The 72089-nt window shown below is 44.3% G+C and overlaps 3 protein-coding genes and 1 long non-coding RNA gene across 5 annotated transcripts; 2 read left to right on the plus strand and 2 right to left on the minus strand.

The window, feature by feature from the left end:
* Positions 1-14898: 14898 nt before the first annotated feature.
* LOC123419854 lies at positions 14899-16151 on the minus strand. The gene is made up of 3 exons (XR_006618724.1): positions 16045-16151; positions 15626-15696; positions 14899-15290 (listed from the first exon to the last, which is right to left on the minus strand). It is a non-coding gene; the product is annotated as an uncharacterized LOC123419854 (long non-coding RNA).
* A 237-nt stretch (positions 16152-16388) lies between these two features.
* On the minus strand, positions 16389-18243 carry LOC123402302. Its single transcript, XM_045096207.1, has 2 exons — positions 18013-18243; positions 16389-17393 (listed from the first exon to the last, which is right to left on the minus strand). Exons 1-2 carry the CDS (start codon positions 18241-18243, stop codon positions 16539-16541), a joined length of 1086 nt encoding a protein of 361 aa, XP_044952142.1. The 3' UTR covers positions 16389-16538.
* Positions 18244-49810: 31567 nt separating this feature from the next.
* On the plus strand, positions 49811-53549 carry LOC123450534. 2 transcript variants are annotated; one of them, XM_045127731.1, is made up of 5 exons: positions 49811-50180; positions 50699-51589; positions 51674-51779; positions 52451-52521; positions 53028-53549. In XM_045127731.1, exons 1-2 carry the CDS (start codon positions 49923-49925, stop codon positions 51545-51547), a joined length of 1107 nt encoding a protein of 368 aa, XP_044983666.1. In that variant the 5' UTR covers positions 49811-49922; the 3' UTR covers positions 51548-51589; positions 51674-51779; positions 52451-52521; positions 53028-53549. The 2 variants fall into 2 exon arrangements, with proteins under 2 accessions (XP_044983666.1, XP_044983665.1); XM_045127730.1 differs by having other exon boundaries at positions 51704-51779.
* Positions 53550-58638: 5089 nt separating this feature from the next.
* On the plus strand, positions 58639-60765 carry LOC123419865 (ABC transporter F family member 4-like). Its single transcript, XM_045107228.1, has one exon. It carries the CDS (start codon positions 58639-58641, stop codon positions 60763-60765), a length of 2127 nt encoding a protein of 708 aa, XP_044963163.1.
* Positions 60766-72089: the final 11324 nt, after the last annotated feature.

A 72089-nucleotide genomic window follows, 5' to 3' on the forward strand; every position in this document is an offset into this window, starting at 1 on the left:
AGATGTCGTCATGACTTTCCGCGGTTCTATCAATTGCTCGACAGTAATTTGTTCACCCACCGAATTATTTGCTATCTTGAGAGAAGCCTCTAGTGAACACTATGGCCCCCGGGTCTACTTCACATCACATTTTCAGCCTTACACTTTTACTTCGTTGCACTTTCCGCCTTAAGATCTCACTTTGCAATCAATCTTCAAGGAATTGACAACCCCTTCATAGCGTTGGGTGCAATCTCTTTTGTGTTTGCGCAGGTACTCTGGACTTGGCGTTCTCCTACTGGATTGATATCTTGGTTCTCAAACTGAGGGAAATACTTACTGCTCCTGTGCTGCATCGCCCTTTCCTCTTCAAGGGAAAAACCAACGCAAGCTCAAGAGGCAGCAGAATGATTTCTGTTGTCGTAGCAGAAGAATTTCTGGCGCCATTGCCGGGGAGGATCAAGTCAAGAACTCATCCAAGTAAGTGTCACAAACTCATCTCTTGCATTTACTTGTTTGCCTCTCATTTTCCTCTCCCCCACTTCTGAAAAACAATAATTTACAAAAATACTTGCCTTTTTCGTTTGCCTTTCCTTTGCTTGTGTGCTATGTGCCTTCAACATGCTTGCATCTTCGCTTGCTGAAAATCTATTGATATGGATCCTCATCCACTTGCTAATCTCTTTAAGAGATCCAATTATGTTGAACCATTTGCTAGTGAGTTGAGTGCACTTGACTTTCTCTATGGAGTTTTGCTTGAGATGCGTGAATCTGAAAATCGTGATGAAGAAATTTATGAAGTGATTCACGAGGGCTCCTTGAATGGAAAGCATGATTGCAATGGTTTCACTATAAATCCTATTAGTGTCAATCATGCTAAAAATATGCAAAACCCTAAGCTTGGGGATGCTAGTTTTGCTATGTCCACTACTTGTTGCAATAATCATGATTGGGGCGATGATTTTTCTTATGATCTTGAAAATTTGTTTAAGCCTCATGATGAATTTGATATTTGCAATAATATCGAAAGTGGGTTTGGAGAAGTCATGACTTTAGTTGATGATAATCCCACTATTTTTGAAGAGCGTCAACTTTGCATGCATGTGGATCATGAAAAGAATATCCTTTGTGATAGCTATATTGTTGAATTTTATTATGATGCCACATGTAATTGCTATGAGAGAGGAAAATATTGTGGTAGAAACTTTCATGTTACCAAATTACCTCTCGTTATGTTGAGATTGCTATTGTCTCTTTCTTCTTCCTTGCATTTGGTAACTATTGGTTGTCTTGCCAATTTGTTCTCCTATAAAATGCCTATGCATAGGAAGTATGTTAGACTTAGATGTGATTTTCACATGCTTTATGATGCTCTCGTTGTGCTTCAATTCTTGTCTTTTATGTGAGCATCATTGAAATCCTTATGCCTAGCTAAGGGCGTTAAACAATAGCGCTTGTTGGGAGGCAACCCAATGAATTTATATTTTTCTTTCTGTTTTGTTGCGTCCACACCATCATAATCTGTTATGATTGTGTCTTTTGTGTTTCTGTTTGTGTTTGAGCCATGCAAAACTTTTATGACTAGTCTTGGTGATGGTTGTTTGATCCTGCTGGAAAAAGACAGAAACTTTTCGCTCACAAGATTATTATTCATTTTTATTCAGAAAGAGCTTTTGAGTTTATTCTTTTTGTAGCTGGTTGATATGCCTTTTGCTGAGGCAGTCGTAATTTTTCAGAATTTTGGAGGTAACAGAAGTATACGAAGTATACAAATTGCAACAGACTGGTCTGTTTTTGACAGATTCTGTTTTTGTTGAGTTGGTTGCTTGTTTTGATGAAACTATGGTTAGTATCGGGGGGTACTAGCCATGGAAAAGTGAGAATAAAGTAATCTAACACCAATATAAATAGAAATCAAGTTTTCTACTGTACCTAAAGAGGTGGTAGTTTGTTTTCTTGTGCTAATGATATCACGAGTTTCTGTTTAAGTTTTGTGTCGTGAAGTTTTCAAGTTTTGGGTGATGTTCTCATGGACAAAGGGATAAAGAGTGGAAAGAGCTCAAGCTTGGGGATGCCCAAGGAATCCCAAGCCAAATTCAAGGACACCAAAAAGCCTAAGCTTGGGGATGCCCCGGGAAGGCATCCCCTCTTTCGTCTTCAATCCATCAGTACCATTACTTGGAGCTATATTTTTATTCACCACATGATATGTGTTTTTCTTGGAGCGTCTTGTATCGTAAGAGTCTTTTCTTTTTGTTGTGTCACAATCATCCTTGCTGCACACCTTTTGAGAGAGACATGCACTCATCGTGAATTTGCTAGAATGCTCATTGTGCTTCACTTATATCTTTTGAGCTAGATAACTTTTCTCTATGTGCTTCACTTAGATCTTTTAGAGCACGGCGGTGCGTGACTTGGTAGTTGGTTTGTGCTATGAAAGTAGTCCCAAAGGTGATAGGTACCCAAAGAGGATACAAAAACTTCCATATCCATGTGCATTGAGTAGAAAGAAATGTTTGATTCCTCTCAATTAGTTTTGAGACGTCGATTTGGTAATATTAAGAGTTATGTTAGTAGGGTGTTGTGAATCTAGAAATACTAGTGTTGAAGTTAGTGATTTCCGTAACATGCACGTATGGCAAACCGCTATGTTAGGAAGTGGGAGCATAATTGATCTATTGATTGTCATCCTTTGTGTTGCGGTCGGGATCGCGCGATGGTTAACATCTACCAACCCTTCCCCTAGGAGTATGCGTTTAGCACTTTGTTTCGATTACTAATAAAAACTTTAGCAACAAGTATGTGAGTTCTTCATGACTAATGTGAGTCCATGGTATAGATGCACTTTCACCTTCCATCATTGCTAGCCTCTCTAGTACCGCGCAATTTTCGCCGGTGCACAAACCCACCATATGCTTTCCTCAAAACAGCCACCATACCTACCTACTATGGCATTTTCATAGCCATTCCGAGATATATTGCCATCCAACTCGCACCGTTCCGTCTCATGACTTGTGCCGTCACTCTCATATTGGCTTTGCATGATCGTAATATAGCTAGCGAGATGCTTCAACGTCATACGCCAAGCTAGATCGTTGCACATCCCAGTACACTGCCGGAGGCATTTCCTATAGAGTCATCATCGTTCTAAGCTTTTAGCTGTAAGGAAATAAAAGTGTGATGATCATCATTATTAGAGCATTGTCCCATGTGAGGAAATAAAAAAAAGAGGCCAAAGTTTCCCACATAAAAAAGAGAGGCCAAAGAGCCCAAATAAAAAAAAGAGAAAAAGAGAGAAGGGACAATGCTACTATCTTTTTCCACACTTGTGCTTCATAATAGCACCATGATCTTTATGATTGAGAGCCTCTTGTTTTGTCACCACCATATGCTAGTGGGAGTTTTCATTATATAACTTGGCTTGTATATTCCAATGATGAGCTTCCTCGAAATTTCCCTAGGTCTTCGTGAGCAAGCAAGTTGGATGCACACCCACTAGTTCTCCTTTTGAGCTTTCACATACTTATAGCTCTAGTACATCCTTTGTATGGCAATCCCTACTCATTCACATTGATATCTATTAATGGGCATCTCCATAGCCCTTTAATATGCCGAGTCAATGTGACCATCTCCTCCTTTTTGTCTCACAACCACCACCGCACTCTATTCCACCTATAATGCTATATCCATGGCTCACGCTCATGTATTGCGTGAGAGTTATAAAAGGTTTGAGAAAGTAAGAGTGCGAAAACAATTACTTGGCCAATACCGGGGTTATGCATGATTTAAATTAGTTGTGTGGGGATGATGGAGCATAGCCAGACTATATGATTTTGTAGGGATAACTTTCTTTGGCCTTGTTATTTCAAAAGTTCATGATTACCTTGCTAGTTTGCTTGAAGTATTATTGTTTTCATGTCAATAGCAAACTATTGTTTTGAATCTTACGGATCTGAATATTCATGTCACATGAAAGAAGTTACAAAGGACAATATGCTAGGTAGCATTCCACATCAAAAATTCTGTCTAGTGCCAAGTGCTAGTTTTTTCCGTGTTTTCGACCCTTTTCAGAGGAGGATTTTAAACGGTGTCCAAACGGAATAAAACTTCTGAAAAGATTTTTTCCGGAATAGAAGATACGCACCAGACTTGAGAACCAAGGCAGGGGCCACCAGGGGACCCCACAAGCCCCCTAGGTGCGGCCAGGGGGGCCCGCGCCTAGCAGGCTTGTGGGCCCCCTATGGCACGTCTGCCCTACCTCTTCCGCCTATAAATCTAGAAAAATTCCAAAACTGCGCGAGAGATCCACGAAAATACTTTTCCGCCACCGCAAGCTTCTGTCTCCGCAAGATCCCATCTGGGCACGTTATGGTACCCTGCCGGAGGGGGGATTCGGATATGGAGGGCTTCTTCATCAACACCATGACCTCTCCGATGATGCGTGAGTAGTTCACCATAGACCTTCGGGTCCATAGCTAGTAGCTAGATGGCTTCTTCTCTCTCTTGGATCTTCAATACAAAGTTCCCCATGATCTTCATGGGGATCTATCCGATGTAATCTTCTTTTGCGGGGATTTATGATCAGATTATCTATGAATCTTATTTGAGTTTCTTCTGATCTCTTATATGCATGATTTCATATCCTTGTAAATCTCTTCGAGTTGTGGGTTTTGTTTGGCCAACTTGATCTATGATTCTTGCAATGGGATAAGTGCATGGTTTTGGGTTCATGCCGTGCGGTGACCTCACCCAGTGAAAGAAGGGGTAGCGAGGCACGCATCGTGTTGTTGCCATCAAGGGTAAAAAGATGTGGTTTTCATCATTGGTTTGAGTTTATCCCTCTACATCATGTCATCTAGCTTAAGGCGTTACTCTGTTCGTCAGGAACTCAATACACTAGATGCATGCTTGATAGCGGTTGATGTGTGGAGTAATAGTAGTAGATGCAGAAAGTATCGGTCTACTTGTCTCGAACGTGATGCCTATATGTATGATCATTGCCTTAGATGTCGTCATGACATTGCGCGGTTCTATCAAGTGTTCACCCACCGTATTATTTGCTATTTTGAGAGAAGCCTCTAGTGAACACTATGGCCCCCGGGTCTACTTCACATCATAATTTCAGCCTTACACTTTTACTTCGTTGCACTTTTCGCCTTCAGATCTCACTTTGCAATCAATCTTGAAGGGATTGACAACCCCTTTATAGCGTTGGGTGCAGGCTCTTTTGTGTTTGCGCAGGTACTTTGGACTTGGCACGATTCTCCTACTGGATTGATACCTTGGTTCTCAAACTGAGGGAAATACTTACTGCTCCTGTGCTGCATCGCCCTTTCCTCTTCAAAGGAAAAAACCAACGCAAGCTCAAGAGGCAACAGAAGGATTTTTGTTGCCATAGCAGACCCAAAATCAGTGATTAATAGCATACAAAATTCGCCGGAATAGGCCCAAACTGCAAGTTTTGACGAGTTCCCCATAACCAGACCCCGTGATTCCCGAAACGTTCGGATCGCAGCGGGACCCAAAATGAGTGACTAATAGCATACAAAACTGGCCGGAATAGGACAAAACTGCGAGTTGTTACGAGTTCCCCGTAACCGGACCCAAGGGTTCCCGAAACGTTCGGATCGCATCGGGACCCAAAATGTGTGACTAATAGCATCCAAAACGGGCCGGAATAGGCCAAAACTGCGAGTTGTTACAAGTTCCCCGTAACCGGACCCAAGGGTTCCCGAAACATTTGGATCGCATCCCGACCCAAAATCTATGACTAATAGCATACAAAACCAGCCGAAATAGCCCAAAACTACGAGTTTTGACGAGTTCTCTATAACCGGACCTCGGGGTTCCCGAAATGTTCGGATCCCAGCGGGACCAAAAATCAGTGACTAATAGCATAGAAAACCGGCTCGAATAGGCCAAAACTGCGAGTTTTAACGAGTTCTCCGTAACCAGACCCCCGGGGTTCCCAAAACGTTCGGATCGCAGCGGGGCCCAAAATCAGTGAGTAATAGCAAACAAAAGTCGCTAGAATAGGCCAAAACTACGAGTTTTGACGAGTTCCCCATAACAGGACCCCGGGGTTCTCGAAAAGTTCGGATCGCATGGGGACCCAAAATCAATGACTAATAGGATTGAAAATGGCCGAAATAGGCCAAAACTGCGAGTTTTGACGAGTTCCCCGTAACCGGACCCCGAGGTTCTGGAAACATTCGGATCACTGCGGGACCCAAAATAAGTGACTAATACCATACAAAACTAGCCGGAATAGGCCAAAACTGCGAGTTTTGACGAGTTCCCCGCAACTAGACCTCGGGGTTCCCGAATCGTTCGGATCGCAGCGGGAACCAAAATCAGTGACTAATAGCATACAAAATTGGCCGGAATAGGCAAAACTACGAGTTTTTACGAGTTCCCCGTAACATGACCCAAGGGTTCCCGAATCGTTTGGATCACAGCGGGACCCAGAAGAAGTGACTAATAGCATACAAAACCAGACAAAATAGATCAAAGCTGTGAGTTTTGACGAGTTCCACGTAACCGAACCCCGGGGTTCCCAAAACGTTCGGATCACAGCGGGACCCAAAATCAGTGAGTAATAGCATACAAAACTGGCGAGAATAGACCAAAACTGCGAGTTTTGACGAGTCCCCCCTAACCGGACCCAGGGTTCCCGAAATGTTCGGATCGCAGTAGGACCCAAAATCAGTGTGACTAATAGCATACAAAACCGGCCGGAATAGGCCAAAACTACGAGTTTTGACGAGTTCCCCGTAACCGAACCCAAGGGTTCCCGAAACGTTTGGATCGCATCGAGGCCCAAAATGTGTGACTAATAGCATACAAAATCGGCCGGAATAGGCCAAAACTGCGAGTTTTGACGAGTTCCCCGTAACCGGACCCCGGGGTTCCCGAAACTTTCGGATCATAGCGGGACCGAAAATCAGTGACTAATAGCATATAAAACTGGTCGAAATAGGCCAAAACTGCGAGTTTTGACGAGTTCTCCATAACTGGACCCCGGGATTCCCGAAACATTTGGATCGTAGGAGGACCCAAAATCAGTGACTAATAGTATACAAACCTAGCCAGAATAGCCCAAAAGTGTGAGTTTTGATAAGTTCCCCTTAGCTAGACCCCAGGGGAGGCCTAGGAAGAAGAAGAAGGAGGGGGTCTCTCCCCCCTCTCTCTTGGTGGTGTCGGAGTGCCGCCGGGGAAAGGAGCGTGATGACGATCTACATCAACAATCTTGCCGCCGTGAACACCAACTCTCTCACCCTCTATGTAGCGGTGTAACACCTCTTTTCCCGCTATAGCTCTCTACTTAAACATGGTGCTCAACACTACATACTATTTCCCAATTATATGTGGCTATCGTATGATGTTTGAGTAGATTCATTTTGTCATATGGGCCAATCGGTGAAATTGCTATGATTGGTTTAATTTGCTTGTGGATGTGTTGTTGTCCTTTGGTGCCCATCAAATGAGCGTGCGTGTGGATCACACTATAGTGTTAGTTGTATGTTGATAGGACTATGCATTGGAGGGCAAGAGTGACAAAATACTTCTTCCTAACATAGAAATTGATGCATACGGGATTAAAGGGGGGCCAATATATAGCTTAATGCTATGGTTGAGTTTTTCCTCAATGAACGTTAGTAGTTGCGGATTCTTGCTAATAGTTCCAACCAAAAGTGCATAAAATTACAAGTAAGGGATGACATGCTAGCAGTGGCCTCTCCCATATAAAAACTTGTTATCGGTCTAGTACTTAGTAATTGTCTAGGGAGAAATCCTTCTCTTGTGTTACAAAAAGCTTGCTACTACACTACTATATTGGTTATCTTGCAATTTATTTCTAGTTTTATTCTCGCAAAGTACTTCTAGTTTTATTCTTCATTTACGTAAAGCAAACATTAAGTGTGCGTAGATTTGTATCGGTGGTCGATAGAACTTAAGGGGATATTTGTTCTGCCTTTAGCTTCTCGTTGGGTTCGACACTCTTATTTGACAAAAAGGGCTACAAACAATCCCATATACGTGTGGGTTATCAAGACCTTTTTCTGGCGCCGTTGCTGGGGAGCAATAGCGTGGGCTGAATATTCTCGTGTGTGCTTGTTTGCTTTATCACTAACTAATTTTTACTTTTTTGTTATTAGTTGTTTTATATCTTTATTGTGGATATGGAACATGAAACACCAAAAAAATAGTTGTACTTGCTACTCATGGAGATGGGGAACCTCCTCAAACCCACGATGATTTTATGTGGAAAACATTAAATACTACTTTCATAATCTTGAGAATTCTCTATTGAACTTGATGATGGGATACACGTTGGATCAACGTGAGTATTTTAGGGATCAATGTGAGTATTTTAAAAAGGGAAACACTTATGGGATCAAATTAAAATGTTGCATTGGTATGCTTGGAATTTATACTTGTTGTTCTAAGATGGAGACTTCACACCTTCCCTTTCAATGTGAATTTAATTATAATGAAACCTTGGCTTCCTATGCTAATGGTTTATATGATTACCATGATGTGGAACAAAAAGAATTCATTGCTTTTAAGGGTGCTTACAAAATTGCTTCTTTGATTGAAAAGTATGATGCTATTCTTTACAAATCTGAAAATTTTGCCATACTTAAATATTGCTATGAGAATTATGAATACAATGCCCATACAATACCAGACGAGGGCCAACAGGGACGGATATCAAGACCATGACAATATGTATAACAAACAATCATATAGGTAAGAAAACTATCTAAATCATACAAATAAGATTTTTTTGGAATAAAAAGATAAGAACAAGAGGATCACCAAGGTGGTACCGGCGACGAGACGGTGCAGGCGATCGACGGTGGTTAGGACGAGGACGGGAAGGCACTAAGTAAACCACACCTACACATATGCAAACTAAGAAGCTAATTTGAGCCTAAATTGCATATAAATCAAATAAACTCCCACATAATTACGCCCAAACTAAAACCCACAAATCAATATAATTATAGAGCATTGCACGAGCTAATCTAGCAATGTGAGATGAAAGGACAAAGTTGCTAACCTTTGTGATCACTTCGATGGATGGGGCGCTTCAAATCTTGACCAATCTGGGAAAAAATTGAGGATGAACTTGAGCAAGGGAAGAGAACAAAGTAGACAAAGGAGAAAACAGAGAGCTTGGGCTCGGGCTGGATGAAGCACTATTTATAGTGACACTTTTAGTCTCGGTTGGTAATACAAACCGGGACTAGAGATCTATATCTAGTCCCGGTTTGTATTACCAACTGAGACTAATGACCCTCGCATGGGCCCCAGCCTAACGCAATCCTACCACCACCCCTTTAGTCCCCGTTGATAACACAAACCGGGACTAGAGGTTCCTAATAAACTGGGACTAAAGCCTAGCCTCATGAACCGAGACTAATGGCAGCATTAGTCCCGGTTCAAAAACCAACCGGGACTAATGCTTCGAACCAAAGGCCTGTTTTCTATTAGTGATAGGTGTTATTGTGTTTTATGACATTTTACCTAGGAGAGAGGACTAGGTCCTATGAGAGAGAAGTTTTTCAGGTTTATATTAACTTGGCATGATCGATTAGGATGATTATTATTATGATGTTTTTCTGCTTTATGAGATTTTAACTTGGTATGATTAAGATGATAATGAGTTGTTAGATGAGTAAGATGATGATGAGTTATATGACATAATATGTATAACCGCGTGTAAATGTTGTTGCTGCCATAATAATCATTGATGTTGTATATTAATATGTAAAACTGTGTGTAAATAAAGCATAAATATAAAAAATAAATATGTGCATTTAAAAGTGGCGCGGGTTAGCAAAGCATGCTACTGCTAACGCAATTAGTAGTAGCGCTGGTTAGAAAAGCTCGCTACTCCTAACTTAGTTAGTGTAGCGCTGGGCAAACAACGCTACTGCTAAAAGTTAGCAGTAGCGCCTTAGTAGTAGCACGTGCATCCGTGCTACTAATAGTCCAAAAACTAGTGCTACTGCTAGGGTTTTCCCTAGTAGTGATTGGATGCCGCGTCACAGACTCCGCCGAAGGAAGCCCCTCAGCACACTCCTCATAGTAGCAGTCCACCTCTATCTCCGCTATACCTGGCCATGGGAAACCCGGCACGGTCGGCCCGACCCGACCCGGCGTGAAAAAGCACGGCCCGGCCCGACCTGACATTCCCCGCAGGCCGAGCTCGGGCCTAGATTTTGAGCCCGTTGGGCTTACCGGGCGAGGCTCGGGCCTTAGAAAACCTGATTTTACACCTACGTCGGGTCGGGTCGGGCTTCTTTGGGCTCGGGCCAAAAACTAGGCCTGACGGTAGGAACGGGCCGGGCCGGACTCGGGCCTGAGTTTTGTACCACGGGCTTTTTTGGCCCGTCCCAAGGCTTGACCCGGCCCGAGTTTTGCCAGGTATAATCTCCGCTGCCTCAACTGTCTTCACCGCATCAGCAGACTCTGCCGCGTGAGCAGTCTCCGTCGCATCAGCAGACTCCGTCGGAGGAGGCCCCTCAGCAGACTCCGCCGCGTCAGCACATTCCGCCTCCTCCGTCGCCTCAGCCCTACACGTGAAAGAGAAAACATCACTCCGGCGATTAGTAGTACAACTACCAAGAAATCCAGGGCAGGTACACGTGTCAAGGAGGCTCCTCGCAAGTTAGCATATGAATTGGGTGATGAGAAACTCAAGAAGGTTGTGGAGGACGATGTGAAATGCCAGCTTGCATCGACACAATGCGAGGAAACAGAGAAAACAAATCCGAAAAAAGTGAAGCGTTGTCTGGAAAACCTTAATCAACCATTGTCACGTCCGCTGCTATCATACTATGACTGGTCGATTGTTAAGTCACATAGAGAACATGTGCGGTCGGGAAGTAGTAGTGCAAGTGGGAAAACAATTCCCCAGCCCGGCGAACAGAAAAACCAATTGTGCCCCCCCCCACTCAACGTGTTTACCAATAACGATTATGATGCGGAGGCAGCGGGCCACGATGTTGGTTTCACTCTTAGTATATACTTAGGCGAGCAGGAGTTCCCCATGGCGGAGTTAGGAACAGATACCAGTACGGAAAGCCTCTCGTCAAACCTGGAGAGGTCCCGCTTCTACCAACAAAAACGCCAAGATTGCAATCAGTGGTACATGGAAGCCTCAAATGATTCTAGGATCACCTATCTCATTGTGGGAGTTAAAGATGAGCATTACTTCAATGGAAACGAGCAGATTCACATTGAATTTGAAGAATTATTTCAGTTATACAATCAAGACCCCATCGACAAATCTATCGTCAGTTGCTATTCTCTATAAGTATCATTTGTGTAATTAAGTCTCTAGCTCAGCTCGTTCATTGCATGTATAATTATCCCCACTATATTATGTAGAAAGAATATTGGGTTCATTAACCCAAATATTGGTCATGAAATAACGGCAGAAAAGAACGCAGAGGATACAAAGAAGATCTTGCTAAGGGCGTTAATTGAACAACAAATCAAAAACAAAATACTATTTCCTTACAACTTCAAGTGAGTGTTATACTGTCTTATACACATTTTGTTTTGCTTACTCGATGTTAAGTGTAATTGATGAGTTATACGTGCGCAGGATCCACTTTATTCTCATAGTCATTCAGTTTGATGCAGGAAAAGTATTTGTCATGGACAAACGTAAAGACCCTAAGATGTGGGCGGACATAGAAAAAATGTTTCAGAGGTAATTTCAATCATTATCACATTATATGGGCAACTTTTGTTCATATTACCTGATATCAAGTAATTAATAATTCATTTATTCATTTTCTTTGCCGGACAGGGTTTGAAAAGAATTCACCAGAATGCGAGGGGTGAATGGAAACCGGAGCTGTGATTTCAACAAATCAATGTAAGTAGTACTAGCTCGGTCCGTGCATTTCTTTGATTCCAGTTTTAATACAATTATCATGCTTGATTATTATTTTGATTGAACTTTATTCTCGTAAAGTGTTCGAGGCAGGGAGACCGGAATAGTTTATTTGAATACTACGTTTGCGAGTTCATTCGCCAAACGACCTGTGAGACAGGCAGACTTTTACAACAACTTGAAGTACGTGAACAATATTCATAGTTTTATTTTATTATCATCAATTGTGTTGAGTTATATATATATAGGGGAATTGACTATTCGTCACCCTGGGTGAAGAATACTTATTCTTCACCCCTCTATTTTCACATCAATACACCGTAATTTTATGTTTTTTATTATTATTTCAGACGTAAAAAGAGACCGTAAGAAAATATATACACCATAAAAAATATTTTATGTCACGTAAAATTACAAATATAAAAACATAGTGTAAAATGTACATGAAATGCGATTTTTCTGGTCTTATGACCTATATTTTTAAAAAAAAATTACATCAGATGTTACTAACCGGGTTAGTGGATACCAAAAACCGATAGCAGAACGTGTATATACTTAGTAGCGTCGATTATATATACGAAAACTTGTTGTTCGACCAAGCACGCAGAAAAAGGTCATTTCTCTATATTCATGACGATGTTGTATAAACGGTTTCTTCATTGCTATTAGTAGCTAGCGTCGAGTTTGATGAAAAACATAAAATAAAAATGAAAGTCCAAAATAAAAAAGAATTGAATGGTAAACATTAAAAGAAAAGAGAAACATAAAATAAAACCACTAAAACCTCCAAAACCCATCCGTTTAATAAAAATCCTAATCCCCGGCGTTAGGCAGCGGCTGGCGCGTGTCGTCGTCCCTGTTGGTGTTACCAACCGGGGCTAAAAGTCCTCCTACGTGAGCCCTACGTAGCGGCCACGTGGGACTAAATGATAGATAATTTTATACGCAAGGTTCGTTCCAAATTTTGTACAATTTGAATATCTGAGGAGCCCTAGGCAAAAAAGACAAATTCAATGTCTTTAAAAAAGTTTACTGTACATGCATTGTTTTGATCCAATTTATCTTTTTTGCTAAGAGCTGCTAAGATGTTCAAATGATAGAAAAATTAAAGTAGACCTTTCGCATCAAATTATTTATCACCCAAAAATAAATTGGAATATTTTTAATACTTTTTTTGATTTTTTCACTAGACAGGTGTAGACGAGCCTCGGCACCGAAACGCCACATTCGTTGGTGCGCATCTATATGAGCGCATGCTTGCTGTTGAAAAAACCTCTCACGACGAGGTCGTGACTTGTGAACTGGAGCTCGTCACGGCGCTGCGGTTGTAGCTGTGGACGTGTGCAGGGAGCGGTGGGATGTGACACTGATGGACTGGGTGGTATCCACGATTCAGATCGGCGAGCTTGGTCGATCCGCCGGTGCTCAGTGAGCTCCCCGCCGTGATGCCGATTGTCGAGGCGGTGGCGGTGCTGGCGTTCCGTCGGACTTGTGTAGTCACCTCCCGTCCGCGCGCCGCTCCCGTTATTTGTGGCCATTCCCCCGTCCTGCGCCGCAGCTGCAACCCATCTCCCTCTCCCTCCTGGTCCGAGCTGCTTGGCTCCTGCCGTGCCGCGCGCAGTGCAATGATCGATCAAGGCCGACTGCACCAAACAAACCCTTCACCCTTCCCCATCTCGGCCAGCTAGGCATCATGCATGCTACATCTTCTGGCTAACTTCCTTCCTAATTAGCCAGCGACGGTGTTCATATGCGTGCTGCATTGCAAGCGTTCCACAAAATGCATAAGCCAAATATAAACTATAAAGAGTTAAGTTGAGGGGTTGAACCTATTTTTTACCAATGTAAATGTAAAAGTATAAGGGTTGTTTAAGGCGGCAAATTATAAGGGGTCGGCTAGAGTTGTTCTTAGGGGAGCAATTGAAGGAACACACAAAGTGAAAACCCTCGTTAGCCATCCTCCAAACCACGATGTAAGTTTGGCCTCCACCGTCGAGAACACTACTCATTGTAACGGTTTCATGTACTCTTTTCGTTTTTATGTAGTGTGTGTGTTTGTTTTAAGTATAGATTCACTTATTTTACTCTGTATGTAGTATTAAAAGAGTTACATTTAAAAACAAAGAGAATACAAGAGAATGCCGGTCTTCTTAGATTATACCATCTCACTGAAGCAACAAGCTAGACGCAAATTCTTAGAACCATTTCACTAAAGCAACAAGCTAGACGCATCTTGCGTCACTATAATAAATGGTCGTGTGCATTGTAATGATGCATACGCCAGAGGTTTCAACCTCCTTTTCTTTAAAAAAAAAGTGGCCTGCAGGCCGGATCAGGAGAGATGTTGTGTGTTGTGGATGTTATGGCACCCCCTATAAGAAGAAACGAAAAATATTTTATAGAGTGTATTTAACTGTAATTTTTGGACTAGTAATTGGATTCACTATGACGTTCAGGCTTACTTTTGTGTAGTTTCTCTAGCTAAAACTTTTACCTACGTATTGATGTTTTGCACCCCAGTAATTTGATCCTAGGTGAGATGAGTGATTCACTCCCTTTTTGTTGAGTTTGAATACGAAGATCAAGAACCAAGATGATCTACGGTTAACTGACATGGTGCGACAGACTGCAGTTACCCAACAACACCCTGTCCATTCAATAGACTTTAGCATGTCGAAACTGCAAGCCGTATTCAGTTTATCTCTCGGTGTCTATCAGAGGGTCACCTCAGACTGTAGAGATGAATTTTTTTTCCCGCTGAAACTGAGCACTGATGAATGAAGTTCATCAGCCGCTGCCACGATGCCATTCTTCACACTGAATACTACTCCCTCCGTTCCTAAATATAAGTCTTTTAAGAGTTTCACTAGAAAACTACATATAGACATATATTAAAGTGGAGATTCACTTATTTTGCTTCGTATGTAGTTCTCTAGTGAAATATCTAAAAAGCCTTATATTTAGGAACGGATGGAGTACATCATTGCTATCTGCTATACTCGTTTACGACGCCGCATAACAGAAGAGACCAACCTTCGCCTGCAAGCATTTCCCACAACCTGATAGTAGTATACTAGTATTACAAAACCATATGGGTTCCTTCACAGGATAGTGAACTAGACAGAAAATGAGAAAGAGATCCATGTCATCCTCCTGCCCGGGTAAGATTAAAGTTCAGAGCATAGATCGAGCTTCATATGTTGTTGTTGATGCGGTGTGAGGCGTTTCTTCGTTCTCCAGCACCGCAGGCTTGCTGCACCCATTTAGTCCTTTTGATTGATTGGTTATGCCCGCCCAAGCTGAAACCGAAGCCGCCATCGTCCCAATGGAAACTTGTATCGTTACTTGCTGGAACAACCCCACCTGTTGGTTTTCGTTCTGTTTGGTTCCTTGCCTGCGAGAAAGACCACCGGTTGAGCCCATATCCAGTTTGTATGTTATCAATTTCTTTCTAGTTGGCCATGAGACCACAGTTAACACTATTTTCCCAACCTGTATGCTACAGGCCCTAATCATGTCAGTTTCAGTCCTAAAGAACTGCAAAAAGAAATGTAGATGAAATTGGCAGTGATAACGACTCGCTACTACAAACTACAGCCTACTACCACTACTATTTAGTTCCTTCGTAAGGTGCTGGCTACTTGTCCCCTACAAGTATACTTATGCCTAGCATCGAATCGAAATAAACCGACAAAAGACAGTGGAACTAGGTAATGGAAAAGAAGGGACCTCAAATGATATTTCCTTTGAGCAGCCGGTTTCTCTGTCAGTTCCGTCAGCTATCTCCTTCCTCACAAGGGCTGCAAGGATACAAATGTCATCATGTGTTAGCTAGCATTCAGATAAACATAGCTTAAAGAAAACGAATAAAAACAGAGGATTGACATTTTTTTTGGCCAAAACTACATGTTTTAGCTTATGTTTAAGGAAAATACCAAGATACAAGTGACTGCAATAGAATAAATAGAAGTCAGTTGTGGCGGCAAATAGGATGTACTATTAATGAGCCTTTGTAAACTCAAATTACAGTCCGCATACACCAACATACTTCAACTTTATCATAATATCTCCTAAAAAGTGCATTTATGCCTACTGCCTAGTATCAGAATCAAAGAGTTTGAAACTAAAGGAATAAGTTAAGGAATTACAGATCTCTTCATGGGCAGATGTGATAACTCTGTATACTCTGTCCAAAAATCCCAACCTCTATGCTACAGGCCCTAATCATGTCAGTCTCGGTCCTAAAAAACTGCAGAGAGGAATGTAGATGAAGTTGGCAGCCATAAGAAATCGCTACTACAACCTACTAGCACTACTGACTGACTTGTCCTCTAACTATCTAAATACTTATGCCTAGCATCAAATCAAAATAAACCAATATCGCACCTAACAAATTAGTAGAGTATACTGCAGTACCTTAAGCAAAGCATGGGGATTCTTCATCCATAGAGTTGGTATCTTGCATGATCTCAATGTCCTGCCAAGCTCTACCTGAATGGTCATATATGCTTCTGAATTTAATTTATGGAACAATATATTACAAATACACTAGCACGATGGTAGTGTGATTTGTTGGATAATGTAGTACATATGAATACGTACCATGGAGAACCAATTGGGCATATGTACAGGTATAAGCGTGCTAACACATCAATGACTTGAGTGAGCGAGCTTTCACAGGCTTCCTCCACCTCTTCTTAAATGGGCTCTTCCTCTTGATGTTGCCTTTGACGCCAACAACCCGGGGTTCATCGTTGCAGCCAAGTGCGTCGTCGCTGCTCTCCTCGTCGCCACCCGCAATCCCAGCCATCTCATCGCACCTAGGCTCATCAACGTGTGCTGATGCCGCTTGATTGTCTGCATCATCAGTTTGGGCTGGAGCTGCAGCATGCTCTTCAGGCAGCTGTGCCTCCTCCTTTTGTTCAGCAGGTACAGATTCCAGCACACTGCTGCTTGATCTCTGCCTCTTGCCGAGGGACGGGCCGAACCCGGCGTAGTATAAGTACCCCTCACCTGCATCGACACGCCTCCTCTTACGTGGCTTGGAGCTGCTGGAGAGTTTGGAGGCTGCTGATGAAGCCGGTGGCGGCGCATACTTAGGATCCGAGTGATACACGCAAAGGGAATCGGGCTGGCTCACCGGCCGCCGGCAAAACCTCCTCTTGCCGTCGTTCTTCTTGCACAGCCAAAGTTCTCCTCCGGCAGCCACGAAGTCGTCATCCTCACTCTGAATTTCCGTGGACTTCTTCAGTCCCCACACAAACTTGTCATCCCCTCTGTTTTCCATGACCGTTTTTTCCGCAACCTTCTTCTTGGCAACCTTATGCTGCCGTTTGGCAAAGACCTCGGCAACCATATCTCCCGCCAGGTGCTCCTCCTTCCAGTCATCTTGCTCCTCCCCCTTGATTGAGGCCGCAAGATCAATGCTGGCCTGGAAGAGCCAGTTGGTACGGCATGCGACACTGACGAAGTATCTCCCCATGAAGAGTTCCACCTCCTGAAGATTGAAAAATCGAAAGTGCAGGTCAGAGATCTGGGTAGGCGACACAACATCCTCCATGTTGTAACAATTCTCTCCTTCCTATCAATGAAATGGTACCCAATTCTTTGCGAGAAATAAAAATGAAGGTGCAGGTTAGTCAAAACTCAAAAGTGCAGAGCGCAAATACGTTTTCCCTCCCCCAGCTGCCCTGCTCTGTGCTGAAATGGGGTGTGGATCTCAGGTTCAATCCGGTCGCCATTTCTACTATCCTGAGCTCCCAACCCGTACTAGCGGCGGCGATTTCCGGAATCCCAGCACCTAGCACCGGCCATTTCCGGCGATTCCAACCATAGCGGCGCCGCCGGACACAAATTAAGACGAGGGAAGGGTAGCTAACGCGCGCTAGACATCGACGGGGCGGGCTCCCGGCTCCCGCAACCGGGCAAGCCAACCCGAAGCCGCGGAGGAACCCTAGCGACATGCACGAACCAGACCGCGCGGGCGGCGAGAACCGGGCGAAGGAAGCGAACCAGGCCGGGGCGCGGAGGCCATACAGAGCAGAGCAGAGCCGGGGCGCCGACGAGGGAAGAAGTGGATGGAGAGCGAGGGGAGGTGGTGCTGGTGCTGAGCTGACCTTGGGATCGGAGGGGTCGAGCTGGGCCATGAGCTCCCACGGCGACCGGCTGAGCTCGCACCGCTCCGCCTCCGCGGAGGAGGCCCCTCCGGCCGTGAACCCGCCGCCCCCAGCGCGGGAGGAGCAGGGCTGCCGCACTGGCGGCGGCGGGGGTGGGTGCTCGGATTGGGGCGGCGCGGGGGCGGGGTAGGCGGAGCCGAGCAGGCGGGCGGCAGACCTGCGGATCCGCATGGCGATACGGCGGCGCGGGACGGGATCTGGGGGCCCTGGCCTAGCTAGGGTTCGGGATTTGGGCTGGCGGCCGGCACGAGACGAGGCCGCTGGCTGGAGTGGAAGGTAGGTCGAGTCGAGACGAAGCTGAGGAGAGGAGTGTGTGGGTCGGGTGAGGTGAGGTGTGTTTATATTTTGCTTGCGCCGACGACCTAAATTAGATACCTTCTTCTTCTTCTTCCTCGCTCTCCTCTCCCTGCCCCAAGACGCCTCAGCCTTGGCGGCGCGTGCACGGCGGCGATCTCCCTCTTCGCATTCTTCCTCGTCTACGTACCTCGCCAACCGGCTCTGGCGCCTGTCCTGTGCCGGCCGCGCGCGCCCACGACCCGGCCGGCTCCGGCCGCCGCGCAGTTCGTCCGTCGAGCTCCCTCCTTCTTTCTCCCAAGCTCTCTTGCGACGCCGAGACGGTCCTCCGCGCGCCCGCGCTGCGCCGGCCTTAAGGCGCGCGCCGCCCGGGGTCACCACCTTGCTGCATGCGCTAGGTCGCTCCCTCTCCCGCGGTCCCGCCTAGCTCTATCCTCCAGCTAGGAGCTCAATTGGCCGAGCTATATCTATCCCGCCGGCGTCAGAGGGTGCCGGCTGGGCTAGCCGCGTCCACCGCGCTCGTCACCTAGCTAGCCACAAGGTGCTAGCTCGTGGCCGCGCATGACCGCTCCGGGGACATGCGGCCGTGGTTCGACCCCGGCCTAGATTGCTTCACCGCCAGCACGCGCGGCGGCTGCCGCGCGCCGCCCAGCCCGCCGGCGGTCTTAAGTTCTGAATGTCACCTGCTGGTCGACACTGAACTTGCAGGAAATCGGATTGCTAACCGAAATCCGATCCCTGGCATGTGCTGCCATTTTGAGAAGAGTAGGGATACGTACGTATACCACTTGTATCTGCCCTAATAAGGAAGTAAACAGTACAAATCCATAATCTGCCCGGTGCAGGATATACAGCAAGGTGAACGTCGAACCTCACGTTTTCCGAGCATCCCGGAGTCTTTTTTTTTTCCCGATAAAGGCATTTTTATTAACTCGCAGAGTAGATTAAGAGGATACAAACCATGATGAGTACTACCCGGCCTCTTCATAGCTAGGATGCACACTGTCAACAAAAACAATTTGAAAGAAGATAAAAAATTGATATATCAACTCTAGTAGAGTCAAATAGGACCGTCACTATGCCTATACGAAGGAGGTGATGGGCCGATATGATGGCTATATATGTTGTCACACATGTTGGAAAAAAATATCCATAGACACTTGCTTCAACTGCGTACACATCGTCTTGAATAGCGGTTCAAACTCTAGACGATGAAGCATATACCTCGTACGAAGTGATTGCGTACAACGAAAAATAACCTGAAGAGGTTTTGTTATTAAATATCAGATCATTTCTACATAGCGAAAGCGATCATAATAAAGGCATACGCTCCCACTCTTCTTAGCGTTTTGAACCTACAAGAAATACCGTCCAACTTATGATAAAAAATATTGCCAACACCTATGGACGGATACAGATCGTATATGATATTTCGATGATTGACCATATAAAACGTGCAAACTTGCACTAGAAAAGAAGGTGTCTGGTTATCTCGTCATGAGTACAAAAGCTACACTTCTTACTTCCTTGCCAGTTGCGATAGACGGTGTTATCTCTGACGAGAACCACTCCCCTGTGAAGATACCACATGAAGATCTTAACCTTTAGTGGAATCTTCGACTTCCAAGTTTTCTTATTATTATCAACTGGTACCTCAGAATGCATGAGCACACGGTACATAGAGTCGACTATGATGGACCCAGATGTAGTGAGGTTCCAATGAAACACATCTCGCCTTTGTGTCAGGTTAATCATATCCAATCGAGACAAAAGATGTTGCCATAACACAAGATGAGGGCCAATCAAATCTCGCCTGAAAGCAATATCTGGTGAAAAAGAACTGAGAACCCGCACAAGAGTTTCATTCTTATCGCTTGGAGGGAAAAGTCTCAAATTGCGATCCATTGTCACCTTTTTTTAAACCCGAGCACAAGATCCCTTTTCCTTTTCCTTCGTATATAAATTTTGTCTAAAATCAAAACTTTCTAGCGTTTGAAAACTTTAGAGTGAAAAATACCAATACTCACACTTTGGAGCGGTAAGGTTAGGATCATCATGTGGCAAGATTTGATGTCACGTGCTTCAGATCTATGCAACGGGTTAACAATGATGACTACAACTCGAGGGTGCTAGTCTTTAGGGATACGTGCAGAATTCCTAGCTATCGTCAATAAGGTCAAGTCGGCTCCGGTAGGGGAACTGCGACATCGGCATGTCGATGGCTCGTTCTACCGGCAGTAGTGGTTGTTCGGTAGTCTCGATGTAATTTTTATGATGTTTGAGATGCTTTGTACTTCTAATGAATTTTCATAATAGGTACGATGCTTTTTGCAAAAATAATATGTCATTAGACGCATCATGTAATAAATTTGCATGTCCTGAGAAAGGCTCCAAGCCACCTTGTTTTAATGCTTCCCATGAGGGCGCAGTGCAGCAAAGGCTGTTCTGGACACAATTCCAAAATCTGGAGCATCCTCAGCTTGTTTCCCATCAGTTGAAACAACTGATGGAGCTACACAAGATGACCGAGCCGGTCATGAAAGACTTGTGCATCAGGTTATGGCCGACTGAGCCGCTGCCCAGTAGTTATTTTGGCTTGATGCAAAAATTGATTGCTGCTTCACCTCCAATCGATGTCATGAAGTGTTTGGTCTGCATCGAGGGAGCTCGGATGGCTTTCGCAAGGACAATGATGCACTAGCCGAAGGTAGAGCCTTTGAAGATGGCCACCGCGCCTCCGCCGCCTGGGAAGGAGCATAGACGCCCCGAACTATATTTCTCCACAGCCATGGAAGTTGCCCGAGCTGTAGAAGCACAATGCTTCAAAGACTTAGTCTTTGAGTAAAAAATCCTATCCTGTAAAAATGGTTGTATAATACAATGCCCTTTGATTTTTGCATGGCGTACTATTTATTTTTTAATTGCAACTCTTGTTTTGGTTGTTTTGATATTGAAAGTTTCACGTCGGCGGCTTCAGCCATCCGTGAGATACTAGCGGGCGTGTTTTCAGCTGCCGCATTGTTACCATTAGCCAATGTCTTAGCACCCTAAGGTGCTAACTTGGGAGAAAACAAGGCAATCGTACTATTTGGCTTTAAGGCTTTCATTTAACCATACGAGCTTGACTGTGGGTGCTAAGTAGAACCCTTTTGAAAATTGTGATATTTGGCTTATGTCGTGGTGTAAAAACATGTAATCACTTGGTCTGAATGATTTCAAACCTTTCACGAAACGCGATGAACCCCCAGCGATTCTTTAGTTTGACACTTGCCTTGGGATCGCACACCAACTCTCACTTATCATGCCGGTTAGTTTTTGGCTTTCTCCACTAAGGTACTTAACCAGACTAGTTGGAAATACAATCGCAGTGGTTCTCCCTTTACCCTTTTAGCCGAACTAGAGGAACGTAAATAGGTAAACACATGAGCGGTGCAACCCAACATTTGATCAAAGACATAATTCGTAACCGATGCATATGATGCAAATCCAAGACTTCGCTCACGTGAAATGCCAAATAGTATTGTAATGGTTCGAAGGAGTGGTCGTGACGGCCGAGCCCCTCATCAATTCAGCCAAGTATCAAAGATGTGCATGAAAACAAGCTTGTATATGTGTCCGAGAAACAGTTCAGAAAAGGGAGGAGGCAAAAGTCATTGCGAAGATCATAAATCACAAAGAGCGTTCCTTACTTCCGATTTTTTTGAATAGTATAATTCAAACTCAACAAGCAGTTATATTTATAGATGAATAAAAGTGTACAAAGTAAAGGTTTACAAGGTTTGGTATAACTAGCTTGATGTTCCTATGAACACCATGCTTCAAGTCCGCGCCTTCACTCTTCGGAGAATATTCCTTGAAAAGGAGAGAACTTCAATGAACAGCTCTTGTGAACAATGGCGGTCTTGAGAGGCCGTCGATGTGTGGTTTTGCTTAACGCGGATATCGGTCCTTGATGGTACATATACATGTCCGAAGACTATATTATCCATGGTTCGGTTTACCCGAACAATGAGTTGTATATTATTAGTCCCCATAGTTGCCCATGGTATCTTGAGCGTAAAGTTGTGTTTCCGAGGTACATACTTTGCTGGAGGCAAGGTGCTTCTATGTGGAGTGTATCCCTATTTACCTCCCGTGATATGTGACTGCGACAGGGCGCGAGCCCATTTAAGTTCCTTGACGGATAACTTTGGCCTGGTTGTTGGGGAACGTCGCATGGGAAACAAAACAAATCCAACGCACACCAAGATCAATCTATGGAGACTAACATCTACGAGAGGGGGCAATGCATCTACATACCCTTGTAGATCGCTCAGCGAAAGCATATATAATGTGGTTGATGTAGTCGAACATCTTTGCGATCAAAATCGCAGTCCGTCTCGCGATCCCATGACGATCCATCCCGATCTAGTACCGAATGAACTAGAGGGAGGGAGAGGGGGATGCGCCTTAGATTGAGGTGTTGCTGCCCTCTCTCTCCTCCACTATATATAGGAGGGAGGGGGAAGGGGTGGCGCCCTAGCGTTTCCCCTAGGGTTGGTCGGGCGCACCCAAGAGGAGGAGGATTCCTCCTCCAAGCGAGTTTGGTGGAGGCGCTAGGAGGACTCCTCCTAGTCAAAATCCTCCCCTTCTCTCATATTCGGACCATAGGCTCATGGGGCTGGACGCCTGGCCCACCAGGGGCTGGTGCGCCACATCTAGGCCTTTGTGGTTCTCCTCTGGGAGGGTGGCCCCTCCCGGTGAACCCGTGGAACCCATTTGCCATTCTCGGTACTTTACCGGCAATGCCCGAATTTTTTTCGGAATCCGAATACCTCTTTCTTATATATCAATCTTCGTCTCCGGACCATTTCAAAACTCCTTGTGACGTCCAGGATCTCATCCGGGACTCCTAACAACATTTGGTCACCAACATACATAACTCAACTATACCGAAACGTCACCGAGTCTTAAGTGTGCAAATCCCGCGGGTTTGAGAACTATGTAGACATGACCGAGACACTCTCCGGTCAATAACCAATAACGGAACCTGGATGCCCATATTGGCTCCCACATATTTTACAAAGATCTTTATAGGTTGAACCTCTATGTCAAGGATTCAGTTAATCATGTATGTCATTCCCTTTGTCCATCGGTATGTTACTTGCCCGAGATTCGATCGTCGGTATCTCAATACCTAGTTCAATCTCGTTACCGACAAGTCTCTTTACTCGTTCCGATATACAAGATCCCATGACCAACTCTTTAGTCACATTTCTTGCAATCTAATTGTTATGTTTTATTACCTAGTGGGCTTATCGGGAATATACCCCGCGGTATAACCCGACTTGAAGTGTTGGGGAACGGAGTAAATTCAAAATTTTCCTACGCCATACAAGGATCTATCTATGGAGAGACCAGCAACGAGAGAGGTTGCAGAGCATCTTCATACCTTTGAAGATCGACAAGCGGAAGCGTTACTATGAACGCGGTCGATGGAGTCGTACTCGCAGCGATTCAGATCGCGGTCGGTTCCGATCTATGTGCCGAATCACGGCACCTCCGCGTTCAACACACGTACAGCCCGGTGACGTCTCCCACGCCTTGATCCAGCAAGGAGGAGGGAGAGGTTGAGGGAGCGCTCTGGCATCACGACGGCGTGGTGGCGGTGGAGCTACAAGGTCTCCCGGCAGGGCTTCGCCAAGCACTGTGGGAGAGGAGAAAGAGGAGAAGCAGGGCTGCGCCGAGAGAGAGATTCTGTGTGTCTCAAATCAGCCAAAACCTCCACTATATATAGGGGGAGAGGGAGGCGGCGCCCCCTTTAGGGTTCTCACCCCCAAAGGGTGCGGAAGCCCCATCTAGGGCTGGTGGTGGCGGCCAGGGCAAGAGAGAGGGGGTGGCGCACCCCAGATGCGCCTTTGACCCATCTGCACTAGGGTTCCCCCCCTTCCCTCTCTTGTGGCGCCTTGGGCCTAGGTGGGAGGCGCACCATTCCACTCTGGGCTGGTTCCCTTCCACCTTTTGGCCCATGCTAGCCTTTGGGGCTGCTGGCCCCTCCCGGTGGACCCCCGAAACCCTTTCGGTGGTCCTGGTACATTACCGATGTCGCGTGAAACAATTCCGGCGACCAAATCCTCACTTCCTATATATAATTGTTTACCTCCGGACCATTCCGGAGCTCCTCGCGACGTCCGAGATCTCATCTGACACTCCGAACAAACTTCGGTAACCTCGTATAACAATTCCCTATAACCCTAGCGTCATCGACACTTAATTGTGTAGACCCTACGGGTTCGGGAGGCATGCAGACATGAACGAGACACCTCTTTGGCCAATAACCATCAGCGGGGTCTGGATACCCATGGTGGCTCCCACATGTTCCACGATGATCTCATCGGATGAACCACGATGTCAAGGATTCAATCAATCCCGTATACAATTCCCTTAGTCTATCGGTATAGAACTTGCCCGAGATTCGATTGTCGGTATCCCTATACCTTGTTCAATCTCGTTACGAGCAAGTCTCTTTAGTCGTTCCATAGCACATCATCCTGTGACTAACTCCTTAGTCACACTGAGCTCATTATGATGACGTTCTACCGAGTGGGCCCAGAGATACCTCTCCGTCATACGGAGTGATAAATCCCGGTCTCAATTCGTACCAACTCAACAAACACTTTCGGAGATACCCGTAGTGCACCTTTATAGTCACCCAGTTACGTTGTGACGTTTGATACACCCAAAGCACTCCTACGGTATCCGGGAGTTGCACAATCTCACGGTCGAAGGAAAATATACTTGACATTAGAAAATCTTTAGCATACAAACAACACGATCTAGTGCTATGCTTAGGATTGGGTCTTGTCCATCACATCATTCTCCTAATGATGTGATCCCGTTATCAATGACATTCAATGTCCACGATCAGAAACCTTGATCATCTATTGATCAACGAGCTAGCCAACTAGAGGCTTGCTAGGGATGCATTGTGATCTATTTATTCACACATGTATTACTGTTTCCTATTAATACAATTATAGCATGAACAATAGACGATTATCATGAACAAGGAAATATGATAATAACCATTTTATTATTACCTCTAGGACATATTTCCAACAGTCTCCCACTTGCACTAGAGTCAGTAATCTAGTTCACATCACTATGTGATTGCAATGAATTCAACACCCATACAGTTCTGGGGTTCGATCATGTCTTGCTTGTGAGAGAGGTTTATAGTCAACGGGTCTGAACCTTTCAGATCCGTGTGTGCTTTATAAATCTCTACATCATCCTATAGATGCTACTACGCCCCATCTGGAACCATTCCAAATGATTGCTTCACTATACGAATCCGGTTTACTACTCATAGTCCTCCGGATAGTGACAAAGCTTGCATCGACGTAACTCCGTTACGACGAACTCTTTAATCACCTCTATAATTGAGAAAAAATCCTTAGTCCATTAGTTACTAAGGATAACTTCGACCGCTGTCCAGTGATCCATTCCTGGATCACTCTTGTACCCCACGACCGACTCATGGCAAGGCATGCTTTAGGTGTGGTACACAACATAGCATACTTGTAGAGCCTACGGCTGATGCATAGGGGACGACATTCGTCCTTTCTCTTTCTTCTGTCGTGGTCGGGCTTTGAGTCATACTCAAATTTACACCTTACAACATAGCCAAGAACTCCTTCTTTGCTGATCTATTTTGAACTCCTTCGAAAACTTGTCAAGGCATGCATTTTGTTGAAAGTTCCATTAAGCACTTTGATCTATCTTTATAGATCTTGATGCTCAACTCTCAAGTAGCTACATCTAGGTTTTCTTTGAAAAAAAACTCCTTTCAAACAACCATTTATGCTTTGCAGAAATTCTACATTATTTCCGATCAATAGTATGTCAACCACATATATTCATCAGAAATTCTATAGTGCTCCACTCACCTTTTGGAAATACAAGTTTCTCACAAACTTTGTATAGAACCAAAAACTTTGATCATCTCATCAAAGTGTATATTCCAACTCCGAGATGCTTGCTCCAGTCCATAGAAGGATCGCTGGAGCTTTGCATACTTGTTAGCACCCTTTAGGATCAACAAAATCTTCTGGTTGTATCACATACAACCTTTCCTCAAGGAAACCGTCGAGGAAACAATATTTTGACATCCTATCTGCAATATTTCATAAATGATGCAACAACTGCTAACATAATTTCAACACACTTTCAGCATCGCTACGAGTGAGAAAGTCTCATCGTAGTCAACTCTTTGAACTTTGTCGAAAACACCTTTGCGACAAGTTGAGCTTTCTTAATGTTGACTTCTCACCATCATCGTATGTCTTCCTTTCAAAGATCCATTCATAGTTAATAGTATTATGACCATCAAGTGGTTCCTCCAAAGTCTATACTTTGTTTTTCATACATGGATCCTCTCTCGGATTTCATGGCCTCTAGCCATCGCTTCTCCATATCTCGTAGGTTCATTGTTGTCCAACAACGTGACCTCTAAGACAGGTTTACCATACCACTCTATAGTAGTACGTATCCTTGTCCGCCTACGAGGGTATTGGCAGTGACTTGATCCGAAACTTCATGATCACCATCATAAGCTTCCATTTCAATTGATGTAGGCGCAACTGGAACAACTTCCTGCGACCTGCCATACACTGGTTGAAGTGATGGTTCAATAACCTCATCAAGTATCCACCATACTCCCACTCAACTCTTTCGAGAGAAACCTTTCCTCGAGAAAGGACCCGTTTCTAGAAGCAAACACTTTTGCTTCCGGATCTGAGATAGGAGGTATACCCAACTGTTTTGGGTGTCCTACGAAGATGCATTTATCCGCTTTGGGTTCGAGCTTATCCGGCTGAAACTCTTTCACATAAGCATCGCAGCCCCAAACTATTAAGAAATGACAGCTAAGGTTTCTCTAAACCATAGTTCATACGGTGTCGCCTCAACGGAATTGAGTGATGCCCTATTTAAAGTGAATGCGGTTGTCTTTAATGCCTAACCCATAAACGATAGTGGTAATTTGATAAGAAATATCATAGTATGCACTATATATAATAGTGCACGATTATGACATACGGACACACCATCAGACTATGGTGTCCCAGGTGGCATGAGTTGTGAAACATTTTTCACGTGAAACAATTTTCACCTTGCCTTAAACGTTTACCAAACTCGTAACTCAGATATATATGATTACCTCCACGATCACATCGTAGACATATTATCCTCTTGTCACGCTGATCTTCAACTTCACTCTGAAATTACTTGAACCTTTTTCAATAATTCAGACCTGTGTTTCATCAAGTAAATACACTAGTATCTACTCAAATCATTTGTGAAGTATGAACATAATGACATCCACTGCGTGCCTCAGTACTCAGAGGACTGCACACATCAAAATGTATTACTTCCAACAAGGTACATTCTTGATCCATCTCACTGGAAAAAGAGGTCTTCAGTCATCTTGCCCATGTGGTATGATTTGCATGTCTCAAGTGATTCAATAACCAAGTGAGTCAAACAATCCATCCGCGTGGAGTTTGTTCATGCGTTTATACCAACAAGCATGGTTTGCATGTCTCAAACGTTTCAAAAATGAGTGAGCACAAAGATCCATCGGCATGGAGCTTCTTCATGCATTTTATACCAATATGACTCAAGCAGCAGTGCCACAAGTAAGTGGTACTATCATTACTACTTTGTATCTTTTGGCAACAATATTATGAACATGTGTATCACTACGATTGAGATTCAATAAACCATTCATTCTAGGTGCAAGACCATTTAAGGTATCATGCAAGTAAACAGAATAACCATTATTCTCTTTAGATGAATAGTCGTATTTGCCATTAACATAATCCAATCATGTCTATGCTCAACGCAAACACCAAATAACAATTATCTAGGTTTAACACTAATCTCGATGATAGAGGGAGCGTGCGATATGTGATCATATCAACCTTGGAAATACTTCCAACACACATCGTCGCTTCGCCTTTAGCTAATCTCTGTTTATTCCGTAGCTTTTATTTCAAGTTACTAACACTTAGCAACTGAACCGGTATCTAATACCCTGGTGCTACTTGCAGTACTAGTAAAGTACACATCAATATCATGTATATCCAATATACTTTTTTTGACTTTGCCAGCCTTCTCATCTAACAAGTGTCTAGGGTAGTTCCTCTTCAGTGACTGTTCCCCTCATTACAGAAGCACTTAGTCTCGGGTTTGGGTTCAACGTTGGGTCTCTTTACTAGAGCAGCAACTGGTTTGCGTTTAATGAAGTATCCCTTCATGCCCTTTCCCTTCTTGAAACTAGAGGTTTCACAAACCATCAATAATTGATGCTCCTTTTCGATTTCTACTTCCGCGATGTCAAACATCGCGAATAGCTCAAGGATCATCATATCCATCATTGATATGTTATAGTTCATCACGAAGCTCTAGTAGCTTGGTGTAAATGACTTTGGAGAACTATCACTGTCTCATCTGGAAGATCAACTCCCACTCGATTCAAGCGATTGTAGTACTCAAACAATCTGAGCACATGCTCAATGATTGAGCTCTTCTCCTTTACTTTTGCAGACAAAGAATCTTGTCGGAGGTCTCATACCTCTCAACAAGGGCACGAGCATGAAATCCCAATTTCATCTCTTGGATCATCACGTATGTCCTGCGATGTTCGAAATGTCTTTAACGCCTTAATTCTAAGTCGTTCAAGCAATATGCACTGAACTATCATATAGTTATCAAAAACGTGTATGTCGGATGTTCGCAACATCCATAGATCACGCTTGGGGTTCAGCACACCGAGCGGTGCGTTAAGGACATAAGCCTTCTATTTATCAATGAGGACAATCCTCAGTTAACGCCTTAATTCTAAGTCGTTCAAGCAATATGCACTGAACTATCATATAGTTATCAAAAACGTGTATGTCGGATGTTCGCAACATCCATAGATCACGCTTGGGGTTCAGCACACCGAGCGGTGCGTTAAGGACATAAGCCTTCTGTTTATCAATGAGGACAATCCTCAGTTAACGGACCGAGTCCGCATAATTTCTACTTCTATCTTTCAACCATATTTTCTCTAGGAACGTATCAAATGCCGTAGAGCTATAGCGTAAGTTACATCATAATTTACAAAGACCTATTTGACTATGTTCATGATAATTAAGTTCATCTGATGAACTCCCACTTAGATCGACATCCCTCTAGTCATCCAAGTGTTACACGATCCACGTCGACTAGCCCATGTCCGATCATCACGTGAGACGGACTAGTCATCAATAGTGAGCATCTCCATGCTGATCGTATCAACCATATGAGTCATGTTCGACCTTTCGGTCTCCTGTATTCGAGGCCATGTCTGCACATGCTAGGCTCGTCGAGTCAACCTAAGTGTTCTGCGTGTGTAAACTGGCTTACACCCGTTGTATGCGAACGTTTGAATCTATCACACCCGATCATCACGTGGTGCTTCGAGACAACGATCCTTCGCAACGGTGCACACTTGGGGGAATACTTTCTCGAATTTTTCATGAGGGATCATCTTATCTTTGCTACCGTCATTCTAAGCAATAAGATGTAAAAAAAGAAACATGATAAACATCACATGCAATCATATAGTGACATGATATGGCTATTATCATCTTGCTCCTTTGATCACCATCTTCGGGGCACCATGATCATCATCGTCACCGGCATGACACCATGATCTCCATCATTATGTCTCAGTGAAGTCATCACGCCAATCTATTACTTCTACTACTATAGCTAACGTTTAGCAATAAAGTAAAGTAACCAACATGGCATTGCATCTCATACAATAAATTAAGACAACTCATATGGCTCCTGCCGGTTGTCATACTCATCGACATGCAAGTCGTGAATCCTATTACAAGAACATGATCAATCTCATACATCACATATGCAACATCACATTCTTTTGGCCATATCACATCACATAGCATACCCTGCAAAAACAAGTTAGACGTCCTCTAATTGTTGTTGCAAGTTTACGTGGCTGATTTGGGTTTCTAGCAAGAATGTTTCTTACCTACGTGACAGCCACAACGTTGATATGCCAATGCTATTTACCCTTCATAAGGACCCTCTTCATCGAATCCGATCCGACTAAAGTGGGAGAGACAGACACCCGCTAGCCACCTTATGCAATTGGTGCATGTCTGTCGGTGGAACCATTCTCACGTAAGAGTACGTGTAAAGTCGGTCCAGGCCACTTCATCCCACGATGCCGCCAAATCAAGATAAGACTAGTAACGGAAAGCAATTGACAAAATCAGCGCCCACAACTTTTGTGTTCTACTCGTGCATAGAATCTACGCATAGAACCTTGGCTCGGATGCCACTGTTGGGAACGTAGTAAATTCAAAATTTTCCTACGCCATACAAGGATCTATCTATGGAGAGACCAGCAACGAGAGAGGTTGTAGAGCATCTTCATACCTTTGAAGATCGCCAAGCGGAAGCGTTACTATGAACGCGGTCGATGGAGTTGTACTCGCAGCGATTCAGATCGCGGTTGGTTCCGATCTATGTGCCGAATCACGGCACCTCCGCGTTCAACACACGTACAGCCCGGTGACGTATCCCACGCCTTGATCCAGCAAGGAGGAGGGAGAGGTTGAGGGAGAGCTCTGGCATCACGACGGCGTGGTGGCGGTGGAGCTACGAGGTCTCCCGGCAGGGCTTCGCCAAGCACCGTGGGAGAGGAGAAAGAGGAGAAGCAGGGCTGCGCCGAGAGAGAGATTTCGTGTGTCTCAAATCAGCCAAAACGTCCACTATATATAGGGGGAGAGGGAGGCGGCGCCCCCTTTAGGGTTCCCACCCCCAAAGGGTGCGGAAGCCCCATCTAGGGCTGGTGGTGGCGGCCAGGGTAAGAGAGAGGGGGGTGGTGCACCGCAGATGGGCCTTAGGCCCATCTGCACTAGAGTTTCCCCCCTTCCCTCTCTTGTGGCGCCTTGGGCCTAGGTGGGAGGCGCACCAGTCCACTCTGGGCTAGTTCCCTTCCACCTTTTGGCCCATGCTAGCCTTTGGGGCTGGTGGCCCCTCCCGGTGGACCCTCGAAAGCCTTTCGGTGGTGCCGATACATTATCGGTGTCGCCCGAAACAATTCCAGCGACCAAATCCTCACTTCCTATATATAACTCTTTACCTCCGGTCCATTCCAGAGCTCCTCGAGACGTCCGGGATCTCATCCGGGACTCCGAACAACCTTCGGTAACCTCGTATAACAATTCCCTATAACCCTAGCGTCATCGAACCTTAAGTGTGTAGACCCTACGGGTTCGGGAGGCATGCAGACATGACCGAGACACTTCTCCGGCCAATAACCATCAGCGGGGTCTGGATACCCATGGTGGCTCCCACATGTTCCACGATGATCTCATCGGATGAACAACGATGTCAAGGATTCAATCAATCCCGTATACAATGCCCTTTGTCTATCGGTATAGAACTCTCCCGAGATTCGATCGTCGGTATCCCTATACCTTGTTCAATCTCGTTACCAGCAAGTCTCTTTACTCGTTCCATAGCACATCATCTTGTGACTAATTCCTTAGTCACATTGAGCTCATTATGATGATGTTCTACCGAGTGGGCCCAGAGATACCTCTCCGTCATACGGAGTAATAAATCCCGGTCTCGATTCGTACCAACTCAACAGACACTTTCGGATATACCCATAGTGCACCTTTATAGTCACCCAGTTACGTTGTGACGTTTGATACACCCAAAGCACTCCTACGGTATCCAGGAGTTGCACAATCTCACGGTCGAAGGAAAAGATAGTTTGACATTAGAAAATCTTTAGCATACGAACAACACGATCTAGTGCTATTCTTAGGATTGGGTCTTGTCCATCACATCATTCTCCTAATGATGTGATCCCGTTATCAATGACATCCAATGTCCATGATCAAGAAACCTTGATCATCTATTGATCAACGAGCTAGCCAACTAGAAGCTTGCTAGGGACACATTGTGATCTATTTATTCACACATGTATTACTGTTTTCTGTTAATACAATTATAGCATGAACAAGGAAATATGATAAGAACCATTTTATTATTGCCTCTAGGGCATATTTCCAACATGAAGTATAAGCCGGCTTGAAGTATGACCCAGCTGGGACTTGGCGATTTACTGATGACCCGGCGAGGTTTGGCGACTCATTAGTGACCCGGCAGGTGAGTCAGACAAACTAAAAGACCCGACGACCGAGAGAAGGCCCAAGAAAAGGAAGGACTCCCTCACAAAGGAAACAAGGCCCGGATTATGATTCAAGAGAGACTCGTCCTAATCCTACTCCTAGTAGGACTTTACATGTAAACCTATCCCTTCCACCTATATAAGGAGGGGTAAGGCGTCCCAAGAGGGAGAAGTTCAAGTCATTAGAGATAGTCAGATTAGACACTTTCGAGATGAGACGTAGCAATTCCGCATCCTTGTAATCGAGATCATCATCTTCATCAATGAAACATAAGAAGGATGTAGGCTTTTACCTTCATCGGAGGGGCCGAACTTGGGTAAACTCGCGTTTCTCGATTTCGACCAACCCCTCTCAAGCCACCACATAGTTGCGATGGCATCACACCTAAGTTCTTCCACGAAAACATATGTCATGATAAAAACCACGACATTTGATGCCCACCGTGGGGCTGTCGCATGGTGGTATTGTGTTCTTGGAGGGAGCACTACTAGGATCGAGAGGCTCAAGACTGACCGGATGAAAAAGAGCCGGTTCAGAAAGATCTACATCAACTCAAAGTTCATCACTTCATATTGGAAGAAATTCGGCGGTGGCAAAATCAGATCAAGGTCAAAGTTTCTTCGGCGGCGGCGTACATCAGCTATGCGTGATCTATCACATTAGATTGGGCAACAGTTGCGAACTCCGGGTTACGTCTGGTTTTGAGAAATCTTGCAAGATGATAAATTCGTGAGGCAATCCTCTATTACTAAATAGCTACAACCCACTACCTAATTTTTCTAGTCATGCAACTATGGCACAAGCAAGTATGCATGCAAGTATAAATAACATCTTTTATTACTTTTCCATGCAATGGTGCCACATCATCCATTCATGCATATTAGTCATAAGTAGTTTTCTTTGCATTAGAGTTCATCCTCCATATTTTGTTTTGTATTTTATTATTTTTGAAATTACATTCGCTTTTCATTAGTTTTAGATTTTTTTATAACAATTATTTATCCGTACTTTAGCAATGTTTTCATAGCAACGCGCGGGACATCATCTAGTTTCCACAATGAGCGGGTCACGTTCACGCAGTACCACGGGTGGTCAAACCAGCCCAACGACGGAGTCCGTCAAAAGGAGTACACTGCATACGAGGTCCTCTATTACTAAATAGCTACAACCCACTACCTAATTTTTCTAGTCATGCAACTATGGCACAAGCAAGTATGCATGCAAGTATAAATAACATCTTTTATTACTTTTCCATGCAATGGTGCCACATCATCCATTCATGCATATTAGTCATAAGTAGTTTTTTTTTCATTAGAGTTCATCCTCCATATTATGTTTTGTATTTTATTATTTTTGAAATTACATTCGCTTTTCATTAGTTTTAGATTTTTTTATAACAATTATTTATCCGTACTTTAGCAATGTTTTCGTAGCAATGCGCGGGGCATCATCTAGTTTCCACAATGAGCAGGTCATGTTCGCGCAGTACCACGAGTGGTCAAACCAGCCCAACGATGGAGTCCATCAAAAGGAGTACACTGCAGACGAGGAAACCCAAAATCAATACGGACTACCATAGCTCTACTCGCTTCGTCAAGCCGGTCATGACCTGGACACGGATTCGCCTCATTCTGCAGCCACAACCGCATTTCAGCCGGACTCGCACCCCGGTCGCCTCTGCCTCCGCCTGATATCTTTAATCAACGAGCTAGTTTTTAATCAACCGCATGTATTTTAGTTTTTAATCAATACAATTATAGCATGAATAATAAATAATTATCATGAACAAGGAAACATAATAATAACTTACCGGGCTTAAGTGCTTTAAGCTTCTTGCGCTAGCGGCGACGCTTACCGGGCTCGTCGCCGTTGTATTTTGTCGGGGTGTCATTATCGCTTTTCCCCATGGCGCCCTCGTCTCTAGGGGTGTCTACCATGTAGACGTCATACGTGGAGGTGGCTGTCCATTGTCCCGTTAGGGGAGGATCTGGTGATTGAATAACCGTGTCCATATCTTCGGGTTTTTCAGAGGAGAAGTCTAACTGATCAATTAGATCTTCAATAGTCGTGATGAAGTGGGTGGTGGGTGGGAAATAAAGTTCCCTGCACCTAGTTCCAGGGCCGGAAGGGTCCTGGATCGAAGTCAGCCCGTCCGAACAATCAACGGTTTGGACTTGGGTCATCATCTTATTTGACCATGAGAGATTTTTCGGACTAATACTTAGAGCCTTAGCAGAGCTACACTCTGGAGTTTCAGCGTAGGAAGTGTGTTCGGACGGGATTACGCTCGGGCCTTCGAACAGCATGGTCAGATCTTGGCTCGAGGCCGAATCAAGGTTAGAATCTGTTCCGGACTGAAGGTCGGGAAGAGGACCCAAATTTAAGGCTCCGGATTTTTCGAGATCCTTGGCCAAAGCCAAGGCCTCAGAGATGATCAAGCCGCCCTGGGTGTTGGCAACGAATTCCAACTCAGCGAACTTAAATTCCTGACCCGTGGTGACCCCGTCAATCTGGTGATGAACCGCCTTGACATGCGGGGTTGTACTACTAAAAGCAGGGGAATGGTTGGAGCTAAAGATATCCCCGCCCTTGACGTTGTCGCTGGTGACCAAGCGAGCCATTGAGCCTTTTTGCGATCTCACAACGGAGCTCTCAATGAAAACATCAATGTCGGTGTCAAAACCGGCTAATCTCGAGTAGGGAATCCGAACGGTGGATATAGGGTGGATGGGTAATAAGAGACAAAGAAAACGGTTTTACCCAGGTTCGGCCCCCTCTTGATGGAGGTAAAACCCTACGTCCTGGTCTTGTTGGTATTGATGGAGTAGTATAGAGTACAAAGTTGATCTACTTCGAGATCGGATCTTGTAGTCTAAACCCTAATCGTAATGAGCTCAATGTGTCCTACGAACTATGACCCTGTGCCTTACATAGATGCGAGGGATACTAGGGTTACACAAGGTCGGTTATAATAGAGAAGGAATATGTCGATTACTACATCGTCTTGGATTGTACCCTAAGTCTTGTGAAGAGTCCATCTTGAGCCACATAAATGTATTGACGGTCAAACAGGCCCAGGAGTCCGGCCCATGGGGCTAGGCAGACGGCCCGATGACCCCCTAATCTCGGACTCCCTCACACACACTTTTCTGCGTTATTATGGATATCGCACTTTTCTCGCGATTCTAAAATCTGGTTGGTCTCCTGCATGCATTTAGCCCTTAATTACTTCACGGGTATACATAGAGGGATGACATGTTCCACCCACCCTACCCCTCATGTGTTTTACTTCGTAATTTGAACTTATTATATCTTTTGGACCAAATGTCTAGTTTATGTTTTGTTTACATGTTGGTATCCTTTGTGGCGAGGGCATTGAAACAAAACCACTCTTATATATGTTTTGACAACTTTTTTGAAACAACACCAAGTTTAGCAATTGAAACTTGATAAGAAATAAACATAAAAGCACCATGTTTTAAATATTAAAACATAAACCCTAAGCAAAAAGTTAATATTGGAATTTGGTAAAACTTGGTAAAAATTTAATATTACAATTATTATCTTTCACTTGGTGAAACATCACATCCCAATTTCCGCTTTTCTTTCCCATCACTGAATTACTTATTTTTTTTCTATGCTTTTATATTCAGTTTTCAATTTTCTTTTCCGTCTTCCTTTTAATTTTTTAAATAGTTTGAAATTCCGAAATATTTCTTAAATATGGGAACATTTTTTCAAATCTGTGATTTTTCTATAATTTATAAAAAAGTCAAATTCATGACCATCAGTTTAAATGAATGTTTTGAAAATTAGTTAACAACCTCTAAGTAAATAAATAATTTTAAACACGAAAAAAATTAAATACATGAACAAATTTGAAATCGAAAACACTTTTTCCAAATTCGTGAACATTATTTTTATTTGGAAACAATTTTAAAATTTTGACAACATTTTATGAAATTTGCAAACATTTTTAAATTCATGAACATTTTTAGTAATCTAGGATTATTTTAAGATTATTCAAAATTCTATGAAATTCAAAATATTTTTGAAGTATTTAAATAACGAACTCATGGATCATTTTATGAATTCATATACCCTGAATTTAAAAAATAAAGATGTTTCCCCATCCACCTAGAGATCTTTTTAATAATTATGTCAATAATAGGTTGTTTATATTCTCTTCTCAACTTATTAAAATGCAATAACAAACCTATGTACTTTAGAGGAAATTTTCTACTTTTACTATAAAATATTTTCACAAAATATTTAATTTCTATCAACATTAATGTAAAGGAGATTGTACTTACGCAAATTAACTTTAGGGCCAAATAAAGCCTCAAAATACACTTAAAATTAGAGGAAATTCTCTACAAAGATGATGGCATCATCAACATAGCGCAAGTTGACAAGAGCACCAGGAATACCATAAGGTAGAAGACTTCAAATCAATCCATGTAAAGAAGCTTTTTCCAACATTTTAGTAAACACATGAGGAACTAAGTTTAAAAAATGGGGGACAAAGGATCCCCTTGTTTCAAGCCTTTGACGTCGTTTTAGTCCACCCAATCCTTTGCTACCAATACCAAGGAGTGAGGTATAGCCCTCCTACCACCAATATCAGGAACCAAAGGGGAATGACCACTACCAACTTTAGGAAGAGCAACAAGAGAAGACACTAGGAAGTGATGAGCCCATTCTGTTGGAAATATGCCCTAGAGGCAATAATAAATTAGTTATTATTATATTTCTTTGTTCGTGATAATCGTTTATTATCCATGCTATAATTGTATTGAATGAAAACATAGATACATGTGTGGATACATAGCCAAAACAATGTCCCTAGCAAGCTTCTAGTTGGCTAGCCAGTTGATCAATGATAGTCAAGGTTTTCTGACTATGTGCAAGTGTTGTCAGTTGATAACTGGATCACATCATTAGGAGAATCATGTGATGGACTAGACCCAAACTATGAACGTAGCATATTGATCGTGTCATTTTATTGCCATTGTTTTCTGCGTGTCAAGTATTTATTCCTATGACCATGAGATCATATAACTCACTGGCACCGGAGGAATACCTTGTGTGCATCAAACGTCACAACGTAACTAGGTGACTATAAAGGTGTTCTACAGGTATCTCCGAAGGTGTCCATTAAGTTAGTATGGATCAAGACTGGGATTTGTCACTCCGTGTGACGGAAAGGTATCTCGGGGCCCACTCGGTAATACAACACCACACACAAGCCTTCGAAGCAATGTGACTGAGTGTAAGTCACGGGATCTTGTATTACGAAACAAGTAAAGAGACTTGCCGGTAACGATATTGAAATAGGTATGCGGATACCGACGATCAAATCTCCGGCAAATAACATACCGAAGGACAAAGGGAATGACATACGGGATTATATGAATCCTTGACACTAAGGTTCAACCGATAAGATCTTCACAGAATATGTAGGATCCAATATGGGCATATAGGTCCCGATATTGGATATTGACCGAGGAGTGCCTCAGGTCATGTCTACATAGTTCTCGAACCCGTAGGGTCTGCACACTTAAGGTTCGATGATGTTTTAGTATAGTTGAGTTATATGTGTTGTTACCAGAAATTGTTCGGAGTCCCTTATGAGATCACAGACGTCACGAGGGTTTTCGGAATGGTTCGGAAACAAAGATTGATATATAGGATGGTTTCATTTGTTCACCGGAAAGTTTTGGGCAATTCCGATAGTGTACCGGGAGTGACGAATGGGTTCCGGGAGTTCACCGGGAGGGGCCCACCCACCCGGGAGTAGGCCCAAGGCACTAGGGTGGCGCCACAAGTCCTTAGTGGGCTGGTGGAGTCATCCCAAGGGGCCCATGGCGCAACATAAGAAAATACCAAAGGAAAATAAAATAAAAATGGAAAGAGGGAGGTGGGAAGGAAGGAGGAGCCCTCCTTCCCAAACCGAATTGGAGGAGGAGTCCTCCTCCTCCCCTTGGCCGGCACACCTTGAGGGCTTGTCCCTCAAGGCTAGCCCTCCCCCTCCCTCCTATATATAGTGGTGTTTTAGGGCTGATTTGAGACAACTTTTGCCACGTGCAACTCAACCCTAGACCACATAGTTCTACCTCTAGATCAGATTTCTACGGAGCTCGGGCGGAGCCCTGCAGGAGTAGATCATCACCACCACCGGAGCGTCGTCATGCTGCTGGAGAACTCATCTACTTCTCTGTCTTGATTGCTGGATCAAGAAGGCCTAGATCATCGTCGAGCTGTACGCGTGCTGAATGCGGAGGTGTTGTCCGTTCGGCACTAGATCGGAATGGATCGTGGGATGGATCGAGGGACGGATCGTGGGACGGTTCGAGTGACGTGAAGACGTTCCACTACATCAACCGCATTTCTTAATGCTTCTTGCTGTGCGATCTACAAGGGTACGTAGATCCAAATCTCCTCTCGTAGATGGACATCACCATGATAGGTCTTCGTGTGCGTAGGAATTTTTTTTGTTTCCCATGCAACGTTCACCATCAGTGGCATCATGAGCTAGGTTCATGCGTATATGTTATCTCGAGTAGAACACAAAAGGTTTTGTGGACGGTGATGTTCGATTTGCTGCCCTCCCTAGTCTTTTCTCGATTCGGAGGTATTGTTGGATTGAAGCGGCCCGGACAGACATAACTCGTACGCTTACGAGAGACTAGTTTCATCAATTGACATGCAACCTCGTTGCATAAAGATGACTGGCGGGTGTCGGTTTCTTTAACTTTAGTTGAATTGGTTTTGACCGAGGCGATCCTTGTAGAGGTTAAATAGCAATTTGCACTTCTCCGTTGTGGTTTTTGCGTAAGTAAGATGCGATCATACTAGATACCCATAGCAGCCACGTAAAACATGCAAAAACAAATTAGAGGACGTCTAACTTGTTTTTGCAGGGTATGCTTGTGATATGATATGGCCAATGACGTGATTTGATATATTGAATGTATGAGATGATCATGTTGTAATAGTTAATATCGACTTGCACGTCGATGCTCCGGCAACCGGCAGGAGCCATAGGGTTGTCTTTAAACTAACGTTTGTGTTTGCAGATGCGTTTACTACATTGCTAGGACGTAGCTTTAGTAGTAATAGCATAAGTAGCACGACAACCTTGATGGCGACACGTTGATGGAGATCATGGTGTGGCGCCGGTGACAAGAAGATCATGTCGGTGCTTTGTTGATGGAGATAAAAAAGCACAAGATGATGGCCATATGATGTCACTTATGAATTGCATGTGATGTTAATCCTTTTATGCACCTTATTTTGCTTAGAACGACGGTAGCATTATAAGGTGATCTCTCACTAAAATTTCAAGATGAAATTGTGTTCTTCCCGACTGTGCACCGTTGCTACAGTTCATCGTTTCGAGACACCACGTGATGATCGAGTGTGATAGACTCAACATTCACATACAACGGGTGCAAAACAGTTGCACGTGCGGAACACTCGGGTTAAGCTTGACGAGCCTAGCATGTGCAGACATGGCCTCGAAACACATGAGACCGAAAGGTCGAGCATGGATCGTATAGTTGATATGATTAGCATAGAGATGCACGTGATGATCGGACTTGAGTTAGTGAATTTGGATCGTGTACCACTCAAATGACTAGAGAGATGTACTTTTTGAGTGGGAGTTTAGCAAGTAATTTGATTAGTTAAAATCCAATTATCATGACCATAGTCAAAAGGTCTTTGCGAATTATGATGCAGCTTGCGCTATAGCTCTACTATTTTTATATGTTCTTAGAGAAAATTTAGTTGAAAGATGATAGTGGCAACTTTGCGCACTGAGTCCGTAAAACTGAGTATTGCCCTCATTGCTGCGCAGAAGTCTTATGTCCTTAATGCACCACTCGGTGTGCTGCACCTCGAGCGTCGTCTGTGGATGTTGCGAACATCTGACATACACGTTTTCGATGACTACGTGATAGTTCAGTGCGTAATACTTATTGGCTTAGAAGCAAGGCGCCAAAGACGTTTTGAAACATCACGGAACATAAGAGATGTTCTAAGAGATGAAATTGAGATTTCATGCTCGTGCCCTTGTTGAGAGGTATGAGACCTCCAACAAGATTCTTTGTTTACAAAATAAAGGAGAAAAGCTCGATCATTGAGCGTGTGCTCGGATTGTCTGAGTGCAACAATCGCTTGAATCAAGTGGGAGTTAATCTTCCAGATGAGACAGTGATGGTTCTCCAAAGTCACTGCCACCAAGCTGCTAGAGCTTCATGATGAACTATAACATATCAAGGATAGATATGATGATCCTTGATCGATTCTCAATGTTTGACACTGTGAAAGTAGAAATCAGGAAGGAGCATCAATTGTTGATGGTTAGTAATACCACTAGTTTCAAGAAGGGCAAGGTCTAGTAGGGATACTTCATGAAACGGCAAACCAGTTGCTGCTCTAATAAAGAAACTCAAGATTGAACCCAAACCCGAGACTAAGTGCTTCTGTTATGAGGGGAACGGTCACTGATGCAGAGCTACCCTAGATACTTGGTAGATGAGAAGGCTGGCGAAGTTAACAGAAGTATATTTGATATACATGATATTGACGTGTACTTTACTAGTACTCCTTGTAGCACGAGGGTATTAGATACCGGTTCGATTGCTAAGTGATTAGTAACTCAAAATAAAAGCTACGGAATAAACGGAGACTAGCTAAAGGTGAGGTGACGATAAGTGTTGGAAGTGTTTCCAAGGTTGATGTGATCAAACATCGCACGCTCCATCTACCATCGGGATTGGTGTTAAACCTAAATAATTGTTATTTGATGTTTGCGTTGAGCATGAACATGATTGGATCATGTTTATTGCAATACAATTATTCATTTAAAGATAATAATAGTTATTCTATTTACTTGAATAATTACCTTCAATGGTTTATTGAATCTCGATCGTAGTGTTACACATGTTCATAATATTGGTGCCAAAAGATACAAAGTAATAATGATAGTACCACTTACTTGTGGCACTGCCGCTTGAGTCATGTTGGTGTAAAATGCATGAAGAAGCTCCATGCTGATGGATCTTTGTACTCACTCATTTTTGAAACGTTTGAGACATGCAAACCATACTTGTTGGTATAAACGCATGAAGAAACTCCATGCAGATGGATCGTTTGGACTCACTCGATTTTGACTCACTTGAGACATGCAAAATCATACCACATGGAACAAGAAAGTAACTTGTTGGATGCAATACTGATGTGTGCAGTCCAATGAGTGCTGAGGCACGCAGTGGATATCGTTATGTTCTTACTTCACGAATGGTTTGAGTAGATACAAGAGTATTTACTTGATGAATCACAAGTCTGAAATATTGAAAATTTCAAAGCTATTTCAGAGTGAAGATCGTCGTGACTAGAGGATAAACTGTCTACGATATGATCATAGAGATGAATATCTGAGTTGCGAGTTTTGGTACACAGTTAAGACAATGTGGAAATTGTTTCGCAATTCATGCCACCTAGAACACCATAGTGTGATGGTGTGTCCGAACGTCATAGCTGCACCCTATTTGATATGGTGCATGTTATGATGTCTCTTATCGAATTACCACTATCATTTATGGGTTATGCATTAGAGACAACCGCGTTCACTTTAAATAGGGCACCGCGTATTTCCTTTGAGATGACACATTATAGACTATGGTTTGGACAAACCTAAGCTGTCGTTTCTTAAAAAGTTTTGGGCTGGGATACTTATGTGAAAAAGTTTCAGTTTGATAAGCTCGAACCAAAAGCGGATAAATGCATCTTCATAGGATATCCAAAACAGTTGGGTGCATCTCCTATCTCAGATCCGGAAGCGAAGTGTTTGTTTTTAGAAACGAGTCCTTTCTCGAGGAAAGGTTTCTCTCGAAAGAATTGAGTGGAGGGTGGTGGAACTTGATGAGGTTAGTGAACCGTTACTTCAACCAGTGTGTAGCAGGATGCAGGAAGATGTTCGTGTGGCGCCTACACCAATTGAAGTGGAAACTGATGATGGTGATCATTAAGCTTCAGATCAAGTTACTACAAACCTCGTAGGTCGACAAGGTCACGTACTACTACAGAGTGGTACGGTAACCCTGTCTTGAAGGTCATGTTGTTGAACAACAATGAACCTACGAGCTATGGAGAAGCGATGGTGGGCCAGGATTACGACAAATGGTTGGAGGCCATGAAATCCGAGAGAGGATCCATGTATGAAGATAAAGTGTGGACTTCGGAAGAACTACTTGATGGTTGTAGGACTATTAAGTAAAGATGGATCTTTAAAATAAAGACATGCGATGATGGTGAAAAGTCACCATTAAGAAAAGCTCAATTTGTCGTAAAGATGTTTCCGACAAGTTCAAAGAGTTGACTATGATGAGACTTCCTCAATCGTAGCGATTCTAAAAGTCTGTTGGAATTATGTTAGTAGTTGCTGCATTATTTATGAAATATTGCACATAGGATGTCAAAACATTGTTTCTTCGATGATTTCCTTGAGGAAAGGTTGTGTGTGATACAACCAGAAGGTTTTTTCGATCCTAAGGATGCTAATAAGTGCGCAAGCTCCAGCCATCCTTTTATGGACTGGTGTAAGCATCTCGGAGTTGGAATGTACGCTTTGATGAGATGATCAAGGCTTTTGGGTTTGAACAAGGTTTATGAGAAACTTGCATTTCCAAATAAGTGAGTGGGAGCACTATATAACTTCTGATAAGTATATGTGGTTGACATATTGTTGATCGGAAGTAATGTAGAATTTCTGTAAAGCATAAAGGTTGTTTGAAAGGGGTTTTTCAAAGGAAGACCTGGAAAGAGCTACTTGAACAATGAGCATCAAGATCTATGGAGATAGATCAAAATGCTAAACAGAACTTTCAAATGAAATGCATGCCTTGACAAGTTTTTGAAGGAGTTCAAAATAGATCAGCAAAGAAGGAGTTCTTGGCTGTGTTGTAAGGTGTGAATTTGAGTAAGACTCAAAAGCCCGACCACGGCAGAAGAAAGAGAAAGGACGAAGGTCGTCCCCTATGCCTTAGCCATAGACTCTAAAGTATGCCATGCTATGTGCCGCACCTAATGTGTTCCTTGACATGAGTCTGTCAAGGGGTACAAGGAGTGATCCAGGATTGAATCACTAAAAACAGCGGTCAAAGTTATCCTTAGTAACTAGTGGACTAAGGAATTTTTTCTCGATTATGGAGGTGGTTAAAGAGTTCGCCGTAAAGGGTTACGTCGATGCAAGCCTTGACACTAATCCGAATAACTCTGAGTAGTAAAACGGATTCGTATAGTAGAGTAAGATATTTGGAGTATTTCCGAATAGCACGTAGTAGCAGCATCTATAAGATGACATAAAGATTTGTAAAGCACACACGGATCTGAAAGATTCAGAACCGTTGACTAAAACCTTTCTCACGAGCAAGACGTGATCAAACCCCAGAACTATATGGGTGTTGGTTTCGTTAAGATCACATGGTGATGTGAACTAGATTATTGACTCTAGTGCAAGTGGGAGACTGTTGGAAATATGCCCTAGAGGCAATAATAAATTAGTTATTATTATATATCTTTGTTCGTGATAATCGTTTATTATCCATGCTATAATTGTATTGAATGAAAACATAGATACATGTGTGAATACATAGACAAAACAATTTCCCTAGCAAGCCTCTAGTTGGCTAGCCATTTGATCAATGATAGTCAAGGTTTTCTGACTATGTGCAAGTGTTGTCACTTGATAACTGGATCACATCATTAGGAGAATCATGTGATGGACTAGACCCAAACTATGAACGTAGCATATTGATCGTGTCGTTTTATTGCTATTGTTTTCTGCGTGTCTAGTATTTGTTCCTATGACCATGAGATCATATAACTCACCGGCACCGGAGGAATACCTTGTGTGCATCAAACATCGCAACATAACTGGGTGACTATAAAGGTGTTCTACATGTATCTCCGAAGGTGTCTGTTGAGTTAGTATGGACCAGGACTCGGATTTGTCACTCCGTGTGACGGAGAGGTATCTCGGGGCCCACTCGGTAATACAACATGACACACAAGCCTTGGAAGCAATGTGACTGAGTGTAAGTCATGGGATATTGTATTACGGAACGAGTAAAGAGACTTGCCGGTAACGAGATTGAAATAGGTATGCGGATACCGACGATCAAATCTCGGGCAAGTAACATACCGAAGGACAAAGGGAATGACATACGGGATTATATGAATCCTTGACACTGAGGTTCAACCGATTAGATCTTCGGAGAATATGTAGGATCCAATATAGGCATCCAGGTCCTGCTATTGGATATTAACCAAGGAGTGCCTCGGGTCATGTCTACATAGTTCTCGAACCCGCAGGGTCTGCACTCTTAAGGTTCGATGATGTTTTAGTATAGTTGAGTTATATGTGTGGTTACCGGATGTTGTTCAGAGTCCCGGATGAGATCACTGGCGTCACGAGGGTTTCCGGAATGGTCCGGAAACAAAGATTGATATATAGGATGGTTTCATTTGGTCACCGAAAGTTTCGGGCAATTCCGGCAGTGTACCGGGAGTGAAGAATAGGTTCCGGGAGTTCACCGGGAGGGGCCCACCCACTCGGGAGTGAGCCCAAGGCACTAGGGTGGCGCCACAAGTCCTTAGTGGGCTGGTGGAGTCATCCCAAGGGACCCATGGCGCCACATAAGAAAATACCAAAGGAAAATAAAAGAAAAAGGGAAAGAGGGAGGTGGGAAGGAAGAGGATGACTCCTCCTTCCCAAACCTAATTGGAGGAGGAGTCCTCCTCCTCGCCTTGGACGGCGCACCTTGAGGGCTTGTCCCTCAAGGCTAGCCCTCCCCCTCCCTCCTATATATAGTGATGTTTTAGGGCAGATTTGAGACAACTTTTGCCACGTGCAACTCAATCTTAGACCTCATAGTTCTACCTCTAGATCGTATTTCTGCGGAGCTCGGGCGGAGCCCTGCAGGAGTAGATCATCACCACCACCGGAGCGCCGTCATGCAGCTGGAGAACTCATCTACTTCTCTGTCTTGCTTGCTGGATCAAGAAGGTCGAGATCATCGTCGAGCTGTACGTGTGCTGAACGCGGAGGTGCCGCCCGTTCGGCACTAGATCGGAACAGATCGTGGGACGGGTCGAGGGACGGTTCGTGGGATGGTTCGAGGGACGTGAAGACGTTCCACTACATCAACTGCGTTTCTTAACGCTTCCTGCTGTGCGATCTACAAAGGTACGTAGATCCAAATCTCCTCTCTTAGATGGACATCACCATGATAGGTCTTCGTGTGCGATCCCACCTGCTTCGCCGCTGCCGGAGGGGACGCCGGCAAAGCCGTGCGCGCCCCGGGGATGGCGGCGGCGGGGCCCCTCGGGCTCTGGCGGGATCTCGGGCTCTGCCGGCGTTGCCCCGCGGGCTCTGGTGCTGCGGGATCTCGCCCACCCGGGCTGCCATGGCGGATGCGGGGCGTGCGACCAGTAGGGAGCGGCGGCCGAGCGCGTCTGCGGTGGCAGGGGCGTTGTCTGCGGCAGCCACGGTTTCGATGGTGTCGGCTCCGGTCAGGGGGCGGTGCACCTGGTTATGGTCAGCCGACGGTGGCTGCTATGGCGGCCGGCGGCGCCAGATCTGGACGTTGTCCTCCGGCCCTCATCTGTGGGCCTCTCTCCTACGGACTTGGCGGTGCCGGCGTTTGTCGGAGCCCTACATGTGGGTGAAGCCGGTGGAGGAGATTCGGATTGGGGGAAACCCCTTGGTTGGCCCAGGCCGGCCTCGCCGACGACGACGCTCAAGGGCGCCGTTTTTCTTTTTGAAGACGTCGGTATACATCTGCTCCTCTGCTCCCCCTCCTTGCCTCTCGGGTGAAAACCCTAACTCCGGTGGGCGCCGGCGGCGTCCTTGACGTCGTGACATTCCTGAAGGCGTCGCCTTGAGGGCTGAGTGGTGGTGGGCACTGTGTGGGTCCTGAACGGTTGCTGGTGGTGGGCTCTGCTTCGGGGGAAACCCTAGGATCTGGTCTTCCAGATCGGACGATGGCGGTACTGCGGTGCCGTTTCTCTCTTGGGAGCATCGTTGGTGGAGCAGCGCTGGCGGACTGAGGCAGGAGGTGGAGCGGCTTCGTCTTGCACGGAAATTCGATGGAGCTGTCAAGTCATGCCTGGCCGACAGGTGCTACGCCGAGTCATGCCTGGTTGGCAGGTGCTACGCACGACAGATCTCCCGGAGTCTTCGCAGCTGGACGGTTGAGCGTAGGGCGGTGGCGCCGTTGGGCGCCGTGGTGGCGTCGACGGATGATTGGACTGGCAAGGATGATGCAGATCTCTTTCCTGAAGATGAGTGAGTGGTTCGAGGATGATGGCGACTGGTAAAACGTGTGCGTGAGGTGTGCGTTTTAGGTGTGCCGCACCGGCTGTTGTTCCCGATACGTTATGTGGATGGATTGGAAACAACACCGGTCTTAGATATGTGAAGTGAAAGCACTCCATATTATCGAGTTTGTAGGTGTGAATGATGGCTTTGGATGGATTGATGTATACTCTTGTTAGACCTTTGTGAAATAATTAATAAGATGGCTGCATGGATCGATTGATGCAGAGGCCGGGGGTTTGACCTCCTTTTCAAAAAAACAAAAAAACAAGAAAAAACAAATTAGAGTTCACACCCACATGATGCCAGCAGCAATTGAAGGCAAAGAATATCAGATAAATTTCTTATTACCAGCAATATAACACCAAATAAAGTACCAGAGCTATCTTGCTTTTTTAGCTTTATGGAAGCCAACAAAGTCAACATAACTACTTTTAATAAGGTCACAAACGGGCACTATTATTTACCAGATTGGCCTAGAACTCTAATATTCCCAAAAAGGCCTATCATGAAAGTTTAAAAGGGTGAGACAGGCCACAAGACTAAAATCCAGTCACCACTAAAGGATATGGTTTACTAAAATCACGGTGCCCTTGAATTAGTAAGACCATGACTGATAGTAGAAGAATTAAACCGAGAAGGTACATTATAATAATTATCATTTAGAGTATCACGCAACATAATTTTAGGTTATTATTAGAAAAAGCTAAACAATTAACTTTTTGAGAATTAATCATGTCTTAAACTATTTTAAGACATTCCTCCTTATTATCCAGTATCAATATTCATTTTTGGTAGTATGAGAAATAAGAGTATTATGATCTAAAACATCAAATGAATTACCTTCAACGGAGGAGGCACTTCCAGATTTTTCTTCATTTTATATTTTGCTGCTTTCTCCATGATGTCATACACCCATGTTTCCTAGTATTACGTTTCTGAATTAAAACATGCCCCCCCCCCCCCCCATTTGCATTGTGTACCAAAAGTCACATCAGTCTTGCTTGTCTTCTCATTCACAGGGACCTCATCAAGTGAGGTCGCCAAGGATCTCTTAATAGAGCCCACATTCATAACATCAATAATTTCCTGGGAGATAACTCCCAAATCATGTTTTTTAAATAACATCATTCTTCTCATCGAATTCACTTTCTTGCAAAGATTTGAGGGGAAGAAATCAATAATAATGATGAGCAAACTTTTGACTAGCAGAAGCTCCAACTCCATCAGTAAAAAACCACAGGGGAATGGGACAAGCTCAACTCAACCTCCATTTCAGGTTGGTCGTCTACGGGGTCACTGCATGATTTATTACTTTTCTCCTTCAGCAAAAACTGGTCATGCATATCATCAAACAAGAAATGAAAATGAAAATAAGTGGCAGAGAGGAATGGGATCCACTCTTCTGTTCAGAGGTATTGGATCTATTTGCAACATCAAGCTCATATATAGCTTCCTCATCTTCTTCGAGCTCGGTGCCAGCCATGTACTCCCTCTGCACCTACATAATTGTAGTTGAAAAGAACTATGGAGTACTTCTTGTCTCCCTCAGTTAGTTCCTTGTCAACATCTTCAATAATGTCCTCATCCAGATCATCATCATTAGGATCAATATCACCAATGTGCTCAAAGCCCTCCACCTTGAAGGATAATAGAAACATTTTCTTCTTCATTTCCATCAACCATCAAAAGGGAATTTTACAAGGATCTCTGCAAGCAACCTTAACTCTCAGAGTCCCACAAAAATTTATGTACACGCCATTCCAAAACAAGAGGCCACTTGAGCAAGAACTTTCCATGTACACACCACTCAGGATGTAAGCCCCTGAATGGACATCGATATCCAAGTTTCAATTAATTCACCAAAAGGGATCCACGCGTCCTTTCCATTCAGTAATTTTGAGCAGATTAATTATGGATCTGTGCTACTACTTTCTTAGGGCAGATATCATAGAAGTACGTATAGCTAGCTAGCCCTAATTATACGCTCAAAATGGCAGCACAAACACAGGCAGCCCCGGTGAGCTAGCTAGCTAGTAGTGGATCATTAGCAATCTGATCGATTAGCAGGTGACATTCAGAACTCAAGGCATCCCAGCCTATCGCCGCCGGCGACGTGTGCGCGGCAACGGCCATGCCGGCGAAGTGGCGATGCAGCCGGGCCTCGAACCAGGGCCGCCGGCCGCCGTATGTCGCTGGAGCGGCCGGCGCGACGGACGTTGATGCGCGGGCACGAGATAGCTCTCCGGCCGTCCGGCCGGCGACCCTATGTAAGGTATGGGTATGTGAACTGTGAAGCACGTACGTAGGAGGTAGGACGTCGCAGCAGGCGAAGAGCGTGGCGCGGCCGGCGGCACCCTCTGGCGGCGGCGGGAGCGAGCTGGGCGAATCGAATAGCTAGCTAGCTAGAGACCACTGCACGCTCGAGGATATATAGAATAGAGAGTTAGACTTAGACCGCGCTCGCAGATAAGAGCTAGGTGGTGACTGACGGCCGAGCGCGGGCATGGCGGCGTCGCAAGAGAGTTTGGGAGAGAGAAAGAAGGGCCCAGTAGGGAGCTGGATGGACGAACTGCGCGGCGGCCGGTGCCGCACAGCACAGGGGGGACAGAGCCGGGGCGGCCGGCGACCTAGTCTATGGTGGCAGCGGCGGCGGTGGCCTGGCCGCCGTGCACGCGCCGCGGAGGCGGAGGCGGAGGCGGCGTGGGGGCAGGGAGGGAGGGAGGGAGGAAGAAGGGTAGCTAGCTAGGTCGGCCCAACCAAATGCTCCTATAAACAGACCACCCGACCCACACACACACTCCACAGCTTCGTCTCGACCTCCTCCGCAGTCCGCTCCGATCCATCCCGTGCTGCCGCACCAGCCCAAATCCCAAACCAAACCCTAGCCAGCGCCCCAGATCCCTCCCCGCGCCGCCCGCCGCCTCGCCATGAGGATCCGCAGGTCCGCCTCCCGCCTGCTCGGCTCCGCCTACTCCGGCCCCACCCCGCCCCAATCCGACCTCCCGCCCCCGCCCCCGCCCCCGCCCCCGCCGCCGCCAGTGCAGGCTGTGCAGCAGCCCTGCTCCTCCAACGCCGGGGGCGGCGGGATCTCGGCCGGAGGGACCTCCTCCGCGGAGCCGGAGCGCTGCGAGCTCAGCCAGTCGCCGTGGGAGCTCATGGCCCAGCTCGACCCCTCCGATCCCAAGGTCAGCACCACACTCCCTACTCCCTACGCGCTCTTCGCTCTACTCCATGTGGCGTCCGCGCTCCTAGCTCGCCTCTCCCGCGGAGGTCCCGTCCGGTTCTCGCCGCCCGCGCGGCCTGGTTCGTGCGTATCGCTAGGGTTCCTCCGTGGCTTCGGACAGGCGTGCCCGGTAGCGGGAGCCCGCCCGGCGATGTGTAGCGCGCGTTAGCTACCCTTCCCTCGTTGTAATTTGTGGCCGGCGGCGCTGCTAGGGGTTAGAATCGCGGAAAGAAATGGCCGCCGCTAGCTAGGGGTTGGGGTCGCGGAAAGAAATGGCCGCCTCTACGGGTTGGAATCGTGGAAATCGTCAGAGGCAATTCTCTAGTATGGAGCTGTTTATATTGGTGGTGTCTGGAACTCCAGATTGAACCTGAGATCCATGCCCCATTTCAGCACACTAGCTAGGCAGCTGGGAGAGGGGAAACGTATTTGCGCTCTGAACTTTTGACTAACCTGCACTTTCGATTTTTCATTCTTCAGGAGGCTGAACTCTTCATGGGGAAATACTTCGTCAGTGTCGCATGCCGGACCAGCTGGCTCTTCCAGACCAGCATACTTGCCGCCTGCATCAAGGGGGAGGAGGAAGAGGACTGGAAGGAGGAGGACATGGCCGGAGATATGGTTGACGAGGTCTCTGCCAAACGGCGGCATAAGGTTGCCAAGAAGAAGGCTGCGAAAAAGACGGTCATGGAAAACAGAGGGGATGACAAGTTTGCATGGGGGCTGAACAAGTCCACGGAAATTCAGAGTGAGGATGACGCCTTCGTGCCTGCCGGAGGAGGAGAACTTTGGGTGTGCAAGAAGAATGACGGCAAGAGGAGGTTTTGCCGGCGGCCGGTGAGCCAGCCTGATTCCCTTTGCGTGTATCACTCGGATCCTAAGTCTGCGATGCCGCCGGCTTCATCGGCAGCCCTCAAATCCGCCAGCAGCTCCAAGCCACGTAAGAGGAGGCGTGTCGATGCAGGTGAGGGGTACTTATACTACGCCGGGTTCGGCCCGTCCCTCAGCAAGAGGCAGAGATCAAGCAGCAATGTGCTGGAATCTGTACCTGCTGAAGAAAAGGAGGAGGCACTGCCTGAAGAGCATACTGCAGGTCCAGCCCAAACTGATGATGCAGACCATCAAGCGGCGTCAGCACACGTTGATGAGCCTAGCTGCGATGAGATGGCTGGGATTGCGGGCGGCGACGAGGAGAGCAGTGACGGCGCACTTGGCTGCAACGATGAACCCCGGGTTGTTGGCAACGGCAACATCAAGAAGAAGAGCCCATTTAAGAAGAGGTGGAGGAAGCCTGTTAAAGCCCGCTCACTCAAGTCATTGATGTGTTAGCATGCTTATACCTGCACATGCATGTGCACTTGGGTCTCCATGGTACGTATTCGTATGTACTACTTTATCCAACAGATCACACTACTATGGTGTTTGTGTATTTGTAATTTATTGTTGTTCCTTCAGTTTAATTCAGAAGCATATATGACGATTCAGGTAGAGCTTGGGAGCATATATTGAGATCATGGAAGATACCAACTCTATGGATGAAGAATCCCATGGTTTGCTTAAGGTATGCAGTATACTCTACTATTTTGTTAGGTGTGATATTGGTTTATTTTGATTTGATGCTAGGCATAAGTATTTAGACAGTTAGGGGACAAGTTGACTCAACAGTGCTAGTAGGTTGTAGTAGCGATTTCTTATTGCTGCCAACTTCATCTACATTCCTCTCTGCAGTTCTTTAGGACCGAGACTGACATGATTAGGGCCTGTACCATAGAGGTTGGTATTTTTGGACAGAGTATGCAGAGTTCACACATCTGCCCATGAAGAGATCTGTCATTCCTCTAACTTTCTCCTTAGTTTCAAACTCTTTGATTCTGATAGTAGGCAGTAGGCATAAATGCATTTTTTAGGAGATATTATGATAATGTTGAACTATATTGGCGTACATGGACTGTAATTTGAGTGTGCAAGGCCCATTAATAGTACTCCCTCTGTAAACTGTAAAGTCTTGTAAGTATTAGTACTTTACAGAGGGAGTACATCCTATTTGCCGCCACAACTGACTTCTATTTATTCTATTGCAGTCACTTGTATCTTGGTATTTTCCTTAAACATAAGCTAAAACATGTAGTTTTGGTAAAAAAAAAACTGTCAATCCTCTGTTTTTATTCGTTTTCTTTAAGCTATGTTTATCTGAATGCTAGCTAACACATGATGACATTTGTATCCTTGCAGCCCTTGTGAGGAAGGAGATAGCTGACGGAACTGACAGAGAAACCGGCTGCTCAAAGGAAATATCATTTGAGGTCCCTTCTTTTCCATTACCTAGTTCCTCTCTGTTTTTTGTCGGTGTATGCATGTGGGTGGGCTCAAGCAACAGTAATAACAGTGCCACTGGTTGTATTACCTGTTATATTTTTTTTTCTTTCAAAGTTTTGCTTTGTTTGATTAGGATTATCATCAAAAGTGCAAGTTTGAATCAGTGAATCAGGATTATATCCTAGCAGTTGGTTTATTTCGATTTGATTCTAGGCATAAGTATTTAGACGTGTAGGGGACAAGTCGAGTCAGCACCTTACAAGGCAACTAAATAGCAGTGGTAGTCGGTCGTAGGAGCGATTCGTGATCACTGCCTACTTCATGTACATTTCCCTTTGCAGTTGTTTAGGGCTGAAACTGACATGATTAGTGCCTGTAGCATACAGGTTGGGAAAATATTGTTAACTGTCGATCTCGATCTCGTGGCCGACTAGAAACAAATTGATCACATACAAACTGGATATGGGCTCAACCTGTGGTCTTTATATCGCAGGCAAGCAACCAAACAGAAAGCCCACAGGTGGGGTTGTTCCAGCGAGTATCGATGGAGGTTTCCATTGGGGACGGTGGCCTCTTTGGCGGGCAGCAAGCCTGGGGTACTGGACAACGTATCATTAACATATGAAGTTCTTTCCTCTGAACTTTATTCTACCCGGGCAGGAGGATGACAGCGATCTCTTTCTCCTTTTGTGTCTGGTTCACTACCATGTGAAGGAACCCATATGGTTCTGTAATCAACAGATATATTAACCTCCCATTATTTGGAGCGTTTTGGTGCTTCGAGGGTTATGCGGTCGCTGAGGGCCCTACTTGTAAGGTTGCATGCTTAGTTTTATTTCTCCTTCTCTTTTTTTTACACATTTTAATTCATGAGCACTTATTAATTTGAGAACATTAAAAAGCAAAAAATAATTGCAGTTCACATTTTGTAGGTTCATTAATATTTATTATTTTCGTGGATATTAAAGTTTGTGAACATTTTTAAATTTTGAAAGCTAAGGTTGTGTGATGTTTAGTTTTATTTATCCTTCTTTTTTATACATTTTAATTAATGACCGCTTATGAAAATTTGTGAACATTAAATTTAAAAAAAAATACAATTCACGTCTTTAGATACATTAATATTTATTACATTCATGGATGTTTCAAGATCATTTTTAAAGTCTATGAACATTTTTTAAATACTGAAACATATTTAAGTAGTGAACATTTTTTGAAATCCATGAATCTATTTTAAAATTCATTGTCTTAAATCTGTAATAAATTTAAAAACCCTTGAACATATTTTAATTAAATTAACCTTTCAAATTAAAATAGATAGCCGGTTTATATGAGACAGCGGTGGGCGAGGAGTACGGAGCCAAGCTGAGCGAGCGAGAGCTTCGTAGGCCGGCCAATATGAGCATTATAACAATATAATCCGATTGTAGCATTCAATCGGAACTCCCAATAGGCTGACACCAAGGTCGGAACGTGTAAAGATAACACAACCACGCAGCAAATAACTTCATTCTCCTCTCCAAACAAATATTGGCTCCAACGTCAACCTGAAACGTTAATATCAAGAAGAAAAAAAACAGCGCCATAACATAATTAAAAAACAAGTCAACACATATGAAATCCAAACAAAGCATGTAAAAGGGTTCATCCGACGAGTGAAGAACGGCGAGGCTATATGAGGTTGTGGAAACTGCTTGCAGGTGAAGGTTCTCTTGTGTTATGCGGCGAGTATAGCGGATGGCAGTGATGTATTCAATCAGTGTGAAGAATGGCAGCATGGTATCATGGCAGCGGCTGATAGATGAACTTCATTCAGTGGCTGGCAGCCGCTAACAAGAATGCATTCAGTGTGGAAAAAAAAACGTCCTAGCTAGAATAATGGGTTCAGCACCATGTTTTCTTTTTTTCCTTCTAGAGTACTTGCATAGATAAAAAAACACTGTCTGATACTCACTGGAACAGGAGAGGTGCACGCACGGCAGTGCTCAGTTTGAGCATGAAACCAGTATCGAACCAGTGCCAAGAAAATACATATCCAGTGCGAGGTAAAACTTTAAAAAAAAAACCATTATGAACCACGACCAACTTCAAGGGAAGCCAAGTGGGCAAATATACAGTCACATGCATAGTAAAGAAAATCCGATATGTAATAAAAATATTAGGATAACAATCTGATTCTCTGACAAACTCAAAAATATCCATAGCAGACATCGCTGGGCAAAGTTGACTGTATAACAATTAATTCAGAAATCAGATCATTTAAATCAACATCACATGAACCACTTAAGGAGAAAGAACTTGCAAATTTAGTGCAACTGTTTTTAAGTTCAGAATGCTTCAATGACTTCAAGGTCATCGAACTCATTAAAAATCCAAATATTTTTTTGAATGATTCAAGTTCTTCAAATCTGTTTTTTAGTGAAGTGGCCGCCTTATCAACCATGACCAAAAAATAATTGACTTTAAAATCTTTCTCAGCTTCAAACATTGCTTCATCATTGTCATCTTCATCAAATTGTTTCTTCCTAGAAACACGACGCTTTACTGGAAATGATGGCTCAACACCCATTTCAGCTGCAATTTTTTTGACAATTACCACACCAGAAACAAACCCTTCCTCTCTATAAGTGTCAAAATAAGTCCTCATATCATCTATTTGCGTTAAGGCAGACTCAATACACGTGGATGGTGATTGCAGATTCCTGCTCACTGTATCTACAGCAAATAGAATGTCATGCCAAATGACCATGCCAAGTATGAACTCATAGCTGCCAAGCACATCAAACAATTTTTTTGCATCACTCCTATTCTTGGGTTCTGTACCACTATCTTCACTTAACTCAAGTAGAGCTGATCTTATGCTAGGAGCTTGATATCTAATTGCTTTTACACTTTTAATCCGACTCTCCCAGCAAGTATTGCTCAAAGATTTCACAGTTTAATCTTTCACATGGCTCACAAAAACTTTCCATCTTTTGGTAGAACCACTAAATAGTACATATATTTGTTGCACAATTCCAAAAAAAGAAACAACTTTACCACAAGATTTAGCCATATCACAAAGAGTGAGATTGAGACTATGGCAAGCACATGGCATATACAAAGCTCTTGGGTTTACCTCAAGCAACCGACTTTGAACCCCCTTGTATTTTCCCTTTCATGATAGATCCATTGTCATAACCTTGGCCCCTAATGTCATCAATATTAAGACCGAAGGACATCATAGAATCAACCAATACATTGAAAATTCTCAAACCAGATGTGTCCTTCACTACCAAAAAACCAAGAAAGTACTCCACAATTTGTGTTTTTCCATCAGACATATGAACACATCGAACAAACAAACTCATTTGTTCTTGATGACTCACATCCGGGGTACAATCTAGGATAACAGTGAAATATTTGGCCACTTTGACAATCTTGATGATAGAATTTCTAATGTCAGCAGCCATAAGAGAAATCAACTCAGTCTGAATTTTATGGCTAAGATAATGGTAATGGATATCTTTGTTTTGAATACGCCTAAGATGATCTTGCATTACCAAATCGAATTCCGCAACCATCTCCACACAAACTAAGAAATTGACATTTGAATCGTCATAAAGTTGCTCGCTGGATCCTCTAAAAGCCAAATTACGCTTACCAAGAAATTTCACAATGGCAACTATCCTTAATAAAACTTGCCTTATGCGTTCCTTCTCCTTTGTGATTTGCTGTTGTAACTCTTTATCAATTGTTTCATGCTTACTCAGTCGAATTCTCAGTTCATTCCAAGAGTTCATGTTGGTGATGTGGTCGACACTAGCTTCATGTTCTTTCAGTCTCTCACTAATATGCCGCCAATCACAAAACCCATCATGCCCCAACGCACTCTTGCATTTATCAGAATTGAAAAGCTTACAACAAAAACAAAACACATTTTTTGCGTGTTTTGAAAAAACTAACCATCTCCTATCACGCACTTCTCCATTGCTCATTTTTCTTGAGTAATGGCTATACGCAAAATGTCATAAATTTCCATCCAAAGGATATGTAATATTTTCTTCTTCCCTTTTAGGCCCCTTTTCCACTAATATGTCCATAGCTTTGTTATCAAGACTACCCCAATTGCTTGGATCATAAATATCCACAGTAATAACCGGTTCTTCATCAATACTAGTAGATTCTGTCGGAGATGAATTAAATATGGGCTCATGATCACTCACATTGATATCATCCATGTTGATGTCAACATCGTCTTCTGTAGGAGTATGATCATCATCTTTCCGATTGGCATTAGTTTGGTCATTCACAAGAACTATCGCCAACTCATTTGGATTTCTTGAAGTGCTTGTGTTGCGCCTATAATGTTTGAAAATTGATCCACTCAATGCCTCTTTCTCCTCATTTACCTCTTGTTTCTTTTTTTCTTTTAAGACTTCCAGATGGATATTTTTTATCCGGACCCAACATGACCTTCCTGAAATTGAAAGGAACAATTAGCTTTTAAAATAAGCACATAGCTATCACATGCAGACTACCAGCTACAGGCCTGCAGAGGCACATACGGCAGTGCATAGATTAGGGCATGTAGATGTAGACTAGGAGTTTAGGAGAGACGTACCTGCTACAGGCCTGCAGACTACCAGCGTCTCGTTCGTAAGGAGACAAAGGCCCAGATACGCGGTGTTGAAAGTTGAACAAGCGAGTCAGCCAGTCAGGGAGACAGGGCCCTGGAGGCTGGAGCAAGACGGCGGCGACGAACAGCGGCAGCGGCAGTCAGCGGAAAAAACAACACAACGATCAAGCCGAAGCCAAACTGGAAACATATTGTCAATTCAGCGATTTCTTTCTTTTTTTTAGTCAAACCAGCGGTTCCTTTCACCCTTTCCTGTGCACGTATGTACGTTCTGGATTAATCAGCGCCAGCGGCTTCGTTGCGCTCTGGATTACCAGGCCCTGAACCAGCATGTAACCGTACATATACCTGGGAGGCGGCCGCCACGTCCCCACCCCCACCCCAGATGACTAGCCGATAGAGCGGCACAAGGGCTTGACTCTTCAAGGTGACTTGTCCATGGTCACACCTGTTTATCTGTTTATCACAAGGGCTTGACTCTCCAAACGATTATAATTAAACACGTCTTCTTAACCCAGATGACACGCCGAGAGATAAACTGTTTTTAAACCACTTCACAATTTTCATATGCTGACGTCTGTTGTATGGACAAGCATGTGTGATTAGGTGACTGTACGTACTGTGGTCTATTGCACCGTGTCAGTTAACTGTAGATCATCTTGTTCTTGCTCTCCTTTCTTGATCTTCAAGAGATTCATATTCATGTTCCAGCCAAAGGGAGTTATATGATGGTGGATCTGTGGAGAGATTAGCAGGAGACAGAGCGCGCGTGTAGTGGAAATCTGACACACACTGTTGTTGTTGCCCAGGCGCTGGAGCTTGGTGCTTGGCCGACCGGGATGAGGAAGGAAGGGTACCTAAATGGTTTGATGGATGCAGCCAGCCTTATTATTGCAGCGCGCGCGGCACGACAAGAGCCAAACTGCCATGGAGGCAGAGGGAGACGGGTTGCTGCTAGCTGCTGCTTTGTGGTGCAGGACAATGTAATGTCACGTAAATTTACGAGCATACAAAAATAGTGTAAAAATAAAATAATTCAACTTTTTCTGGTCTTGTGACCTACATTTTTGTTTTTGTTTTATCAAATTTCAGGTTGTGATTCAATATAGATGTAACTATTTGTATTTAAATATAATTTATTTATAAATTGATCATAAGATTATCATCAACTTGGAGTATAAGACAAGGTAGAAATAAATACTAGTCTGGCATATATTTTTTAATAATCACAATACTCAACGTCCCTGCGGTTACAACGATAGCAAACGTAGGGCTATCACATTACTGTGATACTCAACGATAGAATAATCCAAAGTTAAGCTGCATGTCTAGAAAAATCATGTAGTGGGGCTGAAATAGATATTGTAGATAACATTGTTAATTTCTACTAGGACACGGAAGGGGGCTAGTATATAGGAAGCCAAACCCAAACCCAAATTCCCCTGACCCACATCGCCTGTCGTTCTCCTCCGCCGCACCCGACGCCATGAGTCGCAAGAACGCCTCCTCCGCTGCAGGCAAGAAGGAGAAGCCCCCCTCCGTGTCCGCCATGCTCGCCTGGATGGACAAGCCGGCCCCCAACGCCAGGCCCGCGCCGAAACCCAAGTCCAACAAGCCCTCCAAGGCGCCGCCCGCGTCCTCCTCCTACATGGGCGACATCGACCTGCCCCCGTCCGACGACGAGGAGGACGACGCCGACGTCGCCGCCGTCACCGCCAAGGCAAAGTCCAAGCCGGCCCGCGCTACCGTGGCCCTCAACGTCCTCCCGCCCTCGGACAAGGACGCGAAGAAGAAGGACAAGCGCGAGATGATGGCGGCGGCCGCCGCCGAGGCCGCCAAGAGGGAGGCGCTCCGCGACGACCGCGATGCCTTCTCCGTCGTCATCGGCGCCCGCATCCCCGGATCCTCCGCAGGCGTCGACGCCGCAGTTGACGGGAACATCAAGGACATCGTGCTCGACAACTTCTCCGTCTCCGCGCGAGGGAAGGAGCTGCTCAAGGGCGCCTCGCTCCGGATCTCGCACGGCCGCCGGTACGGCCTCGTGGGGCCCAACGGCATGGGCAAATCCACCCTCCTGAAGCTGCTCTCCTGGCGGCAGGTGCCCGTGCCCAAGACCATCGACGTGCTGCTCGTGGAGCAGGAGATTGTTGGCGACGACAGTTCGGCGACCGACGCCGTGGTCGCGGCCAACGAAGAGCTCACGGCGCTCCGGGCCGAGCAGGCAAAGCTTGAGGCCTCCAACGACCCCGACGACAGCGAGAAGCTCGCCGAGGTCTACGAGAAGCTCAATCTATGCGGCTCGGACGCCGCCCGTGCGCGCGCCTCCAAAATCCTCGCCGGGCTAGGGTTTGATCAGGCGATGCAGGCAAGGTCCACCAAGTCATTCAGCGGCGGCTGGAGGATGCGCATCTCGCTCGCCCGCGCGCTCTTCATGCAGCCGACGCTGCTGCTCCTCGACGAGCCTACCAACCATCTGGACCTCCGGGCCGTGCTTTGGTTGGAGGAGCACCTGTGCTCGAAGTGGAAGAAGACCCTAGTCGTGGTCTCCCATGACCGCGACTTCTTGAACACCGTGTGCAATGACATCGTACATCTCCACGACAAGAGCCTGCATGTCTACCGTGGAAACTTTGATGACTTTGAGAGTGGGTACGAGCAGAGGAGGAAGGAGATGAACAAGAAGCATGAGGCGTATGAAAAGCAGATGAAGGCAGCGAGGAAGGCTGGGAGCAAGGCTGCGCAAGACAAGGTTAAAGGCCAGGCGATGTCAAAGGCCCATAGAGAAGTGGCCAAGGGGAAGGGCAAGGGAAAGAATGTGGCGACGGATGATGATGATGTGAGGCCAGCAGCGGATCTGCCACAGAAGTGGCACGATTACAAAGTTGAGTTCCACTTCACAGAGCCTACTTTGCTCACACCACCACTCCTTCAGCTCATTGAGGTGGGTTTCGGATACCCCAACCGGCCGGACTTCAAGTTATCGGATGTTGATGTTGGCATTGACATGGGAACACGTGTTGCCATTGTTGGACCCAATGGCGCAGGAAAGTCCACTCTTCTGAATTTACTTGCTGGTGATCTTACCCCAGCCGAAGGAGAGGCGAGAAGGAGCCAGAAGCTCAGGATTGGACGCTACTCGCAGCATTTTGTCGACTTGTTGACGATGGAGGAAAATGCGGTTCAGTATCTGCTCAGGCTCCACCCAGACCAGGAGGGAATGAGCAAAGCGGAGGCTGTCCGTGCCAAGCTTGGAAAATTTGGCTTGCCAGGCCACAACCATCTTACTCCCATTGTGAAATTATCTGGTGGTCAGAAGGCCCGTGTCGTGTTCACTTCGATATCAATGTCGCATCCTCACATCCTCCTACTGGATGAGCCTACGAATCACTTGGACATGCAAAGTATTGATGCTTTGGCTGATGCTCTGGATAAATTCAAGGGAGGTGTGGTCTTGGTTAGCCATGACTCGCGGTTGATATCTCGAGTTTGTGCCGATGAGCAGAAGAGCCAGATATGGGTTGTGGAGGATGGCACGGTGAGTAAATTTGATGGCTCGTTTGAGGATTACAAGGACGAACTAATGGAAGAAATAAAGAAGGAAGTCCAAGAGTGATGCTGCTCATATGGGCATGCACATTGCTTATTGCCTTATTCTTTGTGTAGAATGAGCTGGTTTCTTCTTCTGAAATGCCGTGTATTAATAGTAGAATTTTGTTTGCTTTGGTCTACAGGATGTTCGTATTGTTTTTCGTGTGCGTTATATTTACATTTATATGCAAATATCAGTAAATCCAAGTGTGATCCACTTATATCTCGCCCCGTTTTCTACATGCCGTGCCTTACTGTTACAAAGGACTGGAGGCACATGAGTGAACAGAAAAAAACACCACCCTCCTCTGGTGACACGGGGGCGACTCCCTCAAGCACCATTAGGCCTTCTCCCCTCCCTTTCCATCTCAGCGTTGTCGGAGGAGCTCCGTCGGCTAAGCCCGGGGCAAGCTCCGGTGAGGGTGGTGGTGGGGTATCTCCCTGGCGCCCATCGTTCTTCTCCTCCACTCCTTGATGGGTGCGGGGCTGCGCGTGCCCGATCTGCGAGGTTCGGCGACGGGGAGCAGCGGCGGTCCATGATGGGCTACTGGTAGGCCCCGGTGTCGTCGTGGTGGCCCAGGCGCGTGGTGCGGTCCGTCGGGGTTGACGGACAGATCTGAGCGTCATGCACTCCTTGGGCGCGGCGACGGGGATGGCTGGTGGTGGCGTGGTGGCTGCACTGGGCTGGGTCGTGCTCTGGTGTAGGCGGTGGCCACGTTGGCTGGTGCGCTGCCGGTAGGGACGGCGGCGGCGTTACTAGATCGGTCGGCGGCACCGCGACCGGATCTGGGCCCAGATGTGGGCCTTGGTCCTTGGATTGCGGTCGGCACGATGGCGGGTGCAACACGTCGGCAGCTGGACGGATCTGTCGGGATTCTACCCTTGTCTGGTTCACGACTGTGCGGACAAATCCGGGGGAAACCCTAGATTTCCTCGGGATCAAGCGATAGCGGTGCTTTTGCATTGTAGTCCCTCTTCAGGGCATCGTCTTGGACTTTGCTTGAGTTGAAGGGACAAACGACGCCGGCGGCGCACGCTTGGTGGCGCAACTGTCGATGAAAATTGCGCCGACTACGGTCATGGCGGACGATGGCGACGTCTTTGATGTCGTTCCCTTATCAAGGCATCATCGTTGTTGTTTGCGTCATCAGGCTCGAGATGCTCTGGGGAAACCCTAGATCCGGGTCTTCCGGATCAGACGATGATGGCGTTTGTAGTATCGTTTTTCCTTCTGGGGGGTTGGAGCAAGTGATGGATGGAGGGGACAAGAGGAAGAGCGGTGTTGCATCTACCGCAGGGCCGACGGCGGACCACGACGGCATGGCGCTGCAGAGTTTCGACACGGGCGCGTGAGGATGGACACGTGCAGGATGGTGGCGTTGTCTAACGTCGTGGTGGCATCGACGGAAGGCCAGGCAAGGTCGATGCTGAGTTCCTCCTCTCGAGATGGATAGGTGAAAGATGGCGGCGACAGCGAGATGCGTCGGACCGGTCTGGGACCCAGTCCCGGTATGTGACTGGGCTGGGGCATCCGGCTATAGATGTTAAGATTTGGTGTGATGCATGTTTGGTATTAGGCCCGGATATTCGGCACCTTTCATCAAGAGGACAGGAGTAGCAACAGGTGTTACGTACATGACGGCTTCAGGCTGACTGATGTATTACCTTATATGATTTTTGTGAATAATTAATTAAATAGATGCATGCATCGCCCAGATACAGAGGCAGGAGTATATCCTCCTTTTCAAAAATAATAATGATATTCAAGTGCAAAATCCATGTACATGTTATTTCTTCTGGGCATACATGTACATGGATGATCATTATTTCTTCTCTCCCATGGATGGTCATTATTTCTTCCCGACATACATGTACATGTTACAAAGAAAACTGAATGCATGTTTATATTATGTTTTAGTCTTTCTTACCAGACTGGAGGACCCACATGTGCTCTGTTCTTTATTGCATAAGTATTTTACATTTCCTATATAAGCTAACCAATTAAATTTATGTTTGGTACACCGACTTCATCAACAAGATAGCACATTAGTGTTGCCAAAAAATGAAAGCCATACTAGAAAGGTATCACAAATCGTAAACATTCTATTATCCATTCTGTTATTTTGATTTACTATACGGCAAATCTCCATATGAAATTGAATTACAAAGACACAACTAAGAATCATGTAATCGGGTTGAGTCCACTATTACAGTCTTGGCATCTGTGGAGCCAACTGACACCATGGTATCAAACTATTTATTTAGTAATTGTTTTTCGAAAAGGAGGATCATCCTCGGCTTCTGCATCATGATGATGCATACATCCATATCTGAAAAACAGAAAAAACACCTCTATCGCTACCTGGGCTGCTCGGGTGGAAACCCTACCCGCAACCGTAGCCGCTGCCGCCCCCTCCCCCTCCTCCTTCCCTCACCGCCGCCGACGCATGTCTCCGGGCAAAGCCCGTGGGCGGCCGGCGGCGGCGGGATCTGGTTCGCGCGCACTGGGCATGGCCCTCTCGGTGGTTGGGTGCGGTGGAGCTGCTCGACACGGTGGCCGACCTTGGCTCGCCGGTTGACCTCGGGTGCTACTCCGACGGGTGCTGAGGCGGCTAGGTTGTGCCTCGTGCGGCGGTTGGGTGGCTTGGTGTGGTTGCGTGCGGTGGCGCCTGGTCGGCTACTGCGCATGCTTGCGGGTGGCGTGTTCCGTCCGATGGTGGGGCCGTCCCATGCGATGGCGAGGTGGCATAATGCTTTGTGGTGGTTTCTCCGCGACCCGGGCATCGGCCGCTAGTCTTGACGGCCTTGGGCTCGTCCTGGATCTGGTGGATGGTCTGTGCGGAATTCCTGGTCGGACGTGCTGACGTGTTGGGGAGATGGGGCGGCTAGTTGCAGCGGCGGCTCCATCAGATCCATGCAGACGGCGATGAGAGCTGTGGGGGCGTGGTATCGCTCGCGGGGTCGCTTGCCTCGGCCAGATCGCTGGTGATTGGACGCGTTTGTGACTCCATGACTTGCCCTTCGTCATCGAGTTACGGATGACGCGGTGGTGGGTGCGGACTGCTGGCAACTGGGTGCATCTCAACGGGTTCTTCTGATTGCGCCGGGATTCAACCCTTGTCTGGATCCTTGACACCGTGGGCAACTTTGGGGGAACCCCTAGGTATCATTGGGATCGAGCGATGACGGTGTTTTTGTATCGTAGTCCCTCTAGAGGGCATCGTCTTTAGAGTTTGCTCAGGTGGAAGGGACCAGCGACGCCGACGGCGTACGAACTGTGATGCGACTGTCGATGAAAGTTGCGATGACTTCGATCATGGAAGACGATGGCGGCATGTCCGATGTCGTTTCCTTGTTGAGGCATCATCGTTGTAGTTTGCGTCATCAGTCTCGGAATGCTCCGAGGGAAACCCTAGATTCGGGTCTCTCCGATCGTACGATGACATCGCCTTTGGTGTCGTTCACCCTCTTGGGGGGCATCATTTTGGAGCAAGTGTTGGCTGGAGGGGACTAGAGGAGGAGCGGTATTCCATCTACCGCAAGGCTGACGACAGATCTCGACGGCATCGCGCTGTGGAGTTTCGGCGGCGGGCGCAGGCGGATGGATACGTGCAGGACGATGGCGATGTCTATCGCCGTGGTGGCGTCGATGGCAGGCCTGACAAGGTTGATGCGTCAGTACCTGCTCTGGATATGGATCAGTGGAAGACGGCGGCGGCGGCTTTTGGGAGTGCGCCTGGACCGGTGTGTGATATAGTCCGAGTATGTGGCTGGGCTGGGGCACCCGGCTTTAGATGTTATGCGTTGGTGCAATGTGTTTTGGTATTTGGCTCGAATATTCGGCACCCCTTCATCAAGGGCATAGGAGTAGCGAGAGGTGTTGCCAAGTTGGTGCCTTGAGACTTACTTATGTATTACTTTGTAAGATTTTATGAATAATTAATAAAGTGGCTGCATGCATCATCATGATGCAGAGGCCGGGGGTGATCCTCCTTTTCCAAAAGAAATGCAGCCATATTTATTCAGTAATGAAGCTACCTTTCCAATTCAGTACAAATCATGACTTTTCCATTCATAAAAGCTATAATTTCTGGTCTCTAATAAGCTATGGCTTCAAATAACAATTACATCTGATAAACTGTTGTGCTCTATTCAGATTTTGTTACTTTTTCTCTAGAATAAATGCTACAATTTTGAAAATAAAGATCACTGAAGTTACTTCAACCAATGACTGGTGCTGAGTTGCAAGTCGTGCTCAAAATAACTAAAAAAAAAAGAACACAATGTGTATAGGTGCGAGAAGTGTTCTGATCCACAATCCTTTCCTAGGTACTACTCCCTTTGCACAGTCTGTATGAAACTAAAAATCCAGTTAAAGTTAAGCAACGGATGCCATGATTCAAGTCTATGATAATTTATACGGTTAGAAAATACTCCTTTCTTGCAGAATTCACCTTTCTTGGAGAAAAAGGGGCATTCTTACTGGACAAACTGCCGAAGATGTTGTTGCTTATGAAAAGGGACGTGCTGGATATATGCCAACTGAAATATTGGAGTTTCCTGCCAAGAAATTCATCGTTACCGTTACTACAAACAGCAAATCACTCGACTCAGATTTTCACTATTTCCAAACGAAGGCCATTCAATTCCAGAATGTTAATAACGGTTGAAAATTTTGTAGGCTTCTATAGACTGACAATATTATCCTGTCATCCTTTTGGAGTATTGCCCCTTAGTTTTAATAATTACTCTGGCATGTCAAGTTGGCAATCATATACACACTGCATGGTTATAGTCCAGATCTTTGTGAAGTATGCACGTTCCTGTTGGTAATGAATCCAGTGTATAGCCCGTATTCTTTACTGATGATCACATACATCTAGATGTACAAGGGACACCTCGGAAGAGTCTGTTCACAATTAGCAAGCGGCATAAACAATCATTAAACATGGGTTAATATGAACCTAATGAACCTGAATAGGTGCTTTTAGCAACATCAACATGAGACTTTTGGATGCTCCCACGGGCACGGCATGCGCCGCATTTTTCGCGCTAAATTTTGTAAGAATTTCTATAAACAATCATTATGTTTTTCCAAAGGATTTTTGCTATATTTTGTTAGAACTTGTATATTCTGTTCAACACTTTTAGTGTTATACCATACTTGGCTTTATTGATGATTGATCGTTTATACTTCCAGGTTCTCCATCACTAGGATCGGTTCGCTCCAACATTACATTTCAACTGTCCTTGGTTTGGAACAGATGTACCAGGAGGTATCTATGCCAGCAAAATTTTAAGGGCCATAATGTACATTATCTAGAGTAGGTCCATTGCATCATATATTTAAATCATTATCCAAAGTGATTATATAATTTCATGCCTGCAGTTCTTAATATAAAGAAAGGCCCACAATGCACAGGATTATCATATTGGCAAGAATGCACTCAGTGTGAAAAAAATAAGTGTGCAGCGCCATGGTTCCTTTTTCAGAGTACACAGACAAAAATTGTTCATATATTCGCAAAAGTTCATGGATTTCACAATACTAGTAGATTTAATTTTTTTCAAAAAACTTAAAATTGTTCCTGAATTCAAAAACCGTCATGAGTTTAAAAAATATTCAAAATTTTGAAAATAAGTTTGTAAATTCAAAAGGAGTTCACGAATTTGAAATATGCCCTTGAATTCATTTTGTTGTTGTGAAATTGCAAAATGTTCAGGAATTTTAAAAAATGTTTTTAAATTCAAAAAATCCTGAACTTGAAATATAATAACGGATTTCGAAAGAATAATGAAATTAAAAATGCGCTAACTTTATTAAAACTTGATAATTGTTTTAAATGTCATGAATATGAAAAAGTGTTCGCAATATTAAAAGTGAAAATAAAAATAAAAATTACAACATAAGGGGTGACAGGAGAAACAACAGAAAGAAAATTGCCTCAGAAGCTTCCAGAACCATCCTAAAACTGCTCACAAGAAAACACTTAGCACCGCATGATGAGCTGATCCATCATGACTTGTTTGATTAATCCCTCCCACAAAATGATTGAAGTAGATTAAGGTAAATTTTGACTTGTAAAGGATTTAATCACTTTCAATCCCCTTTAAACCCTTTTAAATTTCGACAAACTAAACAAAGGCCTTAGTGAGCGTGCATAGGCGACGGTGAGTAGTGGTCACGGCAGGCGACAAAAAACGGGACCTTCTCCCCAGCACTGAAGGGACGTCCTATTCCCCGCTATACGCGGTGGAAACCAACATAACACGCAACACCCTGTACCCGACGCACAAACTTAGTCAGGCCCAGGTACAGGGCAAGGCTCTGTTTTTTTACTGTTTTTATTCTTTTCGAAAACGTTCAGTGTTTTGAAATAAGTTCTAGATTTTCAAAAATATTCACGAATTCAAAAAAAGTGAGATATTAAAACTAAACTTTTTTTTATTTGGTGAACACATTTTCCTATATTTGATGAATATTTTTTATATTTGGTTAATTTGAAATCCCTGATTTTTTAACTTCATGCCAACTACTTTTTGAACTAGACGATCATATTTTGAAAATATGCGAGATTTATACAATTTTCTTAACATTCTAAAATATGCGGAACGTTTTTCAAATTTATGAATTATTGTTTCGTGATTATTTATTTTAAAATTTGATGAACAAAATTTGAATTCAACGATGTATCTTTAAGTTGATGAGCATTTTGAGAATTTTATGAATAAAGTTTGATGATTTGTTTAAGTATGTCAACATATTTAAAAAAAGGTTGAACGTTTTTATAATACGAAACAAAAGAACAAATGAAAGTAAAAATAAAATATAAAATGTAAAAAGAATATGATGAAAATAAAAAAACACGCCAAAAGTGGAGAGGGATCATGGACTGGACTGGTCGAACTTACTACTCCTTCCGTCCGGAATTAATTGTCGCACAAATGGATAAAAATGAATGTATATAGAACAAGAATACATCTAGATACATCCATTCCCATAACAAGTATTTTCAGACGAAGGATTTTTTTTTAGTTTTTGATTTTTATATTTACGATAGTTTTTGTTAAAAGGAAATAAATTGTTTTATCAAAAAAGCTAAATTAAACATATTTATGAATTTGAAAAACTCTTCATGAATTCTTTATAAAATATTGATCAATTTTAAAATTGTGTGGATTTGGAAAAGGTTCACTTGGAAAAATGTCCATGATTTGAAAATGTTAATGTATTTAAAGAACTATTTATATATTTAATAAAATGATCATGGATTTTGAAAATTGTTCATGAAATCAATAAGGTTGGCATTTGGGAAAAAGTTCTTTTATATAATAATCATTCACTATTTTCAGAAATTTATGAATTTCAAAAAATATTGAATGAAATTCAAAAGGAAAATAAATAAAATTGTAAAAGAGATAAACTTAAAATAAAAGTGAAAAATAAAGCAGTAAAAACCAAACAAAAACAAGGAGAGAAGAAAAACTAAAAAATCGATTGAAAGCTCCTAGAAGCTTCCCAAAAACATTTGAAGGTTTTACGAAAGCCCTACATCTTATGGCGTGGCGCATTAATAAAACTAGCGTAGGATGGGATGTGCGTGTGTTACTATTTAGCCTATGTTTCGCACTAAATGCCAAATAGGGTTTGACGGTCGATATATATCATTTGTGTGTGTGTGTGCCGGGGCTAGGCCTGTGCTCACCCACCCCCTTGTCGCCACCACTGCGCAGTATGTCTAGAGCCTGGTAACATTCATTAAATATCAAATGATAATTGTCGTTGGAGAATTTTCTAGATAAGCTAGTCCATCACTAAATTCACTTCCAATATAGTCTCTCAATATTTAATATAGTACTATGGAACTTATTTGTGACATGTGAATAATGTTATCGATTTTTTTGGATGATTTTTTATCAAGAGTTTCTTGTTGTAACATAACAACTATAAGCTACTCTCCACATTCCATAATTATTGCCATGGTTTTAGTGCTAATTATAATGAAGTAACTATGCAAGGCGCTGGTCTCGAGCGGCTCGCTTGCATCAATAGGGATATCTCCATTGATTGTCCGTACACATACTTAAGAGACGATGAACTTGACACAACGATCAAGGGGGGGGGGGGGGTAATGATGGAGGAAGCTTAGCCAACTTGTTGGTGAGCATGTGCAACAGCTGCCCTATTTTAGGGCACGCAAACATTGGTTGAAGTAAAATATGGGGCATGGAAATGAACTTTTTAGGGCGCGAGAAAATCTGCATCTTCAACAACTGCCCTAAACTAGGTGACCAAAACATCATGCAAACTACTCCGACCTCACATTGCATACTTTGTTTCAAATTTTTAAAGTTCTAAACATGCAAAGTTCAAACATGCTATGATATAATTAACATCCAAACATGACATTAAATCATCCAAAAATCGCCTTAAACACTAGTACGATTGACTCCTACAAAGACATACAAGTTATCCCAGATGATGGCCTGCAAGGCATACAGGGTCGTGTAGCACCTTTGTGTAAGTATCCCAATAGTTATCTTTTCCAAGCAAGTGCGGAGGACTGTATTGTGAGTGGTATTTTGGTCACACACAAGTTGTCACCTTTCTCGCGGGAAGTAAGTGTCTAGAAAACTGCACTTGGTATTGCTGTCCTGTAAAACAAATATACTAAATTCGTGGAGAGAGTTTCTTGTTTGCAGCGAGAATAACAACGATTAAATGTAAATAACATAAAGTAAACAACCAAAAGTAAAAGGTTGATGCCTGCAGTAGAGACGTTAGGCCCGGACAAACTTTGAATCATGGGGTACATCAAGTGTGCTCGTGCGACAGCAATAATAGTTACCTTGGATCATGATTCTACTACCTAGAATGACTGTTTGGTAGGCGGATCACCCTTAAGTGCTCAAACTCCTCCACACCAGATTCACTCTTCCCTATAGTCTTGCCTCGTCGTTTCCTTTTCATGGTCGTTCCACAAGTCGGTCCATAAGATCAGAACAATGTATTCAGTTCTATTCATCATCGGTATCTCATACTGTCTTCGCTCCTCGTAGATATACTCACTTGTCACTTGGAGCTCATAGATTCTTTAAAAATATGTGTTACCTTTTTCGGTCTTTGGATGATGTTGTGTGGGCCCCTAAATAGGACAATACACATTACATGCACCACGGATAAACAACTAAGTAAACAATTATAAAATTGTAATCATGAATGGCGACATATAGAATAGGCACAAATGAATCTTATCCTCCCACACCTAGGAGGACTACTCACACATAGGAGGTGCATTACCAAACATCTCACAGCTAAAGCTAAACAAACTCATATAGATAATATCACGAAGATCCATAATAAAATGAATGCTTAAACAAGACTGAATCTCAAGATGAGTATGAATAGAGTTATACATCTTGGAATTCCTTTCCCTCTGGTGATGTTGCGATGCATGGAAATGTAGATGGGGAAATAAAAGGGGATCGATCTCCGGCGGATCGTCTTCTCCGGATCTCTTCCTTCTCTATTCTGGATGGTGTGGCGTCAACTCTCTTTGTGATAGTCAATGTCCTTTTACAATAAGTTCCTCCTATAGATGAGGTGGTGTTGGCGCTAGGTAGTAAAAGCACTCGTACCATGCGCCGCCTTGCACTCTAGTCACTCTATTGCAATTTCATCTAAAATACAAGTTGTTTCATTTGACTTCATTTGTGGGATCTTGGTCGGTTTCCTTACATAAATAAATGTTTATGCACATGAAGGAAAAATATTTTTTCTTCTTTCTTGAAGGATTAGCATTAGAAAATACGCAAGAAATATCAAAAACTCATTGAAAACTACATCAAAATCCTCTTATAAATGTGAAAAAATATCGAGGCATCAACACTACAGGAATCAGCTTCTTTGTCGTCTGCCATCACAGACGGCAAAGACTAAATCCCAGACGGCAAAGAGATTACCACGGACGGCAAAGAATCTCACGGCCAGCAAAATTTCTGCGTCAGCCTACGACGGCATCGTACCTTCTTTGCCGTCTGTCTCCCCAAAGCGGACGACAAAGAGCTTTGCCGTCAGCTTTTCATAGTAGCAGTCGGCAAAGTGCTCGAGACGGCAGCCGACATGCGTTGCCTCCGTTAGGGGTTAACGGAGGCTTTGCCGTCTGCCTCCCCCCTCTTCTTTGTTGTGTGCCTCCTCCTCCTCCCCCCCTCCACTCTTTGTCGTCTTCCTCCTCCCCCCCTCCTCTGTGCCCTCTTCTTTGCCGTCTGCCCACCCTGGAAGCAGACGGCAAAGAGCCTATGTAGACACCCCAGGATGCACCGCTGGGTGCCATGTGGCACCTTTGCCGTCGACCAGCTGATGGCACAGGTCTTTGCCATCAGCTGGCAGACGGCAAAGAGCCCATATAGTACATGTTTTTTTGTTTTATATTATTTCACATCATATATATATATATATATATATATATATATATATATATGGGACAAATTTTATCTACCATCGATGATAGTTACCACCACTTGTGTTTTGTATGTTGTATGTAGTATCTATCAAATCAGAGAGTATGTATGCGTAGTATGTAGTATATAATCATGTTTAGGTAGTATATATACTATTTGTTTGGTAGTATGTATCATATTTTGTGTATGTTCTTTTTTATATACAAATATATGCGTATTTCACAAATATAATAAAAACTATGGATCAACTTGTAATTTTTTCATGTAACTCACTTTGAAAAATCTTATATATAGTATATGAACATAAAAGGAATGATAAATTAGTATATATGCTCCCGCGTGGTAGTATATGGAACACGTGGGGTAACTACCACTTGGTGGTATGATGTATTTTTCCTATATATATATATATATATATATATATATATATATATATATATATATATTACAGCACATTTATATAATTCACCACACATATATGATATATAGTTCACCATAGTTGCCAACACATATATATATAATTCACCACACACATATGATATACATATAAATCAATGTACAACCACATATATCGAAAAAACCAACATACAAAGTATTGCACTGTTTATCCATTTATACATATACATATAGTTCGGCATTGTTCATCAACTCAAATGAAAACTAGATGATATACAAATAAAGTTCATCCATTGTGCAACTCCATGTATGCCAACTTCCATGCATGTAGTATAGCTAATCTACAAAAATGTGAACAAGAAACTCAGAAGAAGAACAAAATATGATGTTTTTGAGGTAATTATGTCATTTTAGCGGAAAACAAGCTAAGAATATAATATTCATTAGCTAACCAAGGTTCTTATGCCATTTTTAGCTTATTATGGCATTTTG

This window comes from Hordeum vulgare, chromosome 1H (genome assembly GCF_904849725.1).
Source record: "Hordeum vulgare subsp. vulgare chromosome 1H, MorexV3_pseudomolecules_assembly, whole genome shotgun sequence".
NCBI classification, from domain to species: domain Eukaryota; kingdom Viridiplantae; phylum Streptophyta; class Magnoliopsida; order Poales; family Poaceae; genus Hordeum; species Hordeum vulgare.

What these genes read in the sequence shown, in the direction of transcription:
- LOC123402302 (XM_045096207.1), bottom strand. Translation starts at nt 18,243, where the DNA reads ATGCGGATCCGCAGGTCTGCCGCCCGCCTGCTCGGCTCCGCCTACCCC. An exon ending in TCGACCCCTCCGATCCCAAG is followed by an intron (nt 17,394 to 18,012) that starts GTCAGCTCAGCA and finishes TTCAATCTTCAG; the next exon opens with GAGGTGGAACTCTTCATGGG.
- LOC123450534 (XM_045127731.1), top strand. Translation starts at nt 49,923, where the DNA reads ATGAGGATCCGCAGGTCCGCCTCCCGCCTGCTCGGCTCCGCCTACTCC. An exon ending in TCGACCCCTCCGATCCCAAG is followed by an intron (nt 50,181 to 50,698) that starts GTCAGCACCACA and finishes TTCATTCTTCAG; the next exon opens with GAGGCTGAACTCTTCATGGG.
- LOC123419865 (XM_045107228.1), top strand. Translation starts at nt 58,639, where the DNA reads ATGAGTCGCAAGAACGCCTCCTCCGCTGCAGGCAAGAAGGAGAAGCCC.